This window comes from Lagenorhynchus albirostris, chromosome 19, assembly GCF_949774975.1.
Source record: "Lagenorhynchus albirostris chromosome 19, mLagAlb1.1, whole genome shotgun sequence".
Taxonomy (NCBI): Eukaryota; Metazoa; Chordata; class Mammalia; order Artiodactyla; family Delphinidae; genus Lagenorhynchus; species Lagenorhynchus albirostris.
Window position 1 is genome coordinate 11662486 of NC_083113.1, and position 66817 is coordinate 11729302.

At 44.6% G+C, this 66817-nt stretch overlaps 1 protein-coding gene, 1 long non-coding RNA gene and 1 pseudogene across 5 annotated transcripts in view; 2 read left to right on the forward strand and 1 right to left on the reverse strand.

Moving 5' to 3' along the window:
• Positions 1 to 23176: 23176 nt before the first annotated feature.
• On the forward strand, positions 23177 to 47122 carry ZNF180 (zinc finger protein 180). 4 transcript variants are annotated; one of them, XM_060130109.1, is made up of 6 exons: positions 23177 to 23417; positions 23959 to 24221; positions 26310 to 26399; positions 38904 to 38978; positions 43657 to 43783; positions 44923 to 47122. In XM_060130109.1, exons 3-6 carry the CDS (start codon positions 26349 to 26351, stop codon positions 46668 to 46670), a joined length of 2001 nt encoding a protein of 666 aa, XP_059986092.1. In that variant the 5' UTR covers positions 23177 to 23417; positions 23959 to 24221; positions 26310 to 26348; the 3' UTR covers positions 46671 to 47122. The 4 variants fall into 4 exon arrangements, with proteins under 4 accessions (XP_059986092.1, XP_059986091.1, XP_059986094.1 ...); XM_060130108.1 differs by lacking the exon at positions 23959 to 24221; XM_060130110.1 differs by lacking the exons at positions 23177 to 23417; positions 23959 to 24221 and adding an exon at positions 25400 to 25883.
• Positions 29441 to 36434, reverse strand: LOC132510145 (tigger transposable element-derived protein 1-like; annotated as a pseudogene).
• A 14477-nt stretch (positions 47123 to 61599) lies between the features above and the next one.
• LOC132509282 (uncharacterized) overlaps positions 61600 to 66817 on the forward strand; it is a 9212-nt gene continuing 3994 nt past the window's right edge. Inside the window, exons 1-2 of the long non-coding RNA XR_009536946.1 lie at positions 61600 to 61653; positions 62829 to 62886. This is a non-coding gene — a long non-coding RNA (uncharacterized LOC132509282). The remainder of the gene's footprint in view (positions 61654 to 62828; positions 62887 to 66817) is intronic.

Below are 66817 nucleotides of genomic sequence, written 5' to 3' on the forward strand. Positions count from 1 at the left end.
CGCATCTTGGGACCTGTGAGTCATAAACTATCTTTCTAGTGGCAGTCGTCTCCTGACCTCTTGATCTCACCATGTCTGAATAAAAATAACATCTACATTTTAAAATGTCCCACCTGTGCTCACAAACCCATCGGTCAGCCCAGACTCCATCTGGGTGAGCTCCGATTTTCCCTCCGGCCCGGAATCTGCTTGTTCACATCTGCTCCCTGATGCCCCGCATTGACAAAGCCAGCATCCGTGCAGAAGTGCGTCCTCTGGTCGCTTGCAGAGGGAAGCTGGGGGAGCAGCTAGATTCCTGTGGGAGGAAGAGGAAGGCCAGGAACTCTTGCTGGGCCTTGCAGAGCTGCCTGAGTCCAGAGTCTCCCAGGCGCCCCCTGGAGCCAGCCGTAGGTACCTGCTTCCGCCCTTTCCCGGAGGAGGTTCGTGCCCGGGGTGAACATCAGGGCTGGGAAATCTCTTCAAACTGAGTGGCGAACTGTTGTGCCTGTCTGCATTTTCAGCTCGGAGAGAGGCCTGGAGAGCTTTCTGCTGATTTTCCTAGGAATCTTTAACCCTCCCCAGAAGATGAACCATCTCCTTTCACACCTGCCCCAATGATGTGGTGTGCCTTTGGGGAGGAGGGTGGAGGTGGTGAGTCGGAGTGAGGCACAAGGGCAGCCTCTGTCCCTGGCAGGCTCTAGCTCGTGCTTACGTGGGTGTCAGCTTTGTGAGAATTTGAGCTGTCTCTTTAGGTCCTGCATATTTGTCCTCTAAATGCACGAGAAAAAGTTTGGAGTGTGTTAAAACGGATGTGGCAGAATGTTAACGATTTATGAAATCTACGTAAAGAGATATAGATGTTCATTGTACTGCTCTCACCTGTGAGTAGGCTTGACATTTTTCCTCATTAAAAGTTGGCTGGAATCACAAAGAAACAAACACATACTACACTAAAACTCAAGCCAAAAAGCTTTCCCAAAGAAACAGGCAGGAGTCAGACCACCTTCTATACCCTTGTGTGTGTGTGTCTGTCTTGTTTCAGGGTTCATTCACAAAATTTCCAGCCTTCCCTTTCAGGAGATCATTACATCTGCCCCCTTCCCCAATCGTCACCACCTGCAATCCCCCAAAAGTCTTCCCAGCCCTGCCCGGGCTTGGAGCTTCGATATTTTCTAAGCCGGAAAACACCAATCTTAGACTCGGATCTCAGTCCAAGCCTCAGCTCTGCCACTTTCTAGGTGTATTCATTATCAATTGCTGTGTAAACAAATTATCCCTGAATGTAGTGGCTTAAATAAGAAGGAATTGTCTCACTGCTTGTAGGAGTGGCATGGCTGATTGCACCTGCCTGAGGGGTCCCAAGCTAGGACCACTCCACGGAGCCCTTCCTGCATTCCTGACCCATAGAAGTTGGGAGAGAGAATAACGTGGTTGTTTCAAGCTGCCTGACATTGCGGTACTTTGTTTTGCAGCAATAGTAACTGGGGCACTAACCCAGGACACCTTAAAACAGGAAGGAGCGTATCCTAGGACACAGCCAGGTCTCAGAAGAGAAAGGAAGCAGAAGTGGACAGCCTCACAGCCTCAACCAAGCCCCACACTACCTCACCTCTATGTGTCTCTGTCCATCTTTCTTCTCCTCTCCTGCAGCTCTGCTTCCCCTGCCTCTCAGTGCCCAGCATGGAGAAAGGAGGCTGCCTCCCACTCCCGTTTTCACGTCCTTTAAGAGGCTGAGCCAGAATCTCTTGGTCTTGGTCCCAGATTCCCTGGGAAAGAGACTCTTGTCAGCCAGCGAAAATCTGGTGTCCAGACTGGGATTCTGAAGTTGCACGAGATGTGCTCGCCCCTGCCCCAAGGGACGCTGGTATCTGGCCGCCCCACTCCCCTACCGCCAGGCTGGGCATCTGGTCCAAGGCTGGAGGTAGGGGCACCGGGTGAGTTCAGGGTCCCCAGAAGCAGCTCTGGTGACCAGGATTCAAGGATGTGTGGTTCGGTTGGTTGCATGATCCCAGGAAGCACCCGTAACGGTGGGGAAGTGGGAGGAGAAGGAGGCAACCCTGGGGGTATTGATGAGCAGGTCACTGCTGGGGACCTCTGCAAATCACTGTACAACATCCCCTCAGAGTTCCCCTCCTCAGGGGCAGGGCAGTTGTTATGGACCGAATCTTGTCCCCTGCCCCTGAAATTCATAGGTTGAAGTCCTTAACCCCCATGTGACTGTATTTGGAGATGGGGCCTCTTTAAAGAGGCCCTTTGTAATGAATAACTAACTAATGGGGAGGTACTTTGAGACTATGTAAATATTATGTTCCTTATCATACATTTACTTTGTGAATGAATTAATTTATATAAATCAGTATTGATATGTCAGTATGGACATGTGGCTTCCTATTCATTGCATTATAATGTTATTGTGTATCGTGGGTTGAGTTGTGTCCCCCTCAAAATTCAAAATTTATTGAAGTCCTAACTCCCTAGGGCCTCAGAATGTGACCTTATTTGGAAATAGGGTCATCGCAGATGTAATTATTTAAGATGAGGTCATACTGAAGTAGGGTGGGTCCCTACTCCAAAATGATTGGTGTCCTTATAAAAAGGGGAGATTTAGTCACAGATTCATGGGGAGACTGCCATGTGAAAATGAAAGTGGAGATCGGGGTGAGGCTTCTGCAAGCCAAGGAAAGCGAAGTTTGCTTGCAGACCACCAGAAGCTGAGAGAGAGGCAGGGGGACAGACGACGCTCCCTCACAGACCTCAGAAGGAACCAACCCTGCCGACACCTTGATCTTGGACTCCAGGACTGTGAGACAATCAATTTCTGTTGTTTGAGCCACTCTGTGGTGCTTGGTTACCTCAGCCATAGAAAACAAACATGTCATCATTATTTATTTTGATGCCCCAGTTATCCCTTTTTTGGCCATCAGATGTCAGGTGGCTTCTGTATCCTGTCAACATGGCCCCATCCTTCCTTGTGCATGTCTTTACTTTCTGGCTCACCTTGAACTTTTGCTGCCCTGTCCTCAGAATGAGCCCTATCTTCAAAGAGCCCTGCTTCCTGTTAGTGGTTAATGGTACTTAGAAGCCAAAATCTGCCTGCTCGATACCATTTAGTGCACACACACATTTATGTCTGCCTGTATCTCTGACTACCTGGGGAAAACCTCAGGTACACACTGATGCCTTCAATTCCAACCCACTGCCACAGTGCCATGCTAGCTTTCTCGCTTCCTGTTTTTGGGCCTCCCCACTCTGACACTGAGATACCCAGCTCCTGTTATCATGAATTCATTTGCTTACTTGATGGACCCTCTTAGTGTTATGTGTAACCTTCTCCCATGCCTGCTCCCTGCCCCCATGTGTAGACGTCCGCTTCACCCTGGGCAGGCTCTGACTCCCTGCTCTGGTCCAGAGAGCTCCCCCTCAACCCCTGCCTACTGGATGCCCCACCTAATGGTTTTTGTCCTAGAGTCTTCAGGGAGGGGCAGGGAATCACCATGGTGGAACCGCCACGTCTCCCAAGTGGAGGTATCAGGATTCCAGGGGCACAAGCCGACCTCATATCTGTGTTTTTCCTTCCCCGTCCACGTAGATCACTATGTGGGCCAATTCTCCCATGCCCTTTGGACACAACTGCATCAGGCAGGACGCATATGTTTCAGATCCTCTTCAGTTATAAGAGATCCTGAAGCCACTTTTTGTCCCAAGAGCTGTCTCGGTTCAGTAATAAAAATATGCAGCACCATTTCATCATGAAAACTCAGAATGTTACAGAGATTCTTGCTTCCTCCAGTGAAGGCGGCTTCAGGCTGGGAAGCTGAGGGCAGAACAAAGAGGGTGAGAAATTCTCCTCTATTTTCTCTGCTTGGGATTCTGACCCCCTCCTTCCTCACCCTCTCCCTCTTTTGGGCTGAGCCATGGAGGCTCCTAGAAAGCTCTCCATGGGTGGACCCAGGTGGGGCAGACACTGGCACTGCTGTTCTCCCCTCAGTGGTGGCTTTTGTGGGTTGGAGCTGAACCCTGGCATCCAGCACCGGAATCCGTGTGACTTCCTCTGCACGATAATCACAATGATGAGCAGTGTGCCAGGTACCCTTCCGAGCACTTTACAAGTGTGTCTCAGGCTGGGTTCTCTGGCAAGCAGTCACCGAGACCGAGTTAGTGGTACAAGAGGTTTGCTGGAAAGGCACACCTGCGACAGGAGAGGAGAGGGGGACACGGACCATGTGCCGACCTGACAGTACCAGCCACCCAGGGAGGAGCTCTGGAGCCATGACGGCCCCTTGGAGAGGTCCTGCACTGGGCAGAAATGTCTAGGCTCCAGTGGCCCCACCAAGTTCAATCACTGAGGGGGCCATTCCCCAAATAGCATAAATGCAGTTCAGAGCTGAGGTAGAGCCTCCACACGAAGACTTGGGCATATGTGTCCAGAGCACTACCTGTATGTTCATGCATTATTCATAACAGCCCCAACTGGAAATAATCCAAATGTCCATCACCAGAAGAACAGGGAAACAAATTGCGGACCATCCATACAGTGGAAGACCACTTGGCAATAAAACAGAATGAGCTCTTTTTTTAAAAAAAATTATTTTATTGAAGTATAGTTGATTTACATTGTTGTGTTAATTTCTGCTATAGAGCAAAGTGATTCAGTTATATATATATACTTTTCCATTATGGTTTATTATAGGATATTGAATATAGTTCCCTGTGCTATACAGTAGGACCTTGTTGTTTATCCATTCTGTATATAATAGTTTGCATCCGCTAACCCCAAACTCCGGATTCTTCCCTCCCGCCCCCCCCCACCGCCCTTGGCAACCACAAGTCTGTTATCTATGTCTGTGAGTCTGTTTCTGTTTCATAAATAAGTTCATTTGTGTCATATGTTACATTCCACATATAAGTGATATCATATGACATTTATCTCTGTCTGGCTTACTTCACTTAGTATGATAATCCCTAGATCCAGCCATGTTGCTGCAAATGGCATTATTTCATTCTTTTTTATGGCTGAGTAGTATTCCATTATATATATGTACCTCATCTTTATCCATTCATCTGTCAATGGACATTTAGTTTGCTTCCACATCTTGGCTATTGTAAATAGTGCTGCTATGAACATATGGGTGCAAGTATCTTTTCGAATTATAGTTTTGTCTGGTTATATGCCCAGGAGTGGGATTGCTGGATCATATGGCAACTGTAATTTTAGTGTTTTGAGGAACTTCCGTACTGTTTTCCATAGTGGCTGCACCAATTTACATAAAACGGAATGAGCTCTTGATCCACACAACTTGGATGCGTCTCAGGTGCGTGATGCTGAGCAAAAGAGGTTGGACACGAAAGACCACATGACATCTGATTCCATTTCCACGAACTGTCTAGAGAAGCGGCCTCAGAATGTCCAAGACTGGCACCAGCAGGCTTCAGGGAGAAGTGGTGTCTGGGACTTAAAACCAGGGAGTCATGCGCCCCCTGGTGGCTGACTTTCAGAGACAAAGTCGGGGTCTGCTGCAGCCATTTTCTCCCCTTGGTGGAGAGAGCTTGTCAGTGAGAGGATTTTTTTTTTTTAATTCTTTATTTTTTGTTGGCTGCGTTGGGTCTTTGTTGCTGCGCGTAGGCTTTCTCTAGTTGCGGCAAGCGGGGGCTACTCATCGTTGTGGTGCATGGGCTTCTCGTTGCGGTGGCTTCTCTTGTTGCGGAGCATGGGCTGTAGGCGCACAGGCTTCAGTAGTTGTGGCTCGCAGGCTCAGTAGTTGTGGCTTGTGGGCTCTAGAGTGCAGGTTCAGTAGTTGTGGCTCACGGGCTTAGTTGCTCCGCAGCATGTGGGATCTTCCCGGACCAAGGCTCAAACCCATGTCCCCTGCATTGGCAGGCAGACTCTCAACCACTGCGCCACCAGGGAAGTCCCCAAGAGGATAATTAATATTAAGAATAATAATGCACATTATACGTAACATATATAATTATATGTTATAGTCACACGTAATATATACACATATATGATAAACCCAAAGCCACGCTGTTGGCCAGGCAGTATTCCCACAGGAAGGAAAGTTAATATTTTCCCTCTTGTGTGTGAGAACAAGATGAGGATACTGAGGGTCAGAGGGGTCACGCAACTGGAGATCACACAGCTTGTGGGGCATGAAGTGGGATTTGAACCTGGTCCGTCTGAGTTCAGGGAAATGGAGAGAAGCTGCTCTGAGGGTGTGGGGGGCCCTAGATGCTCAGGTGCATGAGACCTGGCCCCATCCTGTCTTTGATTTGGAGGCAGCCTTTGACCTCTTGATAAAAAAACCTCTTCACACTTGAATGATTTCACGTTGGGATTTCCTGCCCTTTGAGGCCAGCAGTGTGTTGCCAGTGCCTGGGCCTCCTCAGGGGCCCCAAACCCTGATTTGCTTTGAGTGCCCTTCTTGGGGGTGGTTTGCTGCATTGAATATGCTGTCCATCTAGTGGGGCAGTTTCCTGCTGAGCCTCTCGGGAGTGGTTTGCCTCCCTCTTGGGTGGCCTCCTTTGTCCACTGCCCACTGATACCTAGTTCATGTCTCATGCCAAGGGGATGAGGTGGGGGTGACCCACGACACAAAACCTCAAGCAGGAGGCTCAGGCAGCCTCGGCAGGCACTAAGAGCTAGAGGGCTGTGCCTTTAGCGCTTCTCTTCCACAGCCTCAGGAGTGTTGCTCAACCAAACTTGGGTCTGCTCACCAGCTCGCCGTAAAGCCAATCTCCTGGCACTGGGTTGTGGTGAAGGAGAGTACAGTGTTTATTGCAGGGCACCAAGCAAGGAGTATGGGCATCTAATGCTCAAAAGACCCAAACTCTCCTGTGGCTTTCAGGGAAAAGTTGTAAAGACAGGGTGAGGGAGAGTGTTGCGGGCTGCGGGACCAGCTTGTGGACATTCTTCTGCCCGGTTGGTGGTGAGGTAATTGGGAGTCAGCGTCATCAACCTTCTGGTTCCAGCTAGTTTGGAATCTCTGTGCTTGTGGTCCGCATACAGTTAGCTTCTTCAAGGATATGGCTCAGGATATTATCTATTGTCCTTGAGGAGGAACTAACGGTCCTTGACTTTGTTTAATGGCTAGACCATTGTTGTTTTGTCTTGTTTGACTGTTTTCCTTTGTTTCTGCATTTTTCTCACTTCTCTGACTTGAAAGTTGGGGAAGGCCTAGGAGGCTAAAGCTTTTCTATAAACAAGAGGCAGGCGGAGGACTTGTGGGGGGGTGTCTGTCCCAGGAAGGCCCCATGGGGTCCTGCTTGGTGAAAACCCCCCTTTCTTTGATACTCCTCAATCTTGATGGGGAGCAGTTTCAGGACAAGAAAGGGAATAAAGTTGTGGATAGACAGGTTAATTATAAACTGGACAGAGGGACTCGGTTTTAGGGGGACTCGGTTTCAGGATCATTCACACAGCTTGCATAAATTCTTATCCAGTTTAGCTGGGTATAATATTAAAAACGATGGGGGTTTAACATGTGTTTATCACTTAATTAAATGTAAAATTTAAGATGCAAGATATATGTAATATATCTCCATACAGCTTTCAATAGTGTAAATTGAACACTCAAATAACACAGGCTAAAAAAAAAAAAACACAGGCTAATGTTATGAATTTAAAAAGCAAGGGAAGGCTTAGCTCATAAGGAAAATGACATTGCAAATGTGAGGTATTCTTTTAAAATTCTTTTAAAATACTATTTTTAAAGAGGATGTAAAGTTGATTTATATGTATCTTTGATGGGAAGCCTTCTCTAACGATTCAGCTCATTCTTAGAGTGAAATGTGATCTAATCACCCACAATCTTATACACCTGGATATGCCGTAATGTTTTACTCTGAGACTCATGGAATCATATTTTTACATAATTTTAAATATGCTGCCATCCTTTGAATAAAAATGCGAACTACAAACTTTGATATAGGAAATTTTGAAGATCGTAGCGTATTTAACAAGGTATAGTTTGAATATAATTTCAAGTTTTTCCTTTACATACTTATCATAAAAACTATCTCAAAATGTGGTAGATTATTAAAAATACAACATTAAAAAAAAACAACACCAGTTGCAGCAGATGCTCTCAGAGCCTTGCCCGTATCCCTCATATGTTCGTGGCACTCTAGTGGACTTCCAGTGTGCATCTTGGTACCTGTGAGCTATTTTCTGGAACCGCAGAAGGCCACTCTGCCAGCTTGGGCCAGACTGGGAGTGCCAGGAAATTAACACCCTGGGGCAGCGGCCCTCAGGTGACAACTGAGGGAAACTGGAGCAAAAACAGCGCCCTCGCCCCTCAGGTGTGCACTCTGTCCCACTTCCCAGACTCTCCCTGGTGGCTTGATCTCTGGTTACCTGAAGTGGCAGCTGGCTTAGTGGCCACCCTTTATTATTTAATTTCCCTTCCCTGTATCACCTCCCACCACTGTTCACTGCACTTCCCAGACTAACTAGGAAGTTTCAGGGTCATGTTCTGGGAGATTCTAAACTAAGACAATAGCTAATACTTTTGAGCCCTTTTTGGTGCCAGGTCTGGTTCCAATCACTTACGATTTCATTTAATCTCCACCACAACCTCAGAGGTGGGCACTGTTGTTACCCCCATTTTAAGGATGAGGAAACTGAGGCACAGGGAGGCGACATCTATCCAACTGTGGTCAGCTGAGTAATGGTCCCCTAAAGATGTCCACGTCTTAGTCTCTTGAACCTGTGAATATGTCACTTCACATGGCAAAAGGGACTTTGCAGATGTAATTAGGCTAACGATCTTGAGATGGAGAGATCATCCTGGCTTATGTAGATGGACCCAGTGTAATCACAAGAGTCCTCATAAGAGGGAAGAAGAGGATCTGAGTCGGAGAAGGAGGCATGATGGTGGAAGCAGAGGTCGGAGTGATGTGGGGAAGGAGCCATGAGCTAATCCAAGGAGTGCAGATGGCCTCTACAATAGGGGAAAGGGAAGGAAATGGATTCCGCCCTAGCAGCCAGAGGAAGGCAGCACCGCCAAGCCATCGTAAATGTCTGACTTCCTGAACGGTGAAATAATACATTGATGTTTCCTTAAGCCGCTATGCTCGTGGAGTTTGTTATAGCAGCCATAGGAAGTCAATATACCAACAGAACTAGATGGAAGCTCCATGGCCTTTTATGACCTCACCAGGAGAGTCATGCAGCATCACTTCTGTCTTACACTATCGGTTGAAAGAGTCCCAAGTTGGCCCAGATTCCAGGGGAGGGGTTGTGGTCCCCACCTCTTCGTGGGAGGAGTGACAAAGAATGAGCAGCCATTTTAATATCTTAACAACCTCATGATAAACGTATATCGGGACTTCCCCCGTGGCGCAGCGGTTAAGAATCCGCCTGCCAATGCAGGGGACACTGGTTCGAGCCCTGGTCCGGGAAGATCCCACATGCCGTGGAGCAACTAAGCCCATGTGCTCCAACTACTGAGCCTGCGCTCTAGAGCCTGCGGGCCGCAACTACTGAAGCCTGCACGCCTAGAGCCCGTGCTCCACAACAAAGAGAAGCCACCGCAATGAGAAACCCGCGCCCCACTGCTCGCCGCAGCTAGAGAAAGACCTGACGCAGCCAAAAAAAAGAAAAAAAGAAAAAGTATATAGTAACCTCTATTTATCAGATGAGGAAATGGAGGCTCAGAGAGGTCTAGTAACTTGCCCAAGATCACTCAGCTGGAAAGCAGTGAGTCAGAATTCGAACCCAGAGCCCATACTTGGAAGCATTTCCAATTTCCTTCCTAAATCAATATGTTCAGAGCCCTTTGCTTCCAGAAGCCAGGCTGTTGACACCTCTCACTTCCTTTTTTTAAAATTTATTTTATTGAAGTGTAGTCGATTTACAATGTTGTATTGATTTCTGCTGTAGAGCAAAGTGATTCAGTTATACACACACACACACATATATATTCTTTTTCATGTTCTTTTCCATTATGGTTTGTCACAGGGTATTGAATAGAGTTCCCTGTGCTGTACAGTAGGACCTTGTTGTTTATCCATTCTCTATACAATAGTTTGCATCTGATAACCCCAAACTCCCAGTCCATTCCTCTCCTCTCTCGCTTCCTTTATTCCTTCCCTCCTAAGTGGATCTGGCCAGGTGCTGATCACACACGATTCTGATGTCAGTTCAGACAGACGAACCTCAATTCCACGTGTATTTCAGGAAAACCAACACTTAAGAGAGCTAACGGCATATAATAAAGAGAAGATGAACCACTATTCCAGACAGCAGAATAACTGGAGCAGACAGAACAGGAAGTGAAAATAAACTTGATATCCTCTGGTAGATGAAAGAGTATTGGAAGTGAGAAGCCAGAGGAGCACATTATAAAGACGACGCAACCAGAGGCATTCGTTGTGAAAAGTATAACAGCTGAAATGAAAAGCTCAATACGTAGGCATCATAGAATGCAGGCAGCTAAAGATGAATAAGTGAGCTGAGATGTCAGGTCAGAGAACCTTCCATGAGGACTTCTGTGGTCTGGAAGCAGCAGTGCAGAGAAAAAGGGCCGCCCACCTGCCTCTAATCTCGTTGGCAGAGGGCTGTGGGAGAGAAGAAAATAACCACCCCTAGAGAAGGCTACGGGGAAGAGATGTTCCCTGGGGGAGAGCAGGTTTCCCTTGCAGCAAAGAAAAGGCAGAAGAGGTTGCCTTCTGTGATCTGGTTGGTACAGAACCTGACTTTCTGGGAGCTCAGTGGAAAGGTTTCAGGAGTTGTGGTGAGAGGTGGGAAAGTCGGGGATGGAAAGTAGAACTTGCTGAGTCATAAGGGGATTAAAGTGTAGAAGATGAAGGGCGATCTAGGCTTCTGGAACCCCTTGTGGTGACGACCAGAAATCGGGATGAAGGTCAGAGTTAGTTCCGGTGGATGCAAAGTTGTGGAGCAAGGTGACTGCCAAGGCTGTGCGTGCTGGAGACAGGGAGGGGCGAGAGTCTGTAGCTTAAGGCCCGACAGTTGGGTTCTCTCTTTTTTGTCATGCAAGTGCCTGATTTAAGCTTTGATTGCTGAGGCGTCCACTTCAAAGTCGGCTATCTGGACTAAAAACGCTACCAGCTACATAACTATTGGGTTGGCTAGAATGTTTTGGCCAACCCAATAGATAAAGCGCCCAGACTACTTCCACACCCCACCACTCTCACCCCACCTCCTGCCCCAGGCTCCTTTGTTTTAGAGACCTTGGTTGGTTTCCATGACTGACCATTCGGTCCACTTGTTTTTTCTCTTCCCATGCTTTAAGTTCCCACTCTTGTGCTCTGAATTCACCAATAAAGAGTGAACCCATGAAACCTTAGGCCTCCACCCTTGACCCCAATGAAAGCAGAACCCCAGGCCTGTGCTGGTTCCCTCTCTCTCTCTCTCTTTCTCTACCCATGACCTCACTGTGTGACCCCACGTGTGCTGGGTAATTTCCAGGACCTGTGATAAAACTTTTCCCCCAAAGTTTCCTGAAGGATATTGATGAAGGGTGTCTTGCAATCATAATAAAAAGCACAAGGGCCAGTCCGGCCACAGCATTGTTTGTCGATAGGCAAGACCAGTGCATAACAAAGTCTGAGGTGTTTAGGACACACCTGCCTGGCCATCCCCGAGTCCTCCAGTTTGCTGGGGTCACCTTGCCCTCTAAGTTTTAACTGTAACTACAATACATTCACCAGTTGACTCAGTTTCTGGGCATTTATTCCACAGATACTCTTGCACAGGTATGAGCTTGGGAACCACTCAAATGTCCCTACACAGGGGCCTGACTTTCTAAGTTATGATATAGTCTTACAGTGGAACACTATGCAGCATTAAAAAGTTAGAGAAACCATGCACAATGTAAAAAAAAATGGTGTAGAGTAAGGGGAAAAGAGTAAGCTCCAGGACTGTGCTTATTAAATGTGGACCCTCGGGGCTTCCCTGGTGGTGCAGTGGTTGGGAGTCCGCCTGCTGATGCAGGGGACACGGGTTCGTGCCCCGGTCCGGGAAGATCCCACATGCCGCGGAGCGGCTGGGCCCGTGAGCCATGGCCGCTGAGCCTGCGCGTCCGGAGCCTGTGCTCCGCAGCGGTAGAGGCCACAACAGTGAGAGGCCCGCGTACTGCAAAAAAAAAAAAAAAAAAATGTAGACCCTCGACGTGGCTTCTGAGCCCTCTTGTCTCAGTCGAGTGTAGTCATATGTCTCCCAATGGTTCCCTCCCTTGTTCCTACCCTGAGCCCACAAGATGGGGGTCTGGGCACCCTCCTGCCTTTCATACTCACTTTTGGGGTGATCAAAACCATCCCTCCACCAGGCTCATCTCCCCCAAACTGGACCCCACTATTATTTTGTGACAAAGCCAACCCGGTTCTGGGGCCCCCTGTGATCTTCAACTGGAAGCCCACCTTGGAGTCAGTTCCTCCAACCTTTCCAGTTGTCAAGAAGCTGCTCAAAACGCAGAATAAATCCAGCCCTGCTTGGACTCACTAGAGTGGACCCTGTCGTCTGCAACTGAGAACTCTGCCTGCTGCAGTAATAAAGGGGGTCGGCATTCAAGAGCACAGCCCCGGGGAACCCTCAGCACAGGCATCCACAGCTTATGTCCCAGGGCTGGAACCGGTCTGCTGCCTGTGCCTCTGCTCCCCACGTGAAGAATTAATTCTCCTGCTTCTAAATATTTTTTTTCTTTTGGCTGCACCTCGTGGCTTGTGGGATCTCAGTTCCCCAACCAGGGAGTGAACCTGGGCCATGGCGGTGAAAGTGCAAAATCCTAACCACTAGACCACCAGGGAACCCCCTTGTCCTGCTTCTTTATGTCGCTAGCTCTCAATTCAAAGTCCCAGGAGGGCAGGTCAGGTTGCCTGACTCCTGGTCATGTGTCTGTTTCCTAACTGAAGGGAGGCTGGGAAAACAAACATCTGAACTTTGAGGCTTCAGTTGGGAAGGATGTGTTCAGCCTATTCCCAAGACCCACATGGTCGGCATTTTTCCAAACACAGGAAGGGGTACCAGACAGCTAAAAATTCCAACAGATATACACCATATCTCTTATTAGTGTGGTGTAGATCTTTCTAGAGCTCTCAAAAAATGCTTACATAATCCCGTGGTTGTTTTTTTTGTTGTTATTTGTAGTTTTCTTTCCAATTAATAGTATGTTTTGGGGGATCTTTCCATATCAGTAGACTTACCTCATTATTTGTAGTGACTTTCTAATATCTCATAGTAGAAATTTACTAGCATTTATTTAATCACTCTGTTATCAGTCAACATTCAGCTTGTTTCTAATCCTTTGCAATTAAGAACAAAGCCTCAGTGAACCATCTGATACCTATACCTTTGTCCACATGTGTGACTCTTTCTGTAGGAATTTCTGGATGAAAAGGGTACACGTATTATACATTTTAATAAATACTGACATCCCAAAGATTTTATCAATTTAGTGGAATTTCTGGATGAAAAGGGTACACGTATTATATATTTTAATAAATACTGACATCCCAAAGATTTTATCAATTTAGTTTCTCTAACAGTGTTTGGAAGGGTCTCTTTTCCCAGTCCTGGATATAATTAATAGTTCACATTTTATTGCCCATCTTTGTGTGAACATTCATTCCTCAATTTTTTTTTTTTTTTTTTTTTTTGCGGTACGCGGGCCTCTCACTGTTGTGGCCTCTCCCGTTGCGGAGCACAGGCTCCGGACACGCAGGCTCAGTGGCCATGGCTCACGGGCCCAGCCGCTCCACGGCATGTGGGATCTTCCCGGACCGGGGCACGAACCCGTGTCCCCTGCATAAGCAGGCGGACTCTCAACCACTGCGCCACCAGGGAAGCCCTGAAGGCCATATTAATCCATCATCCTAGTTAGTAACATCGTCACACCAACATTGACTGATCAATGTAGGTCTAAATACTTCACCTACATTGAACATACTAAACATTGCATATACTGAACATGAATACATATACGTTTAATCTTTTCAGCAACCATACAGAATAGGCTTCATATTATCTCTCTTTACAGAAGAGCCAATGGACACACGGAGTGGTTAAGTAGCATGGCATGGCCAAGGTCATACAGCTGAGATGTGAACTTAGGCTGTTTGACTCCAGAAATGATTCTATTACTACCACACACTTCAGCTTCCCAATGGGTGGAAAACAAGTGCTCATCAAATTATCAAGTGGAGATAAAGCCACAAACTTGGGAATGGGGCTGGGGACAGGGATGAGGGTGTGTCACGCCCAGGTCCTGATTGTCTCTCCTTGCCCAGGTCCCGGGTCATCCCTCTCTGAAGGGGCCATCGCTGGCATTAGCATCGGGATCCTGGCTGTCATTGCTCTGGCCACAGGGCTGGGCTGTTTCCTCTACATCAGAAATGCCAGAGGGTAAACCTGGGAATGGGATGGGGGTGTGGGACCTGACTGGCAGAAGGGTTGCTGACCTTGGTGCTGAGCGGAATCCGTGGCACATGGGGAATTGAGAGGGTTTGGCACATTGCCCAAAATGTACATGGGATATAGGCAGAGCCTGTGCAGATGGGCAAGGACTAGAGGCACAGAAGAACGAGGGTCTTGGGTTTTCAGGCCCTCAAGGAGAACAACAGAGGGACCCATCTATGAGGTCACGACACCCACCTCTGAAGAGGGTCACCTTGCAGAGCCCGGTCGCAGTAAATGACTCCATAGCTGATGCCCAGGGCAGCAGTGAGGTCTGGAGAAGAGGCTGGTGCAGAGAGCCCAGGCCTCTGCCCCCAGCTTACCCCCAAGTCACTCTGCCATCATGGGCAAGCCCTGTACTCTTAGAGTCTCCGGGTCCCCATCTGGAAAATGGATGAGATTGGTTCCAACAGCCATAACACAAATACGGCAACGTGCTGCCATCCTTTTCTTCCCCACTCTCAGAAAACTTTGTGAATTGAGTGCTATAAACTGAGAGAATCAATCACAACACTCCTCCCTGCTATACTCCAAACCAGTCTCAAAGTCCATGTCAACACAGTGCCTCTGTCACCCTCTACTAATGGATGGGAATTGACCAAAGGCAAAATGAAACATCTTTGTCATGTCTGGCCTACGATTCTGGTATGCTGGGCTCATGAAGTGGACATCCCCTGGAGACTCTCCAATTCAGCTCAGTTTTACAGAGAAGAAAACCAAGACCAGGGAGGATATACGATAAACCCAGGCTAAAGAGGACCCTGGTACAACTGGGGCTAAGTCTTAGACTTCTGTCCTCATCTGTGTCATCAAACAGGCTTATCTAACCCAGAACTTGATTTCCAGGACATTCCTGGGTTAAGATCACTGGGGATGTGAGGGGGAGTCCTGGGGAGAAAGGAAGGAAGGTTTCTGCCACATCCTTCCTGGGGATAGAAGTGACCTGGGCAAATTGCCCCTTCCCTCCTATCTCTTCCTAACTCCAGCCCTGGGCTGGCATTCACTTTCTCTAGACTGGTGCATGCCTATGTATGCCAATGTACCCGACACTCAAGGCCAGATCCAAGTCAAAAAGGTGGGTAATGCCCCAGAGGGACCCTTTCTGTTCCCCCGACTGTCGGGCCCTTTCCCAGCCCAGTAGGGCTGTTACAGTCCTACGTCTTGGGGTTGGGTGGGGTTCAGGCATATGCCCTTGAGGATGCCCAGTGGCAGCTTGGGTTCTCTGCATCTCCTCCTCTGCTTTCTCTGGGGATGTCAAGACCTTCCATGGCTTTTTCGTCTCTTCTCCTTGTCTTCTTTCTCTTCAACATGACAATGCCTAACCTGGACCCGCTCTGGGAATCAGAAGGGATGTAACTGCCTCTGAGGCCTAAGCTGTTTCCAAGAACTTCCAGGCGTGGCCTTTATCCCAAGCCCCACGACCTCATCACTACTTTCTTTTCCCCCAGATGCTGCCACTAGACCCTCCAGAGCAGTTCTATGAGGTAGGTTTGCCCAGCTTGATTTTATTAAAGAAGCCGCAAGGGAATACAGTCTGAGAATGTTATGTTTGACAAGTCTGAGAAGTCATCTTGTCTAGATCCTTCACTGAACATTGCAGGGCCAGGAATGAGGCAAAAGTGGCTCAAAGCCTCACAGGGAGCTGGGTCAGATTCTAGGACTCTGGCTCCTATACTGTGCTGCTTCCATTTCCAGTGCTTGGAATTGGATTGCAAATGAAGTGGCACTGACCTAACAAGTGATGGGGTGCAAAGGAAGTTTTGGAGTAGAGATTGCAGAGGTAGCCAGGTGAGAAGGAAGAGTTCTGGGCCAGGGGTAGGGTCCTGGGTCCTAAACCTATTTCTACTTCTGATCCTTTGTAAGAACCGGGTCAAATCTCTTTGTCTCTGGATCTCTGAAGGGTGAAAGTTGGAACTTTCCAGTTGCTGTGATTCTAAGGCAAACGGTACCTGTGGTCCCTAACTGATCTCTTTGTTCACTTCAAGAAGGAATCACTTCCACAATCCATGGGGACTATTCTCGTGGCTCCAGGAAGCCATCGCCCAAGCTTGCGTTGCATCCCTTGGTCCCAACTCTAACAAAAGAAAACACAGAGTCAAAATATGAGGTACTTTTATGCCACACTGAGTCTTTGGACAGATGGAGAGCTGCCACTAATCTGCTTTTTCCTTCTTGCTAAAGAATCTGTAGGATAAACTATCAAGAGATTTCCTTTCAAAAATCTTTTCAATCCCCTTCCACCCACTTCCATCCTATCACTTTCTGGTTCATTTCCTTCCATTCCCTTCCAATCCACTCCATTTTACTCCATCCCACATTTCCATTATATTTATTTTCACTCCATCCATTTCCTTTCTATCCATTTAACTTCATTTCCTTCTCAGTTCCAGCTATTTCCTCTCCATTCCAGTTAGTTTTATTTTTCCATTCCATTCCACTCCACTCCTCCCCACTCCATGTCTTTCCATAAAATTCCTCTTATTTCCTTTTCATTTCTTTTATTCCTCTTATTTCTTCCCATTCCATTCCTTGTCATCACTTCCCACCCACCCCACTCAATGCCATTCCTTTGCATTCCATCCCACTCCACTCTGCTTTGTCTCATTGTGTTCTGTTCATCTCTTTCTTCTTTCATTCCTTTCCATTCTTTCCCACTCCTTCCTATTACATTTTATTCATTTCTATTTTTTCCTTTTAATCCCACTCCGTTCATTCCTTCCACATTCCATTACTGTCTATTTTATTCCTATCACTTTCCATTTCCATACCATCACTCTATTTCATTTCCATTCTTTTCCTTCCCGTCCCATTTCATTCCTGTTCTTTCCAGCCACATATTTAATCCACTCCATTCATTCTATTTCCTAGTATTCCACTCCTTTCTAGTCAGTACCCTACTTATTTCCATTTTGCATTTCCATATGATTGGCATTTGTTTCATCCCACCACGTTCCATTTCTTCTCATTCTGTATATTTCTTTTCCATTCACTTCATTTTCTTTCCATTTCCTTCTTTCTCATCTCTTCATTTCCCCTTCCTCATCCCTTCCCTTTCCATTCAATTCTGTTTCATTGTTTTCTATTTCCTTTCATTGCACTCTCTTCCCTTCTATTTCTACTTTTTAGAAAAAATTATCTTACTGAAGTATAGTTGATTTACAATGTTGTGCTAGTTTCTGGTGTACAGCAAAGTGCTTCAGTTATACATATATATAATAGTTTGCATCTGCTAATCCCAAGCTCCCAATCCACCCCCACCCTTCTATTTCTTGTTCATTCCTCTTTAATCCATCTCACTCTGTTGTATCACATTCCATTTTGCTCCATTACCTGTCAGATGAACCATTCTCAAAAGATGTGAATGTCTATATATCTTAGGGTTTTTTTAAATAAGAAAGACAAACCCCTTGAAAGTAGTTCGGATTAATTAAAGTGTGGATTGATTGAGAGAACAGTGGGGAATCTCAGATAACTCAATGTCAGAAATTGCTTGTGGGCCTCATGGGTACTGGAATCAGGAAGTTTCTCTCTCTTATGGTTGCTCCTTTTTGCTGATCAGTGAATTTGGTCCATTGTCTTTGGTCCAGATTTAATTCCTATGCAAGCTTCCTGGTTACTGCTCCTCTATAACTTCAGATTATATATGACAACATCCTCTACTACTGCTTAAAGTTTTCTAGGTTCACATTTTTCAGAGGAGAAGCACACTTACTCCAGCCGTTGGATGGATTGTACTGACAGTTGTCAGCTCTCCGATTAGCTGTGAACTGGTACAAACATAGCCTTCTAGGTCCCTCTCTTCATCAGGGTCTGGGGAAAGGAGTCGCATTTGTTTCCTTTTATCTGTAGAACAAAAGCTCTTCCTGGAAATCTCACCCAGTGCACTTCCTCTTGTATCTCCTTGGGTCAGAATGCTGTCACATGGTATTTCTTCTTGCAAGGAAGGCTGAGAAAATGAGATGTTATCCTTCCCAGTCTCTTCAATAGAAGCAGGCAAGGGAGAAGATATGGGGAAGAGTGTCAGGTCACCCCCCTCAGTGTCTGCTACATTCTGAAGGGATGAGAAGGAGCAAGCAATGCAAAGCATCTGGAGTAGAACATTCTGAGTCGAGGGGCATCAGGTGAAAAGGCCCTGAAGTGAATGTCTTTGTTATCTGTTGCTGTATAACAGATTACCACAGACTTAGTGGCTTAAAATAACACACATTTATTATATCACAGTTTCCGGGGTCAGGAGTCTAGGCACTGCTTAGATGGGTCTTCTGCAAGGCTGAAATAAAGGTGTTGGGCAAGTCTCAGGTCTCATCTGAGGCTTGACTGGGGAAAGATCCACGTCCAAGCTCATATGGTTATTGGAAGCATTCAGTTCCTTGCAGGCTGTCATAAGAAGGGCCTCAGTTTCTTACTGGCTGTCAGCTGGAGGCTGCGCTTTGCCAAGTAGCCCTCTCCGTAGGCAGCTCACAGCATTGCATCTTGCTTCTTCAAAGCCATGACACATGTCATGCTCTTATAGAACAGAATCACATACATGGAAGCATGTACATCCTGTCACCTTTGCCGTATTCCAATGGGTAGATGCAAGTCACAGGTCTTGCGTTCAAGGGGAAGATTACATAAGGGCATGAATACCAGAAGGTGAGTATAATGGGGGTCACCTTAGAGTCTGTCCTCCACAGTGGGGGAGCATGCACCATTCCAGGAATGGAGAGGTGGCAGCACGACTGACATACAATGAGAAAGGAGGAAGACCTTCAGCATTTTCAAGGATGAGGGAGGAGAATGCCAGAAAGTTTGGGTTCCTACAGCAAGTAGCCCAGGAAAGCCCACCTAGAAATGGAACTTACCTTTTCTCTTTGTGTAATAGGTGCTTGTGAATCCAGAACACGACATGTACTGCCAAATCAACCCCTTCATCTAACAGAAGCAGAGATCTTTTCCCCAGAAATCCTAGAGAAGCCATGCTTAATCACACATTCAACGACATTTATTGCGTACATATTATATTCCAGCCATTCTCTTTGTAAACCTGGTGACATTCTATTTCAATGTGTTTTTCGGGCTCTGGACCCTAGATCCCACCAAATCTTAAGCTTTTGACTCATGTTTCTTTAAAAGCAGTAGAAACAAGGCAAAAGCAGCCTAGAATTAGAGGGCCAAGTTCTGATACCCAGAAGCAGGGGATGCCATAGTATTCGCTGCATCCCAAACATGGGCAAAGACTACTGATGGACACAGCAACCAAGGGAGAAGTGTGAGTCTGAGTCAGCCGGAGTAGAGCATGGGATGTATGCACGGGTCAGACGAGCAGTGTCTTTTCAAATCGTGGTAGAGGATAAGGAACAAGGAGCTATTAAGAGATGACAAGAAAAAACATAGAATGAAGCATGGGAATGAGGCACCTGGGGAGGCGTAGACGTGAGATGCTTAGAACCTGAGGGACTCAAGGATGGAGATGTGAGAATGAGATTTGCTGAAGGTAAAGAGGAGTCAAGGATGACCCCCAGGTTTCTGGCCAGAGCAACTGGATGGCTGGCAGACCACTTTCTGAAGGAACAATGGGGGAGGAGCAAATTTGGGATAGAGAGGGGAAATCAAGAATTTGACTTGACATGTCAAGGATCGGTTGGAGAGTCAAGCAGGTAAACGTTCATAAAAGTCTAGATAGAGCAGGGCTTGTCACTGGGATTTGAAGTTATGGGGCTAGATGAGATCTTGTGTCGGGGGTCCCCGGGACCACCCTCAGGCTCAATGATTTGCTAAAAGGATTCAGAGGACCTAGAAGTTGTCATACTCGTTGTTATGGCTTATTACAGCAAAAGGACAGAGTAAAATCAGCAAAGGGAAAAGGTGCAAATGAAGTGGAGTCTGGAGGAAACCATGCATAAGCTTCCAAGGGTTCTTTCTCTGTGGAGTCACATGGGAATTCCCACGACATGTGACAACGCGTGTGAAGTGTTGCCAACCAGGAAGGCTCACCCTGAACGTAAATGTCCACGGTTTTTACAGGGGGTCAGTCACTGAAGCTCCCGAGCCCCAGAAGGAAAGCAGGTGTGTTCACTATAGATGACATTGTATAACTATCTGGACAAACTGGTACAGGCACGCAAATACACTTCTACCAGATAGAACATTATAAAAGCTCAGTTCCCGGAAGCTGACCAAGAAGTAGTCCTTTGAAATAGGCCTTTTTGGGGGAATGTGCAGGGTTTGAGCAACTCAGCCCTGCTGAGTTAACCCTTGCCCCTACAGATCCCAAAGAGACTAGATAACACAGAGAAGAGTAGGGGCTGACGACCAGTAAGCACTGGTCCCTCCAACATTTATAGTTTGAGGTAGAGGACTGAGCAAAGGAAAAGAACTGTCCTTTTCTTTTTTCCTGCTGAGGACTTCTTCCCAGCTTTCCTCCCGAATATCCTATGGACAGGTCACACTCTCCCTCTCCCTTATCTTTATCTTTAAAGCAAATGAACTTACAACCTCCTTGCTCTTCAATAGATGTTGAGTCCTCACCCAACTCCTTGCCAGTAGAACCTCAGTATGAAACTTGGGTCTCAGCCAATTGCCAAACAACTGAGAGAGAAATCTCTGTGTTAGTTGGGCATCTTTGTAGAAGGAGTTCCTGTTCCACGGTAGTGGCTGTTCCAAAGTCCCTATAATATTCAGGTTAGGTCAGGGATTTGGGTGCTCCTGGCAGTAAACATTACCATTTGTTCATTTTGAAAGAAAAAAAAAAAGACCAAACAAAAGACAAAGTCAGTTTTAAGTTATAAATTACTAATGCTTTAATGTCTGAATATCTTGAAGTAAACACACACACACAAACAAGTGAACAGAAAAGAAGGAAGATGAGCTAACACTCAAAGCACCCCATCGTGATTTTGTCCTATTTGTACTGAATCTGTAGATCATTCTGCAAAATTTGACACCTTTACAACACAACCATTGTAATGTGGCATTTGTACATCTTTTCTCTCTCTCAGTAGGGTTCTGAAGGTTTCTTCTAATGTCTCTATACACCTTACTAAATTTATATGTAAGACTTTTTTTTTGCTTCTATTATGAATAAATGTGAACCTTTCTCTGTCTTGTTTGCAAACTTAGCATTGCTTGTGTAGAGGAAAAATATTGATGTGTAGGCAAGGGGCAAAATAATGTAAAAGTTAAGAGCATGGACTCCAGAGTCAGACTTCCTGAACTCAAATACCAGCTCTGCCCTTACAATACAATCAAAGGTAATGTACTTAATATTATTGGGCTTCAGTTTCATCTTCTGTAAAAGGGAATATCTGGTTTAAAATACTGTTAAGGAAGAGATGAAAGTATTATCGGTAGATGACTGTCTCACTAAAGAAGCCAGGAGAATCAAATGGAATACTGTAAGAATTCATAACATTTCAGTAGGTTAACCAGATACAAAATAAATATTGTTTTTAAAAAATCAACCACAATAACCAATTATAAGAAACTTTGGGGGTAGAGATTACATTTCAAACAGCAATAATTTTTTGTTGTTAAAAGTCAGATTCACGTGAGGAAAACTACAGGAGTTCTTTGACAGCGTTAAAAGAAAAAGCTTAAAAATACCCTGTTTTCATATAGCAGGGCTCCAGTTTTTAGCCTCCTCCCGGATGGGGTGGAAATAACCATCACAATTTCCTCACAGGGTGATTGTGCTGGTTAACGCGATGATAAGATGTTAAAGTGTTTAACGGGGGGCCAGGAACCTTTATTCAAAACAAAATATTTGTTGAGCAGCTATTATGTGCCAGATATCTTAGGTGCTGGGGATACAGCAGTGATCAAAATAGATATAAATCCTTTCCCTTATGGAGTGCACGGTCTCGTGGTGAAGGCAGATAGACAACAGACCAAAAACAAAACAAAACCGACAACAACAAAACACCTAAAATATATTCTACGTTAGTGAGAAGTTCTTTAGGGAAAAAAATAACGGTGGGGGGAGGAGGGAGTACGTGGGGAGTGCAGAGTGGGTTTGCAAGTCTACAGTGGTTGGTGGGGGAAATGCCTCAAGAGGTGACATTCGCCTAACGACCAGACGGTGGGGGAATCCTCAGAGGAAGAGCTTGCCAGGCAGCATGGCTAAGGTCCTGAAGTGGGAGCCTCCTGGAGTTGTTGGAGAAAGTGTAAAGGCCAGCGTGACTGGAACTGAGCCAGGAAAACGCTCAGGAGATGAAGAGAAAAGAGGAGGGGTGGGGAACAGATCCTTAAGTCCTTATAGGTAGGGGGAAAAAAACCCTCAATTTAAAAAAAAAAAGGATTCTTACTATTTTATTATTATTGACTACAAAAACATTTCAGACTCTTGAAGGGCTTGACAGGAGCTCCCTGGACTGTATAACGGGTTTGTAGCAACTATCTTTGCCCACAAGGACCAAAGGAGATGGTGGGCGCAAAGCGCTTGACAAAGGCAGCAGGCGCCCAGGAGGGTCCCCGCCGTTTCTCTCCGGATCCCGTTTTCACTGTCACTCCTGGACGTCAAGTCGAGCCCAGGGCCGGCCTTTCCCAAGCCAGCCACTCCCCACGCATCGGTGTCTTGGCCTCGGCCTCCGATCTGGCTTCTCGTCTCGGCGCCCCACAAAAACTCGGACACGCACACTCTCAGACCCCAGCCGGACGGACCCCAACCCTAACCCTCTCTTCCTGTGTTGCCGCGTCCGGGAGTCCACCTTCCCTGAGGAGCTGGAACCCCGCCCGCGCCGCCGAGCCTTCTGGGAATTGTAGTCCAGACTCGCCGAGCCCAAACGTACTTCCGGGTTCGGCCAGAAGCGCAGCCATTGTCCCGCGCGCGGACGTTTTTTGTCACCGCGCACCTCGGCCCTTCCGAGGTTAAGCCCAGTGGCCCTGCGGATGCCGACTAGGGGAGGGGACAGAAGTAGCTTAACCCGAGTCTGTCGTGTGCAGCATCGGGGCAGAGAGTTGCTTAACCGAGCTTGTCTTGCCGTAGAGCCGTGCTGGGCAGCGAGGCTGGGACAGGCCCTGCCTGGTCCTCGACCCGGTGGACGCCCAGGTTGGTGAGGGGCGGGGCAACGCCGGTGTCCCGTGCGCGCATGCGCAGGGTCTAGGCGGGCCGCTGGGATGGCGAGTGTGGGTGGGCGATCTGGGACCTGCGTGGGCGGTGCTTCAGCTTCGGGTCACAGAAGCTGGTGGTGATACTAGGGCAGCTGCAGATCACGGGACTGTGCTCTGCGCACGTGTGCGGGTACCTGGTCGGGTGTTGCTCTTAGGATGCTCTGGGGAAGCCCAGGTTGGTGGAAGACAGGCTATATGCATGGGTGTGGGGGAAGATCCTGAGAACCCCTCCTCTCCCTCATCCAAGGCTGGAGGAGCTGAGAACGACTGGGTGATGATGTGCCCAGTTGCAGATTCTGGTTCTCGGAGGAGAGGGGCTCTGTCATTATTCCTATACTCTTGAGCAGGTGTTTGAGCAGGAAACACGAGATGGGAGGTGAGATTCTGGGTAGTTGACTCTAGGACCCTGGAGCAGACACCACTCTTTTTGCAGACCTGGGGGCGCCCTGGGTAGTGGACAGACTAAGTGGGAGTTGCAGTTTCTTGTTTTAGGAGAGGCAGCGCTACTTCAGCGACCCCCCCTGCCCCCCCCGCCCCTCGCCGTGAGACTGGCTGATGGACTGCAGACTCCTAGGTTGACGGAGAGACCAGAGCCTAGAGGCAGGTTCTAAGCAGAGGGCTTCCTACACATGTTGGAGATGTCTGAATGGAAAGCAGGAACTTGGACCAGTGATCCTGGGACCCACGTTGGATAGTGCAGAGTCCTAGGACATTCAAGTTTGCTGAAGACACTGGGTGGCAGGTACAGATTCGGAGCCCAGGAATGACAAGCTGCAGCCGCTGCCATCAGATTGACAGCTGTTTGGGAAGGAAGTGGGATGCGGCCAGCATGATTATGAAGCAGGTGTCCCCAGGACCTTTGCTCGGGCTGCCTAGCTTGCAGGCATGAGAATGCTCCAGGTGGTAGAGGAACAGAGTCTGGGCTGCAGATTTGGACCTGGAAGGGGCGGTATGCTAGGCGGCACCCAGGGGTTGACATTTGGGTTGGAGGAAGCAAAAGGACCCGGTTCCCATGGGAGCTGCTCTGTCGTGAGCTTGAGAACCCCCAGGCTGGTGAGTGCCCATGTCCTAGGCCTGATTCTGGAGTTCTCTGCTCCAGTTACTGTTTGGGTGTTCTGAAGCAATGGCGGTAAGCAGGCAGTGAGGCTGGGGACCTGAGAACCCTCACAGGGGCTGGTGGGTACTTGAGGTAGCCCAGGGAGGTTGAGGAACAGATTGGGAAATGCAGCTTCTCGTCTCAGGAGCGGGAACTTGCACAGTGCCCCGGGCTGGCCGAGGGCCCAGGTCCTGGACGCAGATTCTGGGTGTGAGCCTGCACTGCGTGCGTGGGTATGCCAGCAGGAGGAGGGAACCTCGATGGGTGGCCCCTGTGCGGTGGCTGCTGGAGTAGAGGCCTGAGGGCCCCAGTTTGGAGCTTTGGGTTCTGAACTTGGGAGGGCCAAGGCCGCGCTCTGCACATGCACTGGTATTTGGGCAGAATGGGCGCATGGGCAGTCCTAGGACCCTGGTGCTGCCTGAGGATGTCCAGGTGGGTGGAGGGAGTAGCTGCAGATTCTGGGCTGCAGAGGGGTAGGGCTGTGCCAGGTGCCTTCTGTGCACATGAGCAGGTACTTGGGTGAGAAAGGAGGAGCTGGAGGTGGGTATTAGAGGGCGCTTGGGTCTTTGTGCCCCTGGCACCCCACTCACAGCCTGATGATGCCCAGGTTGGTGGAGAGACAGGATCTCCCTGAGCTGCAGGGAGGAATCTGGGCAGGTGCGACTCAAGTAGGGGCCTGGGGAGGTTGGTGGGGGAAGCAGTTTGGGTGCGGGTTCGGGGTACAGCTGCATTGTGAACTCACCCTATACTGAGTGAGAATCCAGTGGGGCTGAGGGGTGGGTAAGAGGGAGAGATGGGGCAGGGATGGCGTGCGGAGGTGGGGGATTTGCTGTTCTAGTCTCCGACCCAGAAACATCGAGTTGGTACAAAGACAACTGAGGTCCACACTCTGGGCCTAGGAGGGGCTGGCAGGTGCTGGTGTTTGTCGGGCAGCCCCCGGCCCCATGCCGGCTTTGTTTCTGACTCAGGCCTGAGGACACCCAAGTTGGTGGAGGAGCCAGGTCAGAATTACAAATTCGGGGCCCAGGAAGATTTGGGGTAGGGGAGAATCTGGACTGGCGCTCTTCTGGTAGGAGCCCGCCCACCCTAGAGTGGTTGAGGGACCAGGTCCTGGGTGCAGCTGAGCTCTGTGCTTACACTTGGCCGTTTGAGCAGGAAGTGAGAGGCAATCCACCCGACAGGTGCTGGAGGGTCAGGCTTGTCGGTGGATCCTGGGAGGGGCGGGGCTACATCACGAACTTCATGCAATTAGTCACGCACGGAGGTTGAGCGTCAAGCCCAGAGCCCTGCTGTTTGCCTTGGGAGGAGGTGCTGATCTGGGGCTGCAGATTCAGGTTGGGGGTAGTGGGTGCACACCAGGGGGCCCTTGATGTGCTGGGTGTGTGTAGGGGTCCCAGGGTCCAGTGGGATAGAGAGGGACTGATTCGTGCTGCAGGTTTTGGTGATGGACGGAAGGCCGCACTTGGGCATGTGGTGGGCTTCCAGGTGGGTGGTCCAGAGGCCCCAGACAGTGGAGGAGCTGCAGGCTAGAGCTGCAGAGCCTTGGCCTGGGAGAGGAACTGAGGGACTCTAGGTGCGAGCACAGCTGTTCAGGCAGGAATCTATCTGGGCAGGAGCCTCTAGAAGCACAGTTGCCATGGGTACTGCATCCCGGAAGCAGAGACTAATCCAGGGAGGGGGGAGCCACAGTGGACCTGCACGAAGATGCTGTACTCAGGGCTTCTCCCCTTGCAGCTCGGGACCTCAGGCCCCTGCCCGTGCCTGGAGGAGAGCATGGAAGAGCGGGATGAGAAGCCCCCGGGACCCCTGAAGGCCAGCGCGCAGGTGAGTGGAGCTTCCCTTCCCTTGGGAGACCCAGAGCTTGTCCCCACCCATGCCCCACAGCCTGATCCCCTGGGTTTGGGACACTGTCCAGCTCTCTTTGCAGTGTTTTGGGGGCTTCTGGTCCCTCCCGATCAGCAGGCTTCTGACACACACGATACATTTTATGGGGCTCCCTGCATTTCCTCACCCTCTTAAGCCAAATAACTCTTTCTGGAAGGAATTTGGCATCCTGTATCCAAAGCCCTTAGCCAGCGACTCACAGCTTTGCTTGAGAATAAGCAATTGGAAAGAATGTTTGTGAACGTGCAATGCAAGAAGAGAGTTAAATGAATTCTAGTAAAAGACCATGAAATGGAATTCACTGTAGCCATTGATAGGATAAAAAGATATTTATGATCTACGTTAAGTAAACAGCATTTTGAAATGATTAAAAAAAGGATGTAGTTTGCGTGTGCATAGAAAATACATTATAGTATATCAGTTAACAAAGATTATCTGTAAGTTATGTTCCCAGTGACTTTATGTTTTTATTTACTTATCTATACTTTTGTACTTCTGTACAACACATTTTAAGGTTAGGAAATTAATGATTTAAAGCATTTTCTTTGAGAAAATTTCATTTCTTAAAGATGTTAAATTAGAATTTCACCCTTCCCTTCCTGGACAGTTCAATCCTGAAGCTATTAGGTGGGGCAGAGCCAGGTAGACGTCTGCAGTTGAGGGAGGGCTGCCTGCTGTGGGGCGGCACAGCCTCATCAGGGTGATGAGGGCATCCGTGTGTCAGGGTGTCAGTGACCCAGTGGGGTGAGGTAAGTGTCCACACGGAGGAGGAGGTTCTGGTTTGGGGTGACACGGTCAGCACAGGTGAGAAGAGCATCCAGAGAGGGGATGCCCCGGTGTGGGCAGCCCAAGTGCAGTGAGGGTGTCCACGCAAGGGGTGGTCCAGCTTAGGGTGTCCAAGCCAGAGCCGGGTGAGACGGGCACCCGTGTTGGAGGTGGGGTGCATCCTGATGTGGCGTATCACAGGCTGAGCAGGTTGAGGGCATCTGCATGTGAGAGTGACTCGACGTGGAATATCAGCTCAGACGAGGGCATCCACACGGAGTCCAAGCCCAAGTGACTCGAGAGTGAGTCCCTGAGAAGAGGCCACCTGGCCTGCAGAGCCAGAGCCCAGGCAGGGTGACGAGGGCCCCTTGGCAGAGGCCGGCCCCACGTGGGGCAGCAGAGCCCAGGTGGGCCGAGGAGAACTGTGTAGGAGAGGCAGTGGCGGTGGAAATGGGAGATTAGTTACTTACAGGGGGGTCAGTCAGATAAACAGATCAAATAAGGGTCGTGGTGAAACCGCTAGGTGGCGTTTTGTGGGGGCTTCTTGGAGCTCCAGTTCTTTATGTCTCAGCGCAGAAAGAATTCAGCGAGAGGCAAAGTTAAGAGAGGAGGAGTGATTTATTAGAACAGGACGCTTGTGAGGCTTACAGGTGGGCAGGCAAGAGGGTGCCGTGCCCCCCAAATTTAGTGGGCTACAGTTTTATAATCAAAGGAAAAGTGGGGAGGGGGAAAAGACCACCTTCTTCCTCATTCTTGAGTAGATCTCATGCTTCCATCATCAGTTCTTCCTCTGTGTCGGGCAGGGGAGTTTTCTTGTCCCTACATGGTCAAGCCGGGTCTGTCACGGCGCAGTGGAAATGAGCAAAAAGGCGGTACATATGCTAAAAATAGTAAATCATCTCAGGTTTTAGTATAATGCCACCTTTCCCTCATATTTTTGTTTTTAGTGCACACAGAGGAGCATGTCCTAGGAATCATTAACTTACTGAGCTCACTGGGCAGGATGTGGGTCTATGCCACCATTGTTTTATTGTTTGGGGGCATGTCTCATGCTTCTGTTGCATGGTTTTGTTGCTAAGCGAGCCCGCTTGGTTTTGTGGTTAAGCAAACCTGTTTTCTTGAGTGATCATTAACTTACAGGGGTCTCCCATACTTCTTTCTTTAGTTACAATCCCCTAGTGGCATTAACTATTTAATTACCTACTTTGTCCCTTTACTCTGTCCTTATCAGTCAGTGGGAGGCAGGGTTCTCGCCGTCAGCTGTGGAAAGAGAGGACTTTGGAATGAACTTGGTGGTGATCAGTGGAATTGGAGGTATTGGGGTGGCTCCTGGTTTTCAGTAGATGCAGATGTAGAAATACGTACAGACGTTGTGTGCCTCTGTGTGTGTGTGTGTGTGTGTGTGTGTACACACAGATATACACATACGTATTCCCTGTCTCTGTCCACTGTGAGGGCCTGAGAGCAGTGACATTCTGATACCAGTGTGCACCCCTAGTGCCCCGATCTCAACTTCTAAATATGCCACAGGTTTTATGAGTTTACTGTTAATGGGTATTTAGTGTTCAGTTTGTTGCTGTTATAGGCAGCACTGCTATAAATGTTTTTGATTATGTAAATGATTCCTTGTACACATACACAAGAGTTTCAGAGAGAGAAGTTAGGCAAATATAAATTTACATAAATTTGCATTCACATCTTTATCAAAAGTACAGGTAAAATGAGTTTTGCTGTGACCATCGGTATTGTACTTTAAGCCAGTAACTTCAAGTGTTTTCTGGGAATCCTAATGGTCCTTTCACCATCTCCTTCTATGTTATACAACTGAATTAGCAATCTACTCATGATGATTTTTACTTTCATCAAATATTTATTGATGGACTAACCAATGTAAGGCCCTGTGTGAGGTGCTGGGGAGAAAGATAGGCTCTCACAGACAGGCTACATAGATAGAAAAAGCAAAAACATCTTCCTTCTTGTATTAGTTATCTCCGGTTGCATCTCTCAAACTTAGCAGCTTAAAGCAACCAACATTTTTTATCTCGCACAGTATCTGAGGGTCAGGAATCTGGGAGCAGCGTATCGGGGTGTTTCTGGCACTCGGGGTCCCTGGTGCGGCTGCAGTAAGTTGCTGGCTGGGGCTGCTGCCTCTGGAAGGCTTGCGTGGGTAGGGGATCCACTTGCAAGCTCACTCATGTGGCTGTTGGCGAGAGGCCTCAGTCCCACATCACGTAGACCTCTCCCCAGGGCTGCTCACAGCACAGCAGCTGGTTTCTCCCAGAGCAAATGATCTGAGAGAGACGAGAGAGAGAGAGAGAGAGAGAGAGAGAGAGAGAGAGAGAGAGAGAGAGAGAGAGAGAGAGAGGAAGGGGGGGAGGGGAGCGGGAGCTTGCACACAGCCAAGATGGAAGCCACCGTGTCTTTTATCATTTGATCTCAGAATGACACACCATCTCTTCTTCTGTAGTCTGTTGGTCGCACAGACCTACCCTGGTACCAGGTGGGCAAGGACTACATAAGGCTGTGAATACCAGGAGGCGCGGCGGTCACCGGGGGCCACCTTGGAGGCTGGCTTCCACACTTCTCAACTCTGAACGGCCTCTAGTTCATTTTAATCGCTATCAGAAGACGCACGGGTGCTTTGGGCCTGGAGACGGTAAGGAGAGCCCTGGCAGGGAGAGACAACCAGGGAGCCCAAGTCTTGGCTCTGAATGAGGGACACTCAAGGAGAGACTGTATTGGGACATCACCTGAGAGGTTTCAGTGACTTACATACCTGGAGGTAACTCGGCCTTGAGGCGACTCTGAACCCTGCCTGCCTTCAGGGTCCGGCCAAGGTGGTAGCGGAGCCTCGCTTGTTCCCTGTCAGTTTCAGCATCAGAGCCGGGCAGGTTGTTGATGAGTTAGTGACCCCGTGCTGGAGGGTCTGTTCTGTCCATCTGAGGAAAGTTGAGAATTTTCATAGGTAATGGTGTGGGATGGGAGAGAGAACTTTCTTGTGCATGAGCACTAGCGAGACCCTCCGGTCAGGAGGGTCTCTGAGAAAATCAGGCAGGGGAACCTTCAGCTTTTGGTTTGAATAGGGGTTGCTTTTACTCCCTCTCAAATTAGTAATTAAGAAACTCTGTGCCCTCCAAATGGACCCTGTACATCACTTCCCTTGAGCCGAAATGTGAACTCTGCCCTACATCTCCTGTGGGCCATAAGAGAAATTAACACACCAAGGAGGGAAATTCTCCTAGTGCGATGCCTATTAGAGTTAATATCCTGAACCTCCTCACAGATGTACAAATACAAAGCTTGGAGAATTGAGTTCAGTAATCATTCTGTGATTTGACTGGAAGCTTTTTTTCCCCCAAGAACCACCCCCCGCCCCCTGAGTTAGGTATGTTTGGTCAACTCTGTTTACAGGAGAGCCAGTAGCAAATAGTCCTAGGACTGATTTGAGCAAGGGTTCACTGTGAAGGGGACAGGCCACTCCATGAGGGCTGTGCTTGTCTCTCTTCCTCGGCCCTGGATCACACATGTTTCCACCCATGTCGCAGAGAGAACGGTTATTATCTCTTGCCTGTAACTCTTCTCCACGTGGAAGTCAACAGGCTATAATTCCTATTCCAATTCTGTAAAGTACACAAAGAAAAAGGAAACCGTTTCTTCATTACATGGAGAGGTGATTGTTGAACAAAAGGGAGACTTTTTAAAATGCTCCAGAAGGACATTATACTAAGTGAAATAAGCCAGACCCAGAAAGGCAAATACTGCATGAGCTCACTTATGTGTGGAACCTAAAAGAGTCCAACTCGTAGAAGCAGAGAGTACAGTGGTGGTTGCCAGGCAGTGGGGGAAATGGGAAGATGTTGGTTAGATGTTGCAAAGGGTCAGTTACGTGGGATGAGTAAGTCCTGGGGAATCTAATGTACAGCATGGTGACTAAAGTTAACAATATTGTATTGTGTCCTCGAAATTTGCTGAGAGTTGATCTTAAGTGTTCTGACCATATGAAAAAACTCGTAACTATGTACAATTTTTATTTGTCAGGTATACCTCAATAAAGTTGTAGAATAAAATAAATTGTAAATAGTGAAAAAGAATAATAATAAAAATGCTCCAGAGCACACAGAAGTGGGAGTAAAGGCTTTTCATTCCAGTTATATATCCAAAACCGTGTGCTTATATCTAGCCTTGTCACATTCAGACCACTCATGTTGTGCTCCTGGTCGGTACTGAGGAGAATACAAAGGTGAAAAATATACAGTTCTTTACAGTTTAGGATTTATGACCCAGGTATATAGACATGGAATTAATTCGAGGAGAATGATTTTACTGGTACAGTTAGGGTCCAATAAAAACAGCTAAGAAACTAAGGGAAGAAGAGACAAGACTTTGTGCTATCTGGGAAGGCTTCATGGAAGAGGCGGCATTTGCTCTGGAGCTTGAATGATCAGATTTTGAGCGATGGGGCCATGGAAAGGGGAGGAGTTCACATCAGGCAATCAGTGTTTGGACCATCTCTGGTGAACTCCATGGACTTCAATGAGTTTACGAAACTTTATTACCATTTATTTCTGTGGGGGTAAAATTGACATGTCACTCCCTTCTTCAAAAGAGTTTAGATAATTGTGTGAGATAGTCTGTGTTGAAGTACTTTGTGTGTTGTTAAACACACTAGCAAATGATAGGTATTATCTGAAGGAAACTGCAGGAGCTAAGATGTAAATACAGGAGACATTCCTAAAATGGTTGGTAATCCGAAGTGGATAGAAGGAGTGGGTGGGTGTAGGGGTGTGTGTGTGTGTGTGTGTGTGTGTGTACATACTTTTGAGACAACACAGTTGTTTTGTTTTGTTTCTTTGGCCGCACTGTGCAGTATGCAGGATTCTAGTTCCCTGACCAGGGATCGAACCCAGGCCTCCTGCATTGGGAGCGTTGGAGTCTTAACCACTGGACTGCCAGCGAAGTCCCGACAACATGGTTTTTGAACATTTAGTTTGAGAGAGTAAGTTGGGGGTAGGTTCTGGAGGCTGATGCTTTTTCTGAGAAGAAAGGGCGCCCAACAGAGGTTTCTTCTAACCAGAGGAGGGACTTGAACTCAGCAAGGACTTGGTGCCTTTGGGGACCAAAGGACAGTGTGAAGGCTCAGGTAGCACATTCCGTGTGGTTGTTTTACTGTCAACACACGTTTGTGAAGTGGCTACCATGTGTCAGTACAGTCGGTCCTCCATATCCTAGGGTTCTGCAGATTCAACCAACCCAGGATCAAAAAAAAATTTTTTTAATCCCCAAAAGTTCCAAGAAACAAAACTTGAATTTGTTGCTTGCCTGGCAACTCTTTCCATCACGTTTGCGTGGCATTTACATAGCACTGACATTGAATGGGGTATTATGAGTAATCTAGAGATGATTTAAAGTAGATGGGAGGATGTATGTTGGTTATATGCAAGTGCTGCGCCATTCTTATATAAGGGACTTGAGCATCAGTGGATTTTGGTATCAGTGGGGGTCCTGGAACCCCCCCCCCCCAGGACACTGAGTGATGACTGTGCTGATTGAAGCACAATGGAACCATGGTAAATAGGAGAGAGGAGAGCTCAGCTCTTATGGAACCCACTCTAGTGGAAGTTGGATTTTTTAAAAAAGGCATAAATATATGTGTGATGCAAAGAAATGAAAGCAAAGTGGCGGAATTGACTTATGGGCTGGTGGCAGGGAAGGACATTTGGTGCAGAGAAGACCGTGAGCAGACGTGATCTCCCTTTTTTCCTTGTGAAAACTTTTAAATCAAAAGATGTTGAAAACAGTTTTGATTAAAGAGAAGGTGCATCCGTATTCCCGAAGTAAAATTGTTTTAGCAGTTGTGGCAGATAAGGAGCATTTTGGGGTTTTGTCTTTACTAGCACCTCCTGAGTTAGAAACATGAAGTCTTTCAGTTCTTGGCTTTGTTTCTTAACTGGTCTTAAATGTTAAAAACAAACAGAAAACGTGAAAGATTATGTAATAATTTAAAATACAGTCCAGTGTTTCTAGGTTTTCCTTTCTTGAGAAACTTCTCATTTCCCAGGTAGTTTTAGGTTATAGGATGAGTTAACTTCTGGCCCTTAAGTTGTTAGAATTCAACGTCTGCCACTTTTGTAGCAAGAAAAGACAGCTTTAGTGGTGTCACACATTAGGAATGCGATTTCTCTTAGTAGCCGAGTTTCCATGATATTTGAGTCCGTTAGCAGTTTGGGGTCAAAACTTGTGGCTCCTTGGGGCTATCTGTAGTTTTGTTGTTGTTATTTTAGCCTTGTGAGTTAGATTTGTATGTTTTTGTTCCTTGGCCTTTGGAGCTATTTTGTAGTGCCCAGGCAGCCATGTTAAGGCAGTTTAACCATCCTGGCATTTGTACTCAACAGTAATGCAGGTAATTAGCAGTTAAGCTTTCACATTGGGCCACCTTTACATTGCAACAACTCCAGTTCATTAAATACTCAGCGTTACCCTTAGTACCTGCCCAGGAATTATAGAGAGGTGTTTTTAGGCTTGGAGAAATCCTTTTCTGACTTTAAGCTAGCTACTTTTCATGACCCTTCCCAATGCAATGGTGAAATTTTATCTAGGTTGGTAAGGGAGGGAAATTGGCACACCTGTGAAAAGTACAGTAGTTTATCTCCTTTTAGTTTATGATTGAGACTGAATGATAACTGAGTTATAATCAAGAATCAACAGTAAAATCATCCCTCGTATCCGAGAGGGATTGGTTCCAGGAGTCTCCATGTATACCAACATCCTCAGATGTGGTTACACATTCATGGATTCAACCAACCAAGGGTTGAGTAGTACTGTTCGTACTTATTGAAAGAAATTTACATATAAGTGGACCCGGGCAGTTCAAACCCATGTTGTTCACGGGTCAACCGTACTTATTTCTCAGTGTTTGAAGATTTAAGAAGGAACAAAGAAAAAAAAAAAAAAAAAAAAAAAAGAAGGAACAAAGTACACAGGCATACGCTGGAGATACTGCGGGTTCGGTTCCGGACCACCGCAGTAAAGTGAATATCGAAATAAAGCGAGTCATGTGAATTTTTTGGTTTCTCAGTGCGTGTAAAAGTGACGTTCACGCTATACTGTTGTCTCTTAAGTGTGCCAGAGCATTATGTCTAAAAAATGTACATACCTTAATTTAAAAGTACTTATTGCTAAAAAAATGCTAACCATCATCTGAGCCTTCAGCAAGTCATAGCTTGTTGCTGCTGGAGGGTCCTGCCTCACTGCTGGTGGCTGCTGACTGATCAGGGTGGTGGGCGCTGAAGGTTTGGGGAGCTGTGGCAATTTCTTAAAATAAGACAACGATGAAGTTTGCCTCATCCATTGACTCTTTCTTTCTCGAACAGTATTTCCGTGGCATGGAGTGCTGTTTAGTAGCATTTACCCACAGTAGAACTTCCTTCAAAATTGGAGTCAGTTCTCTCAAACCCCGCTGCTGCTTTATCAACTACGTTTATGTCATATTCTAAATCCTTTGTTGTCATTTCAGCAATATTCTCAGCATCTTCACTGGGAATAGATTCCAACGCAGGAAACCACTTCCTCTCCTCATCCATAAGAAACAACTCCTCATTCATTAAAGTTTTTCCATGAGATTGCAGCAATGCAGTCACATCTCCCGGCTCCACTTCTAATTCTAGTTCTCTTGCTGTTTTCACTTCATCTGTGGTTACTTCTTCCACTGAAATCTTGAACCCCTCAAAGTCATCCATGAGGGTTAGAATCAGCTTCATCCAAACTCCTGTTAATTAGCAGGAACTCCTGTTAACATTAACTCCTGTTAATGTTGGTATTTTGACCTCTTCCCATGAATCACGAATGTTCTTAATGGCATCTGGAATGGTGAATCCTTCCCAGGATGTTTTCAATTGACTTTCTCCAGATCCACCAGAGGAATCACTATCTATGGCAGCTATAACCTTATGAAATGCATTTCTCAAATAATAAGACTTGACAGTTGAAATGATTGCTTGCTTCATGGGCTGCAGAATGGATGTTGTGCTAGCAGGCATCAAAACATTAATCTCATCGTACATCTCCATCAGAGCTCTCAGGTGAGCAGTAATTTTTTTTTTTTTTTTTTTTTGCGGTACGCGGGCCTCTCACTGCCGTGGCCTCTCCCGTTGCGGAGCACAGGCTCCGGACGCGCAGGCTCAGCGGCCATGGCTCACGGGCCCAGCCGCTCCGCGGCATGTGGGATCTTCCCAGACCGGGGCACAAACCCATGTGCCCTGCATCGGCAGGCGGACTCTCAACCACTGTGCCACCAAGGAAGCCCAGCAGTAACATTTTGAAAAGAATCTTTTCTTCTGAGCAATAGGTCTCAACAGCGGGCTTAAACTATTTGGTAAACTATGTTGTAAACAGATGTGCTGTCATCCAAGCTTTGTTCTTCCATTTATAGAGCACAAGTAGAGTAGATTTAACATAATTCTTAAGGGCCCTACGATTTTCAGAATGGTAAATGAGCATTGGCTTTAACTTAGTCACCAGCTGCCTTAGCCCATAACCAGAGAGTCAGTCTGTCCTTTGAAGCTCTGAAGCCAGGCATTGACTTTTCCTCTCTAGCTATGAAAGTCCTAGATGGCATCTTCTTCCAACCTAAGGCTGTTTTGTGTACATTGAAACATTGAAAATCTGTTGTTTAGTGTAGCCTCCTTCATGAATTACTGAGCTAGATCTTCTGGGTAACTTGCTGCAGCTTCTCCATCAGCACTTGCTGCTTCACTTTGCACCTTTAGGTTACGGAGGCGGCTTCTTTCCTTAAACCTCAAGAACCAACCTCTGCTGGCTTCAGACTTCTCTTCTGCAACTTCCTCACCTCTCTCAGCCTTCACAGAATTCAAGAGAGTTAGGGCCTTGCTCTGGAGGAGGCTTTCGCTGAAGGGAACGTTGTGGTTGGTTTGATCTTCTGTCCAGCTCACTCACACTTTCTCCATATCAGCAATAAAACTGTTTCTCTTTCTTGTCATTCGCGTGTTCACTGGAGTAGCACTTTTCATTTCCTTCAAGAACTTTTCCTTTGCATTCACACCTTGGCTGACTGTTCGGCGCAAGAGGCCTAGCTTTCAGCCCGTCTCAGCTTTCGACCTGCCTTCCTCACTAAGCTTAATCCTTTCTGGCTTTTGATTTAAAGTGAGAGATGTACGTATGACTCTTCTTTTCACTTGACCACTTAGAGGCCATTGTAGGGTTATTAACTGGCCTAATTAAATATTGTTGTGTCCCAGGGAATAAGGAGTCCTGAGGAGAGGGAGAGAGACGGAGGAAGGGCTGGTCAGTGGAGAAGTCAGAATATACACAACATTTATGGGTTAAATTTGCCCTCTTATTTGGACACAGTTTGTGACACCTCAAAACAATTACAATAGTAACATCAAAGATCACTGATCACAGATCACCATGACAAGTATAATAATAATGCAGAAGTTTGAAATATTTTGAGAATTAGCAAACTGTGACACATAGACATAAAGTGGGCAAATGCTATTTGGAACATGGCACCAATAGACTTGGTATCTGTGAAGCGCAGTAAAGTGCAATGAAATGAGGTATGCCGGGGGAATTCCCTGGCAGTCCAGTGGTTAGGACTGTACCTTCACTGCTGAGGGCGTGGGTTCAATCCCTGGTTGGGGAACTAAGATCCTGCAAGCCGTGGCGAGGCCAAAAAAAAAAAAAAAAAGAGTATTCCTGTCCTTGAACAGAATGTCATTTGACAGGATGAGTCATTGTACTCAGTAGTAAAAACTTCAGGAAGAAAAAAAAAAACTTCGGGAAGCCACAAAGAAATTATCTTGTTTCAGAGTGAATTTTTCAAGAGGGAAACATTTGTTGCTGTTTGGTAAATATTGAATTAAGGAAAAGAAATGTCATTAAAAAATGGATACCATGTTGAAACACAGACTGTAAACCTGCACCTCAATTCTGCTTTTCCAAAATATAACTGCTTTTAATGCTTTTGAGACTGTCCTTCCGGACTTTTCTGGGCATGTTTATATTTTATAAAAATTTATTCATGGTCTATATACGGTTCTTAATTTTTTCACTCCACAATATATTATAGACATCTTTCTGTCCTTTATATGCATCAATCCATGCAAATCTATCTTTTCTTCTCTTGGCTACTAAATAATATTCAGTTATCTGGATGAAGCACAATTTATTTAACCAGGCACTTACTGATGGACACTTAATCTCCCCTCCCATTTTTGCTATGATAATGTAACTCTTTAATGAGATTTCTTGTACATACATCTAAGTGTTCTTTCTTTCCTTCTTTCTCTCTTTCCTTCCTTCCTTCCCTCCTTCCTTCCTTCCTTCCTTCCATGTGTTTTGCAGGATCTTAGTTCCCCGACCCGGGATTGAACCTGTGCCAGGGCAGTGAAAGTGCTGGGTCCTAACCACTGGACTGCCAGGGAAGTCCCTAAGTGTGCTTTCTGTTATTTCCTAAGGAAATACTATCAAGAAGACTTACTGGATATTACATTTTTAAAATATTGCCATTAGAAAAACAAAAATAAAAGCAAAGAGTATATGTAAAAATGGATGAAATCTGGATAAAGTCGGTACCTGAGTTAAAAATGTTGAACTGATATCAGTTTCCTGGTTTTGACAATGCACTGTGGTTACGTGTGATAGTATCATTGGGAGAAACTGGGTGAAGGGTACACAGGAACTCTCTCTGTTCTGTTTTTGTAAATTCTTGTGAGTCTTAAACTATTTCAAAATAAAATGTTATTTTAAGAAATATATTGCCAATCCAGGGAGCTTGTATCAACTTAAACTTCCACTAGGAGTATATGAAGCTCTTGACCCGTGGGCCACCAGGGCAGGAGCCATTAGCAACAGGCCGAAGAAACAGTCCATGTGGTTGGGATATTGGTTACATACAGGGCTTTGAGCAGATAAGTAAATATAAATAGGATAATGGGACACAGAGAAGGAAGATACAAATATAGAAAGTGGGAAGGCTAGAATTGTTGAATTGTAATTGGAATTATTGCTGTGAATTTAATGATCTCTAAGGTATAGAGGTGTCATAGAAATAGAGATGTGATTTTATCTGATTGAAAGAGATGAGCATCTTTTTGTATATTCACTGGCCATTTTATTTCTTCATAGTTGAGTTGCCTGTGCATTTTCCTTTGCCTATTTTTCTTTCTTTCTGATTCGGAGGAAATCTTAACAACATAGATTCTTATTGGTGGTGCCTTTATCGGTGACACTTTTTGCCAAACATTTTATGAAGTTAATTTGTTGATCTTTGTCTTTATCATTCTTTGGTCTTGCTGTATTACGTGTTATTTCCGTACAATTCCGTGATCTAGGAATTCAGGCAGGGGTTTAAGCTGGACAGTTCTTTTCTTCTGCATCGTGTCTGGGGTCACTCAGCTCCGTTCAGCTGGTAGCTGGGCTGGTCTGGAAGATGCACAAAGACATCATGCTGTTTCTGATGCCTCTTGCTCCTCCAGATGTCCCCTCTCTCTCTCCACATGCTCAGCTTGAGCTTACCAGTGGGAAGGAGCAGAAGTTTGGTAGGTGGGATGTGTTAAAACAGATGGCCTGTCAAATCCTAGCCAACTCACAGTGGGAGTTTTGAGCCATGGCTTAGCTCCCTGATTATTTTCCTTTTTCTCATCTGCTTTGCCTTCTCAGGACTGTCTCCTTCCTCAGGAGATTATCGTCAAGGTCGAGAGAGACGATGCCGGGTCACTGGCCGTTGCATCCCAGGTGAGTTGGACAGGGCCTCTGTCTTCACCTCGAGAAATGTGCATGGCTGGTGGGTGGCAGAAGCCACATTGAAGTGAGCTGGGAAGTGAGTAGAAAATGGGGAAATAGAGATAAGAGTGGGCAACTTTTTACGAAAAGTTGGTTATCTATAAAAGATTGAAGAGAGTGATAACTGCAAGGAAATCTGAGGTTGAGGGTTGTTGTCTTTTATCCCCTAAAGGTTTGAAAGGATTTGGCTCAGTTTAAATGGTTGCAGGAAAGAGTAAGTGAAGGAAAAGAAGTTAACGGTCAGGAGAGAGAGGAGATAAAACTATAAAGCAGAACTCACAGATACAGAGAACAAACTAGTGGTTACCAGTGTAGGGGGGTGCAGTAGAGGGGTGGAGGAGTGAGAGGTACAAAGTATTGGGAGTAAGATAGGCTCAAGGATGTATTCTACAACGCGGGGAATAGAGCCAATATGTTGTAATAACTGTAAATGGAAAGTAACGTTTCAAAATTGTATAAAAATTAAAAATAATTTTAAAAAGAAGACAAAAGCGATAAAGCAGAGTCCTTGATTAGTGCCAGGGGAATTAATTCAGAGCATATGTGAATGCATTAACTCTATTAGAGGAAGAAGGGCTCATATAAGAAAAATGAGGTTGAGGGAATTATCTGAAGGCTTGTGTTTTTCTCTGTGAACAGTCAGGTGAAATTATCTTTTGAGCATGTGGGTGGGACTTGGAATGGAGAGATGTTTGACTAGAGTAGAAAAGACTTAAAATAGTAATTTGGATTATGAGAGACAGACTGCTCCAGGAGGTATAATAGGGTTGCTGGACAGTCCGAAAAGCTCATTCTGAGATAGTGACTGTTTTAAAAATTTATTTATTTATCTGTTTATTGGCCGTGCCACACAGCTTGTGGGATCTTAGTTCCCCAACCAGGGATTGAACCCGGGGCCTCGGCAGTGAGAGCGCAGAGGGATTCCCGATAGTGACTGTTAATAATACTCTATTCAGCTGCTTTTGTGGATTTTCTTTCCCTGTGGCATTCTGTAACCTACTTTCCATGGAGAGCAGATTTGACATTCAGATTTGTTTAGTTTTTGTAGCCAGGTATATTCAGTGGAAGCCCCATAGGTCAGGGTAATATTTGAAAGAGAATTTTTGAATATATCAAATAGAAAGATTAAGATGAGTGATCCACAGGCTCTCACCTGAATAATGAAGATGGGAAAGAGAAAAGAGGATGCTAAACAGAAAGGAAAAGACTACAGACTGGAGGATAGTGATAGTAGATATTTTAGTAAAGGCCCCAAACCAGCAGAGAATGAGAGGAGTAAAGGGAGTGATTAAGCAAGTAAAGTGGAGAATTCTGATGTCGTAATGAAAGAGTGAGCGCTTCTGGGTGTGTGACTTGAGAGGTGGAGTACTTTATGGTGATTTCAAGATCTGGGGTCTCACACTAAGAATGAGGGGCTGGGAGTTGGGCTGGCCATATGAGTTGATGACTGAGAACATAGTCTGTGATGTTAGGGAAACTTGAGGTTGCATCCCAGTCACTAACCTTAGGCCTACGTGTTAATTTCTCCGACCTTCTAGCTCTTCATCTGAAAAATGTTGCTGCTAATGGTATTTTCTCACAAGGGGCCTTGTGAGAATTAAGTGAGTGATAATTTATGCAACATGCTTAGCACACTGCCTGATACCACATAGTAAGTGCTTCGTGAACGTCAGTTATTTTTATATTATTACCAGAGAACTCTACATGTGGATGCTATAGACTGCGCAAGAGGAGACAGTACACATTCTTGAATTAGCGGATAAATCCTGGGTATTATAAATCTTCAGTGGTTGGGGGCATGGGTGGCGTTCAAGAAGTTGGTACAACAAAGCTCCAAGAAGTGAGGTAAATGGCATGAATTTCAGGGTAACTGGGAGCACACACACCCTCCTCCCCCTCTGATGCTGAGACCCCTGGGATGGGAGAGCACGACCACCCTGAGCCTGTGAGGACTTCAGAGGAGGGAGTCCTCAGGGGGGAACTGTAGGTTTCTATTAACACAGGGATGTAGAGAGAATATTTGGTGAAGATGTAGGATTTCTTTTTTTTTTTTTTTTGCTGTGCTGGGTCTTTGTTGCTGCATGCGGGCTTTCTGTAGTTGCGGTGTGCGGGCTTCTCATTGAGGTGGCTTCTATTGTTGTGGAGCATGGGCTCTAGGTGTGTGGGCTTCAGTAGTTGCAGCGTGTGGGCCCTAGAGCGTGCGGGCTTCAGTAGTTGTGGTGCATGGGGTCAGTAGTTGTGGCTCGTGGGCTCTAGAGAGCAGGCTCAGTAGTTGTGGCGCACGGGCTTAGTTGCTCCACAGCATGTGGGATCTTCCGGGACGAGGGCTGGAACCCATGTCCCCTGCATTGGCAGGCGGATTCTTATCCACTGCGCCACCAGGGAAATTCCGGATTTCATTATTATAGAAGAAGAGTTCCCAAGGGCACAGTTGAAGGGTTTGGGAAGAAATTTTGAGGACTTGGGTGTAGGGGACAGGTGAGAAGAAGAATAGAATAGGAGGGATAGAAGTTCAGAAACAGCCAGTATCCACACGCTGAAGGACCTTTTCAAATGGGTATGTGATGGGCCTTGTGAGATTCAGGTGAGAGGAAAGGATTTCCGTCAGAATTTGAACCAGGATTATTTTGATATATTACAGAGTCTACTGATATACTGTTGATTCACTTACTGAAATAATTTACCAAATATATAGTCAGTCTATACTACACACCAACACTGTACTAAGCTCTGGAGTTACTGCCCTCATGGATTACAGCCTAGTGACAAAGATGACCATTATGCAAATGATAAGAAAGCATCGTGAGTCTTATGATAGAAATTCCTGGAGCTTTGAGAACATATAGCCTGGGGTGCAGTGGGGGGTGCTAATCAAGTCTAGTATTATTTATTTAACATTTGAAGAAGCTTGATATTAAAGGGACCTACATTAAACAGTGAAGGGGAGTGTTTATTAAAAGGAAGCATGTATTGGAGGTTGAAAAACAGTACGTATAGATCCATGTTCAACACGGGGCAGTTTGCAAGTGATATTTCTTTTCTTTTTTTTTAAGTATTAGATCAACGTTTTTATTAAGATCTTAAAAAAAATATGACAAAGAATAACACATATATTTGTAGGTTCTTCTGGCTGAACTTTCTCTTTCTTTAAACTGCTGCTTAAAAATATTTACCTAATTGTTATTACCTATAAACAACATTGTGGTTCTGATTATTTTCTTTGACTCAGTTCATCCTTGTAAGATCTTCAATCCTGAAGAAATGGCACAAAACGAATAATGAGAAATAACAAATGATATTTCTGAATCCCATTTTGGGGTAACTGTGAAAACCTTTGAGATTTTAGTGAAATTTATGGGCCACAACTTAGAAAAAGGTACAGCAGCATTTTGCATGGAGTTTCTTGGGATTCAGGGACTTCGTGTCCTATGCATGAACCACAGCTTAAGAGCACCCCATCTATTTAAAAAGCCTTGGCAAGTGGCATTTGACTTCTGTGGTTTTTGCTGCCTTTGGGTAAGGACAGATCACCTCCAGCACTTTTTTGGAACAAAATTCCTGCCCAAAAGTCTTAGAAGGAGGTTCTTTCCTGCTTAGAGGAGGCAGTCCAAGAGACCCCTTTTACATGGCAGTAATGACAGGCCCTATGGTGCAGCTCATAGTGTGGACAAAATAGAAATGTTTTCTGAAGACTTAAGAATTCAGGATAAAGGTTTCATTGGCTGTCACTTATTTTTTGAGGCTCCTCAAACCTAATCATCCTGATAATAATTCCCAGCCTTTGTTTTTTTTAGTAAACTCTGGTAATGGCTTTTCATATATCATCACAATTAATTCACTCAACAGCACAATGAATTGGGTATCATTAAGCCTAATAAATAGAAGTGGAATAAACTCACCATTAATAGACAGATGATCAGATTAGATATATTTTTAAAAAAAATTCAGACATAGGCTCTTAATAGATAAGAAAACCCACATCTCTTTTCCATATCCAATGCTCTAAACCTGTACATACTGCCTTTCATTAAGGCCCACATTTCATTTTCTGTCTCAGGCATCAGTAAAGCCTGTGTGCCAAATCTGGCCCGTCACCTGTTTTTTGAAAATAAAGTTTTATTGTAATACAGCCACATCCATTTGTTCATGTATTTTCTGTGGCTGCTTTCTTGCTATAGCAGCAGAGCTGAGTAGTTGTAATAGATAGAGACTGTATGGCTTGCCAAGCCTAAAATATTTGCTCTCTGACCTTTGAGACAAAAAGTTTGCTGACCCTGTTCTGTTAGTTTCTCGGGAATTTGGAGGGAATTCCTAAGTAGGAATTCTATATTCACCAATGCAAAAATCAGAATAAGCATTTTCTTTAAGGTCAACAAGAGAGAAAACAGTTTACATCAGTTCTTAGCTGGTGTTCTTCTTTGGGGTTATATAAATAGGTCCAGCATCCAAAACCCAAAGGGGCTCACCTAGAAGGTACCTGTATCCCTTGACTAGAATCCTTTGAACGTTGATCATCTCAGGACAATTTCCAGGCCATCAGGTTTTCTTTCTTCCACCTGTCAAACTTTTCCTCTGTGAACATTGGAAGGAAATGATACCCAACTGAGCAGGAATGTGTGTCCTGTTTTAGGAAGGAGTGAGCTTCCATAGAGTGACTGTGGACTTCACTCAGGAGGAAGAAGGCACTTTGAACCCTGCCCGGAGGACCCTGGACAGAGATGTGATCCTGGAGAACCGCAGGCACCTAGTCTCTTGGGGTAAGAGTACAGTCCCCTTTAATGAAGTCTATGTATTGAAATGATTTCTCATTTCCATTGATCAAGAGCTAGGGAATTCAGAGGCCAGAATGATTTTGGCCACACATAGATTGCATTTGTGCTTTTTATTCCCCAGTGAAGATTTAGTTTTAATTTGTAGGGTAGCAAAGGTACAGATTCTTGGGTTTGAGCTTATGCAGTCTTCTTGGCTCCTAAAGGCCAAGGACTGGGACCAAATTCTGCAGTGATTTTCTTTTGTCCCCAGCCCAAATACCCAAAGTCCTGTATCTTTCCCTATCAGCTTTTCAAACCAGATGCAGTCTCCTAGTTGGAACAAGGGGATAAGTATAAAAAGAGTTTCTCAACATGCATATCCAGGTGAGAAACAGACATTTGGGAGTCATTACAGGTGTAGAAGATTTGTTTGAAAAATCCCCATAGGGCATGCTGCATATTTCTCCATCTCCCACTCCTGGTGGACTTATACATCACCACTTTTTCCAAGTGTGCTTCATATTGCCTGGCCTAATAGCCACCAAGGCTTCTGTTTATGAGCTAATCTTCATCCTCTTTCACTTGAAACTAAAGGAATTCATGGGGCCATATTAGCTCCTAAAGCATTTAGGGAACCTGGGATAACAGTGCCCCCATTATTTTTTCCTGGTTCACGAAGTAGTTTGACCTTGTTTTACTAACAGACTGTGCTAGCAAGTTTCATGCCTCCAGAAATTTCTAGAAATGTAGACACTAATTTCTATTTCAGTGAACATATATCTAGCACTAAAGAAGGTAGAAAGGACCCTCTTTTTTTGCTAAGGATTGCAAAATTGTTTTGCAATTCTGTAGATTCTGCATAGGGGATCTTATTTTGGAATATGGAGATATTTGACATCTAAAGTCTTTTTATTCAGCAACACTAAGATTGAAATAGTTTCATATTAATGCCTTGTTACACTATTGGACTATGGTAGTTCTCTGCTTACTACTTCATCCCATCCTTTTGCTTTCTCAATTCATGTTATAGGTCCATAGCTAAAAACAAATCCACATATAATTGCATGCTTTCTTGTCAGCTTTTATTCCCCTATTCCAGCTCTAACATTTTTTTGGCTAGGGTGTTTTATTTTGCTTCCTTCCAGAGTCGGCAACTGCACTTGGAAGAAGAGAATCAACATCAAAGCAGAGCATTTTTGGTGATGAACCATCCCACAGAGTGAAGATAGAAAGGTTGACAAGAGATGATCCTTGGTTATCTTCATGTGAAGAAGTTCAGGATTGTAAGGAGCTTTTGGAGAAGCAACAGGAAAAACAAGAGAGACTTTTGAAGGAAGTGACATTCACTCACAGAACAGCTATTAGTCATGAGAGAGCCTGCAAAAGTGATGACCTTGAGGAGAAGCGTGGTCCAAATAACAGTCTTCTTTCACCACAGATGATGGTACCCATAAGAAACCATTTTCATAAACATGCTTCACATGTTAAAAAATTGCATTATAATTCTATGGTAAACACTCATCAGATGATTAATGATAGTGAGAAACTCTGTGAAAATAAAGAATGTGGAAACCTCCCCCAGAGCATTCATTTTTTTCAGTTTACAAAAGCTCAAACAGAAGATAAATCCTATGGATTTAGTGACAGTATTCAACACTTTAGCCATGATAAACCCCTAAATCTACATGAGAAAATACATGCACAAGGAAAATCCTTTGATTTTAAGGAACATGGGCAAGTTTTGAACCACAGCATATCCCATAATGAACAACAGAGAATCCCTGTTGAAGAGAGTCAGTATAAATGTAATAAAACCTCCCAGAGTTCATCCCTTGCTCAAAACATGAGAAATCATTCTGAAGAGAAACCCTTTGAATGTAATCAGTGTGGCAAATCCTTCAGCTGGAGCTCTCATCTTGTTGCACATCAGAGAACTCACACAGGGGAGAAACCTTATGAATGTAACGAGTGTGGGAAATCATTCAGCCGCAGCTCTCACCTCGTTTCCCATCAGAGAACTCATACTGGAGAGAAACCTTACAGATGCAATCAGTGTGGGAAATCCTTTAGCCAGAGCTATGTCCTTGTCGTGCATCAGAGAACTCATACTGGAGAGAAGCCTTATGAATGCAGTCAGTGTGGAAAGTCATTCAGGCAGAGCTACAAACTTATTGCACATCAAAGAACTCATACTGGAGAGAAGCCCTACGAATGTAATCAATGTGGGAAATCATTTATCCAGAGCTATAAGCTTATTGCCCATCAAAGAATTCATACTGGAGAAAAGCCCTATGAATGCAATCAATGTGGAAAGTCCTTTAGTCAAAGTTACAAACTTGTTGCGCATCAGAGGAGTCACACAGGAGAAAAACCCTTTGAATGTAATCAGTGTGGAAAATCCTTCAGCTGGAGTTCTCAACTGGTTGCACACCAAAGAACTCATACTGGAGAGAAACCCTACGAATGTAATGAGTGTGGGAAATCTTTCAACCGCAGTTCTCACCTTGTTATGCATCAGAGAACTCATACTGGAGAAAAACCCTATGAATGTAATCAGTGTGGGAAGTCCTTCAGCCAGAGTTATGTTCTTGTTGTACATCAGAGAACTCATACTGGAGAAAAGCCCTATGAGTGCAGTCAGTGTGGGAAATCCTTCAGGCAGAGTTCATGCCTTACTCAACATCAGAGAACTCATACTGGAGAGAAACCCTATGAATGTAACCAATGTGGAAAAACATTCAGCTTGAGTGCTCGACTTATTGTACATCAAAGAACTCATACTGGAGAGAAACCCTTTACATGTAATCAGTGTGGGAAAGCTTTCATTAATAGTTCTAAACTTATTAGGCATCAGGCAACTCATATTGAAGAGAAACCCTATGAATGTAACTAGTTTGGAAATCTTTCAGCCAGAGTATATCCCTCCCTCCTTCCCTCCTTCTCTCCCTCCCTCCCTCCTTCCCTTCCTCCCTCCCTTCAGCCCCTCATTTCCTCCTTCCCTCCTTCCATTCCTCCAGGATTACATGTATTGGAAAGAACTACTATGAAAACAATGTGTCTGGAAAAAGCTTTCAGTTAGCTCTCTGTTATTGTGTATCTGGAAATTTGTTCTGGGGAAGAAACAGAGAAAAACTATCACATATTTTACTTAACAGTTCCATGTTAAAAAATCAAACTTGGCCCTTATAACACATTCCCACAAAAGTAATAACTACTGGCGCTTTTCCTTGCAGAAAGCACTTCGACCTGACTTTGAGAGAATTACCGTTAAATGGGCAGTATGCTGTGGAGTGATTGCCAGTGAGGTGGACCTCTTTTCCAATAAAGAATAAATGAGAATGCTGATACTAGTGGGCTTGTTGTTGAGAAGGTTGGAAAATTGCTGTAGTTATTAGAACTTAGACTGGGAAACTGCATTTCAGTGTATCATTTTCCAACATGATTTCCCTAGCAGCTACTTAGTAATCAGTTTCATACAGCACTTTCTCTTATATGTGAAGATTTTGTAAAAATTAGGGAAATGGCTATGATATGAACTGAAAAATGCAGGGCAAGAGTATAGAACATTCATTTCTAGAACCATCATGATAAGATATTTGTGTTTGGATCAGGGTCTAAAGGGATTTTAGGTGTATCTGTTTTAATTTTAGGTTTATGCCTGTTTTTTTTTTGTGTATGCTTTTTAATAATACTAACAAATGATATGAGTAATAGTCAAAAAAGTACAAACATTTCCATCTCTTTGACCATTTAGGAAAGACCTGACAGTCAGATAGCAAAGATCCCTCAGGGTTCTGAGAGTTCCATTTGGATTAGCATGAACAGGTTACTCCTTAGGACTTAGATTCCCAGGAATGTTCCTCATTGAGAATAAAATATTTCCCTGTGAATGTGGAACTGGAAATTTAAGCCAGAGGCACTGAGAATGCATGGGCAGTATGGAGGGCATATGGGCTTTTTTTAACCCATATATCAAAAGCAGTATAAAGGAGCTTTATTTTTAAGGTGTTTTTTTTTTTCTCTCCCCTCATGTAGTATTGTCTTTTTTTCCTCTGGGATATGTTCCCTAATGTGAGAATCCGCTGAATGGGAAGGTACTGCCCTGGCTAAGTGCTTGCTATCTAAATTAAGCACACAAGAATGCTTTTAGTGAGGTAATATTTGTAGCTTCTCATTGGTTTTTTAGATTTGGTTCACAAGTCTTTCTGGCCTTTGCCCCTTATCATGAATTCTAATTCTGTGGATTGTCATGGACCTCTGATCCCAGAGAGTTATTGAAAAATAGGCTGAGAGTTGAACTGAGAGACCAGCGAATAGAGGCAAATTCCCTGGAGAAAGAAAAAAAAAAACAACTAAAGTGATATCTAATAGGGGTTACCCTTAGTAAATTCTGTCCCCAGGATATGACCCTAAGTGGATTCATCTCTATGAGGGTTAAGGCAGAGAGTGCAGCACACCTCACAGTGACTGAAGTTCTGGGGGAACAGTTGTTGACAGCTGGAAAACTGGCTGCCCACCCCAGGAGAATCTTCAGTCAGTCCATGAATGCACAGATAGAGGAAGAGAAGGGGTTCTCCGCGCACTGCCTTTGGGGGAGGACATAAAATTGTGAAAATGCTAATTTGGTAGTGGGACATGGTTAGGCTTCTTTTCCCCAAAATTATAGATAAAACCAATACCAGTGCTAGGTACAAGTGGATGATTTTCACTGAACATGTTGAATCTTACTTTGAAGACAGGAGACAGGAGACAGGATTGTACAAATGAGATTAAAGCCAACTGGGCTAAGAAGGAAGCCTGTGAAGATTTCAAGTTTTGGAAGGGGTTTATCTCAAAGTAATCTTTTTAGTGTTAAAAATATTTCATTGAAAATGAAATTGATAAAACTGCAAAGAATTTTGAAGTGAGTATGTGTGTGATTGTGTGTTTATTGGCCAGGTTGAATATGAGTCATCTGTGTGCACTAAGTCATAAGTATTACATCAGTTCCTAGGTGGTGAATTATGGTTGCCAAGTGTTTTGAAGTAGGGTAGATCCACTAAATAAACAAAAATGTTAATTTCATTATTTGCTCAGTAATTTCCCTCTGTAGGAAAGGTATTCTTTTAAAAAATGGTCGACCAATAATGAAGAGAAGTTAAAGTGACAGTGTGCTAAAAATACATAATTAAACCTCTGAACCTAAAATTTAGGTTTAAAAGGGGGAATCAGTAACTTGATTTTAATGACATATGTATGACACATATATAACCACATATGTCCCCTGCATAAAAATTTTTGTGTAAAATTCACAAAGTAAAATTGTACTTTGCCATAGCAAAATGTATAGAGATTTGACAGGCCAAATTTCTATCACCATATTCCAGTAAAATTAGAAATAAGTGAAAGGTGACCAAAGCGTTTTAAAATACATGGATGTTAAGGAATACTCTCTCTCCTAGAACTAATTTTTTAAAACGTTTTTATAGTTTTATCGAGATATAATTGACATAAGTTTAACATGTACAGCATAATGACTTGATTTACAAATATTGTGAAATGGGGACTTCCCTGGCCGTCCAGTGGTTAGGACTCCACACTGTCACTGCCGGGGCCGCGGGTTCAATCCCTCGTCAGGGATTAATATCCCACAAGCACAGCCAAAAATATATATATATATTGTGAAATGATTACCACAATGAGTTAACATTCCATCATCTCATATAGATACTAAAAGAAAAAAAGTGGTTTTTTTTTCCTGTGGAGAGAAATCTTAGGATTTGCTCTCTTAGCAGCTTTAAAATGTACCATTCAGCAGCGTTAACTGTAGTCATCATGTTTCCTCCCACACTCCTGCTTAGTCTTCAGTACTTTTGTACTTTGTCCACCTTATTTTGTGGTTTGATGTTTCAGCTTACTCCTAGGCCTGACAAAGATAAACGTGCTTTTAATGTTTTTGTTTGTTTGTTTTTATTGTTTTTATAAATTAATTTATTTATCTATTTTTGGCTGTGTTGGGTTTTCGTTGCTGCACGTGGACTTTCTCTAATTCTGGTGAGCCGGAGCTACTCTTTTTTTTTGCGGTACGCGGGCCTCTCACTGTTGTGGCTTCTCCCGTTAAGGAGCACAGGCTCTGGACGCGCAGGCTCAGCGGCCATGGCTCACAGGCCCAGCGGCTCCGCGGCATGTGGGATCTTCCCGGACCGGGGCACGAACCCGTGTCCCCTGCATCGGCAGGCGGTCTCTCAACCACTGCGCCACCAGGGAAGCCCCTGGAGCTACTGTTTGTTGCAGTGTACGGGCTTCTCATTGCGGTGGCTTCTCTTGTGGAGCGTGGGTTCTAGGCGTGTCGGCTTCAGTAGTTGTGGCATGTGGGTTCCAGTAGCTGTGGCTCACAGGCTCTAGAGCGCAGGCTCAGTAGTGTGGCACAGGGGCTTAGTTGCTTCGCGGCATGTGGGATCTTGCCAGACCAGGGCTTGAACCTGTGTCTCCTGCATTGGCAGGTGGATTCTCCACCGCTGCGCCACCTGGGAAGCCCCTGTTTTTGTGGGTTTTTTTATCCAAAGAGATTTCAGCTTGGAGTGGGGAGGGAATCCAGACTTTTTGATGCTGTTTTCAGATATGCCTTTTATATTTCTAAATTTCTTTTGGATTTTGTACTTAATCAATACCCTTTATTTCTTATGTCTCATTTAACGTACTTGAGAAGACCAATTAATCTTACCTACCCTTTAGAACTTTATCGTGAAAAATCAGTATTCTTCCTGTTTGCTGAAAGAGGTTGCACATGGACTCAGTTTCCCTTTAGAAGACTTGATGAGTCACATCAGTAAATTGCATATTGCTCTTTACAAATTATAGCAGCCTGGGTTCTTAATTGGAAAGCACATGAGCCAGTTCTAACCAGCTGATTCAGAAGATACTAGGTGGCTTCAATAACTGGCAAGAAAGACAATGTTCAGGGCTTCACAGAAACAATTGCTGAATCATGCTGCAGAGCCATGAGAGTTCCTCAGTGTTCCCAAAGCTCCTTGAGATATAGTAAAGAACTAACTATATCTTCTGATTCGAAGTCTGGGAAAATGCCTGGTTCTGGTGGATCATAGGCTGTGCCTGCACCTGAGTTGTGTGGAAGGTTAAGATGCCAGGGCCACCAGTGCCTAGTGTTTCCTGGAGAGTCCATAGTTGTAGATGGGCTCTACCTTCCACTCATACTAATTCTTTGGGCAGTTTGTCATTCATAGAATTGTTACTCATTTGCTAAGCAACAGCAAAGGAAAAAACAAAAGATTTCCAGTATAGCAGGCCCTTGCCTAGCCCATATGTCAACATTTTCTTCACGCTCTACATTTTCACTTACTTTAATATGTATATGCATCCTCCTACTTAACCTATCATACCTCTCTTATAACTAAAAACATGTGTACTCTCTTCCTCACCCAGGGCTTCACATCTTTGCTTCCACTTCCAAGTCTGGGATCTCTGAGTGGTGTCCATTCCATTTCTAGTGAAAAACTCCTCGTGTAAAAAGATGGTTCAGCTGCTGGGCATTTAAAAAGGATGGGGGGATTATAAACCAGGTCAAATTACCAAGCAAATATTCAGTAACTTTCATTGTGAGTAGATATGCAAAAGCTTTCTAAAGCTGCTTTTGTAAAACCACAAACAAGTTGGTGACATGGGTAGTTTTTACTGCTTAGGATAATTTAATCCTCATTTGGATTTGTTTGGGGGTCTAACTAAATCAATGTCTGTTTTATTATGCTTTGCAGTAAAAATAGTATTGTTAAATTTTAAAATAGCACTTTTGGCATTTGCCAAGTGGATCTTCATGTTGGAACAGTAAAGTTGGACCTTCTATCTTATGGCCAATGTGGTACTGATTTGTAATCCACTGAGGATGGCATTTCAGTGGAAATAGGTTGATAAATAGGATTGATAAACCTTTCCGTAGTAGTTTTAGCACCTTTCTGGACTCTTCAACATCTTCTGTGTTCTATTGAGGTCATGACAGTCTTCATGATCACCTCCTCTCTTCTTCAGGGAGGACTCCTGGCATTTAACTGTTGGATCAAGTTCTTGAAACACATATTCCTTTGGAATATTGTTCCTCTTTTCTGCCCAGGCTCTACTAGTTACTCTCTGACAGTGTTTGCTTAGATCTGGACTGTTGATACCTATGCCTGTGGTTCACTGCACAACAGATCCAGCAGGTTGGTGATTCTTCTGACCGGAAGCTCTTCTTCTTGTTCTATATTTGGTTTGTCCACATGTTTCTCCACCTTTCCTCGCTTTCTGAAGGGACTAGGACCACACTACCCCTGCCAGATATTTTGTGGAGTGCTGGAACTTTCTATGGGTGTAAGTTCCTGATTTTTCTGTACTCTTGAAAAAACTTCATGGACATGCCATTAACTTTAATTGATAATTTATTTTTAAGAAGTAATATGTAGCTGTGATCATAAGTGGAATGTGCTGAAATTTTAGTAGTGGGGATTAGGTTATAAAAGAACGAAACCTGTGGAAAAGCCAGAAGAGGGTTTTCTGATGAAATCTCAAAACTGTTTATCTGTAGTCTCTGGTATTACTGTTCTCTACTAATTATATGGGGTTCCATCACTGAAACTCTCTGCTTTAGTATTTATGTTGCACTGGGTAGAGGGAGTTGGAGTCTCTTTTTGTAATCTGGTGCCTTAATTAGATATAGCTGATAGTATTGATCATCTAGACCTGTATACAATACAGCCAGTTCCAAGATGTGTCCCCAGAAAACTGGATGACCAGTCACCACAGGCTACACCTGTCCCCGGGTGGTGTAGCCTCTACCTTGTATGAGTATCCAACCATGGTTCCTGTGGTCACATGGGAAGATGGGATGACTACTGTGTTTGGAGTATTGTTCTCTGTTACTGCTGGATAAAGTCCAGTTGCATTTTTTTATGCAAGGAAAACTGAAGTTTCTAGCTTTAAATGAAACTATAAAATTGTTTGTGGGGGGGTTGTGTTTATGAAACATTCAAATTGGTCAGAAGACACTGAATGAGAAAAAAAATGTTTCAGTAAAAGATGGAGACTAGTTTAAAACAAGAGTTAAATTGAAAACAGCAGCATTAGTTCACACCCTTAAAAGCTGAGCAGCCTCTTGGGTTGCACATCATCCTAGGGATCAATCAGTGATGCAGCAGCAATTTGAAACTAGGGCTCTTTGGTGAGTAGCTTATGTTAAGGCAGAAAGGTAAAAATGGGCTTGCACTATCTTGTGAATAATAGGTTAAAAAACACTTCAAGAGACATTTGGGTGGTGTTACATATGCCACCGGGGCCACTAACCTGTGTGGAATTCCTGCCAGCCAAGCAGGAACACTTTGAGCATTGAGAAACCATTAGTCATAGACAGCTGGACCAAGGTAGGTCAATACAGAGCCATGGGTCCTTCGTAAGATGCAGTATCAAGCGTGCTGAAGAAAGGCATTCTTATTCTGTTCAGACTGCTCTAACAAAAATACTTTAAACTGACTGTATCAGCGTCTGAGGACTCACTTCCCGCTCGTTAGCTGCACATCTTCTTGTTCTGTTCTCACAAGGACTCTGAGGTCTCTGAGGCCTCTTTTATAAGGGCACTAATCCCATTTGTGAGGTACCCTCATGACCTAACCACCTCCCAAAGGCCCTCACCCCCTAATATCACATTGGGGGTTAGGATTTCAACATATGAATTTGGTGAGGGGACACAAGAATTCAGTCCACAACAGGCACAAACTCAACTTCTAATAGCCTTCAAATAAAGGTGCATTATATTGGTCAGTTCCAGTTGCCCTGCAGGCAAGTGTTGGTCATCATTAATTTTATAACATATGAAAAATAGGCTTATATGGAGGTCCATACAGAAAAAGGCACCTTCACTAGGATGAAGATCTGGAAACTACACATTTTAATCTCACAATGAAAGGGGCATCTAAAATTCCAGCTTAGGCCCCTCACTGACTGACACTGGAGGTTGATCTCTTCATTACTTGCTTCTGGTGGATAGGCCACGGGCTCTATAAGTACACATAAATATGCCATCAATAAAGGAGTCCAGCGGTGATGTAGAGGGGTGGGATAGGGAGGATGGGAGGGAGGCTCAAGAGGGAGGGGATATGGGGACGTGTACGCATATGGCTGATTCGCTTTGTTGTGCAACAGAAACTAACAGTCTTGTGAAGCAATTATACTCCAATAAAGATCTATTAAATAAATAAAAAATAAGGGAGCCCAGCCCCAGGTGTATTTGGTCACGTTTATCATTGAAGGGAGCAGATAAGGGGGAAAAAGTGATTGGGATTAATGATAACTCACCTTCCATGAGACGCTCGTTTGCTCTTTGATAAAACTTAGGAAGAAAACAAGAAAAAATATGTAAGTGAATATGGCCCATTTCATGAAATGGGAGTGGAGGTGGGGCAGGCAACGTGTAGATTATTTATCCAGGAGGCAAACCATAAAGGGGGGGAAATACAAATACCAACTCTAAAGCAACACTAAATATATGGCCGAGGGATGTTTAGGAACCAAATATCTAGGTAGAATTCTGGTCAATAGTTCTTTTTCTTGTATGGTTTTCTTTTTTTTCTTCTTGTATGGTTTTCTTAATCCCCTTGCTTTTAACAGTTGCTTCCATTTTTCAAGGTTGAAGAGCCTCACATCACTCAGCCAGATGTGCTAGAACCTGATTGAAATATGGGCTTACTTCCTCTTGTGGAAAACAGTACTCCATCTACCAAACATCTGGGACAAATTAGACTATAGTTGGTTTCCTACTGCCCCCCAATTTACACAAGTATAATTTAAACGATTTAGTATAATTTAAATAATTAGATGATCTAGTGATCTAGAACCATCGAATTCCTAACCTAATCACCCGAATGCAATCAATCCACCACCTCCCTAGCTTCCATTTCCCCAGATGATAAGAACAAAATCTTAATTTATACAACATATATCTCAACTTAAAAAAACAAACAAACACAACTTTTCCTTTACATAGGTGGTTCTTAAACTTTGCCATGCATCAGAATCAGAGGGAGTGCTTCTTATAACACAGATTTCTGGGTCCCAACCCGAGAGTCTCTGATTCAGTAGGTCTGGGGTGGATTTGGGGGGTCTGCAATGATTCTGCTGGTCCAGGACCACAACCTGAGAACCACAGCGCTAGAACGGTTTTAAGTATTTAAATGGAATTAACTTATAATATATCTGGCTCACAAAAGTTCTAAGTTCTTGCCTTAAATTGTGCCAAACTTTTAACTTTAAATCAAATTAGGAGAGGAAGTTTGTGTTGGGCAGAGTCTGGCAGCCAGAGCTGAACGAGATGCGTGAGAAGGTGTGAAGCCCCGCCCCTTCCCCGTCCCCGCCCCCCACACCCCACCCCGCGCTCCTCCCTGGTATTTGAGCCCACTCCGGCTTCTCTCCGCTCAGATCTTCCCAGGGGAGAGCAGCGTTCCGTCTGGGTTGCCTGAGCCGCCTGCACTTGGTCCTTACAGAGTCCTCCCTGTGTGGAACCCGATTCAGAAGACAGAGGACAGAACACTTGGTAAGTCTGTGTCTTTTGTTTGTTTATTATTGCATTTGTCTCGAGACCGTGGTCCACCCCCCACCCACCCAACCCACCCCTGTCCTGCCACACACACACACAGCACACTACTCTCCATTTATGGGGTCATTAAAAAAAAAAAAGGAGGAGGCTCTGGGAGCTGCAGGCTTCTCAATCATGTCTTCATCTAAAGAGAGTGAAGTCCCATCTGGCTTCTCCCCTGAAGGGTCCCCCAGCCCTGACTCACCAAACTACATGCTACTCTCTTACCATCCCCAGATTTCTGCAGGAGTCAGCCCATCGCCCACAGGAAACACCTACTAACACACAGAACTCACCAGCTTCCTCCCCCATGTCCCTTATCTTTTCACCCACAGCCCTCAGAGAATCCCCTGTGTCCCCCAGCTACTGTCACACACTTTGCCCACAGAAGGGACACTTCTAATGGCCAACTTTACTACATTGGCCATTGGCAGCCCTTGGCTGGGCAGTGTGACCCTCCTGCCTGATTCCACAGAGGATCCCTTAATCCAGAGAGCAGGTGGGAATGACAGAGGTAGGAGCACCTGATAACAAGTACCACCTCATCCTTCTCCCCGATACCGTGGCCTTGAAGCCTAGAACCAGCCACAGTGATTGTTTGGGCCAAATAGTAGAGATACGTAGTACATACAACTCCAAATGTCATTTGTTGGAGGATGCAGGTTACCATGTTAGGCTGACCAATGAAAAGTAAGGAGCAGAAGAAGTGGAGAATGAGAAATGAGCCGAAGGGAGCTGAGTACCCAGTTTTCGACCTTGACAGTGGAGGTTTCTTGATCTTTCACAAAGATCCCGAGAATCACTGCTGTGAGTATAGACAAGGAAAGAGCAGTGCAGGCCAGCACCATCCCTACAGTGTCTTCAAATGCCAGGAAGGTCACGATTTTGGGGAGACAGCAGTCTCTCAGCCTTTGTGTACTAATGACTTGAGCACGCCACACAGTGTTTCATATCTGAAAAAACAAAAGCAAAGAGGATTTCACATTGAACAATTCATGCTTATTCCCATGACATAATCATTATCACATTTTTTATCACTGAAAATACTGTCCACCTCTGACATGGTTTTTGGATACAAAAATCTTGTGTCACGCTGGAGAACCCATGAGCATAGTAGAGTAGTTGTTACAGAGACTATATCAAGGTTAATACTGTCCACTTCTCTATCGGAAGTAATGCTTTCACCCACAATCATCAGAAAGTTTCATTCCACATTTGGGGTGGCTTTTGCTGTTGTTTGGTTGGTGTGTTGGTTTAACAATATCATCAAGGTTCACTTTGATTTCGTCTCTCTGCTGTCCACAAGAAATTCTTCAAGGTATGGTTTCTTCTCAGAGTTATGTGATGTGGTCCACAGCTTTATCATTACCATTTGAACTGAGAGAGAAAGGCATCCTGTAACTTTTCCAGAGGAGCAAGGAAGAAATTTTCTAAGAATCCTCTACCGCCCACATCCTTCAATGTGAGGGGTGGATGTAGATATCATTCAGTCAATGAATCAACCTTCAACCTCCGATTTTCCTGCACTCCGATGTTTCTGCGTTGGGGCAGCGGGATTTAGGGAAGAGAACACAAGCTTTGAAGCCAAGAATTCCTGATTACAAATTCGTTTCAACATTTCATTGGCATCTTACTGGCTATGTTACTTGGGTAAGTCATAGCAGATGGAATTAAGGTTACTAATCTGCTGCTCGTAATGTAAGGAGATAACCCTGAGTACTGGTGGCCCAACATAATCACAAGTATCCGTAAATAGGGAAGAGGTAGGCAGAAGTGTCAGGCCAGAGTGATCCATTGTTGGTTTTAAAGATGGAGGGAGAGGGCCACATCCCCTAGGCATCAAAGTGAGGTTTCTGAGAATAGGGAGTTAGTATAGCTGATTGATACAGTTGCCATGTGGACAGATCCTCATTTGTATTCAAATTCCAAGTGGGCTAAATGGGAAAAGAAAGGGAAGAAAATGTAACTTCAGGGGAAGCACCATATGGCAGATTATATTTTCCAACAAATCCTCTAAAATCCATACTTTTCTTACACTGTGACTTTAACATTCCTCCCACTGAGAGGTTGGGGGAGGGGCATTGATCTTCTTTGCCCTTGAATCTGAACAGGCTTTTGATGATGATGACAGCAACACTGTAAGTGACTTTCGATGCCAAATCATAAAAAGTGTTGCAGCTTTCCCCTTGTTCTCTTGGAGCACTCACACTTGGAACACAGCCGCTGTGCTGTGAAGCAGGCTTGGAAACCACGTGGAGAGGCCATGTGTAGGTATTGTAGTTGACAGCCCCAGCTGAGGTCCCAGCTTAACCTCTCCATCAACCACCAGTCATGTAATTCCATTCCCCAGCTGTCAAGTTACCACCCAGCCTGTGGGTCTTCCCAGCTGAGGCTCCAGACATCATGGAACAGAGGAAAGCCATCCTTGCCGTGCCCTTTCCATTCATGACCCAGAGAACCCATGAGCGTAATAAAGTAGTTGTTTTAAGGCACGAAGTCTGTGGTCATTTGTTAGACTATAGTAGTAAAGGGGACCTGCCACATAATCACTGTGATCTATCAGGTTCTTTTTCTAGGCACTCAAGTATATACAAGAAGGCAAGCACATGATCCAGCAGTCCCACTCCTGGGCATATATCCAGATAAAACTCTAGTTTGAAAAGATACATACACCCCTATATTCATAGCAGCGCTATTTACAATAGCCAAGACATGGAAACAACCTAAATGTCCATCTACAGATGAATGGATAAAGAAGATGTGGGGTGTGTGTGTGTGTGTATATATATATATATATATATATATATATATATATATATATATATATAAATGGAATACTACTCAGCCATAAGAAAGAATGAAATAATGCCATTTGCAGCAACATGGATGGACCTAGAGATTATCATACTAAGTGAAGTAACCCAGAAAGAGAAAGACAAATAGCATATGATATCACTTATATGTGGAATCTAAAAAAAAAATGATACAAATGAACTTATTTACAAAACAGAAACAGAGTCACAGACATAGAAAACAAACTTATGGTTACCAAAGGGGAAAGGGGGTGAGGAAAGGATAAATTAGAGGTTTGGGATTAGCAGATACAAACTACTATATATAAAATAGATAAACAACAAGGTCCTACTGTATAGCACAGGGAACTATATTCAATATTCTATAGTAAATCATAATGGAAAAGTATGAAAAAAATATATATACACATATATATAATATATATTAATATGTGTATATATATATATATATGAATCACTTTGCTGTATACCAGAAACGAACACAACTTTGTAAATACTTAAAAAAAAAAAAAAGAAGGCGCGAGAAGTCCTTTGTAAGGGATCTCAGCAAGGAGTTCGGATATTTGTTTTTAGCCACTCAGGACTTTTAGAAGGTGACCTTTTTTACTTCGGGCAAATGCAAAGACAGAGAAGAACAAATACTGTATGATCTCACTTACATGTGGAGTCTAAAAAGGTTGAACTCATAGAAACAAAGAGTAGATTGGTGGTTGTCCGGGGCTGGGAGGTGGGGGAAATGGGAAGATATTGGCCAAAGAGCATAAACATTCAGTTATAAGATGAATAAGTTCGGGGGATCTAATGGTCATCATGGTGACTAAAGTTAACAATACTTTACTGTATACTTGAAATAAGCTAAGAGAGCAAATCTTAATGTTCTCACCACAAAAAAGCAAGGTAACTATATGAGGTGATGGATGTGTTCACTAACCTTATATATCACAATGTAGACATATACCAAATCATGACATTGTACACCTTAACTTTACACGATGTTATTTGTCAGTTATATCTCAGTAAAGCTGGTTAAATAAATAAACAAAAGGCAGCCCCAACCAAAAAAAAAAAATCAAGTCAAGAGCACTAAATAGGAAAAGATCAATGTTTACTGGAAAAAAGTACCAACCATAATGCTTATATAAATATAATAATCATGAATGGTTAGTGATAGAGAAGAATTGGGGGGTAACCACACCTCTTGCATTCAGTAGAAAAAGTAAAATACACATAGGAACTGACCCACATATTCAGTCATCTTCATACAATAACATAATGGATAAAATGGTAGAGCTTCAGGAGATGATACCTTATATTGAAATACATATGGCTTGTTTACAGTTTGTAGACCAGAGCTTCCTAAAAGCCAATTTCAAATTTTCCCTGGCTGTCTAAAATTATGCTATTTCCTGTGCCCTAGCCTAGATTTGTGATTAAGTGAGTTAAAAGTAGGATGTTGGGCTGGGAATATATATTTATTATAATTTCTCTGGAAATTCAGCTAAGCAGATTGGATTGTGATCTACTGTCTATGACCAAAAAGCAATGAGGAAACAAAATATTAAATTGTAAAATACACATATATATGTATATATACATAGAATAACACAGAAATCATTCAGTTAAAATTTTTATATGTCAAGACACTAAAACAAAAAATAATTAAAACCATCACTAGCAAGATTAAAATCTCTTACTATTTAATCTTGGTTTATAAGGGAATTTAAACTCACAATTAAAGGATGTTCATGTAAGGTAGAGGAAAGCAGCGATCTAAACAGGGAATATTAAATTTTATAGTTTGCCAAAATCTTTAGCAGTTTCCATAACCTTAAATGCTTGTTATCACAACAGCAAAATATAACCAATACATGAATCATAGAACTCAAATTGGGAGGTGGAATGAAAAACAATTGAGGATTAAAAAATCAGTAGGAATGGAGATAAGATGAAAGCAGGATAAACCTACAGAGGAAACAAAACAGAAAAAAAGAAAGAGTTTAAAACCCAAACAGCTGGAATAATCCCTAGAAGAAAACAGAGCATTCAGAACGTACATTTGAGTATGAACCATAATTAGTATTTGACATGGTAACATTTCAAATCAGTTATGAAAACTGGGCAAAGCCTATATAAATAGGCAATTCACCCACCACCGATATATTAACATCTATTCAACATCTCCATAATGAGACACTGTGTTTGGTTTATCAAATTGGGAAAATTTCAAGAAAATTATTATCCCTAGTTTTGATACACTAAGACTGGAAGCATAACTTCATTGGAGGACAAGGCTGTAACATCTAAAACTAAACAATCCTAGGCAACCACTTTAAATGATTCCATTATTTAGTAACGTGGAAAGCTACCCATGATATATAAAGTGAGAGAAAAAAGTCCCAAAATATGCCAATTTTGTGGGGAGAAAAATATTTTTAATACATATTTACTCTCATAGAGGATCGAGAAGTAAATGGGCCAAGATATTAATGATGATTGTTTCTGGGTGCTAGGATTACAGACGACTTTAATTTTGTCCTTTTTTCTTACATTTTTCCTTTTTTTTTTCTTACTTTTCTCCTGTGTTTTCTTAACATTGACCATGCACTATTTTGGAATTATATATATATATATATATATATATGTGTAAATATGTAATATAATACAATATGTATACATATATAATACATATGATTTTTATATGTAAGTTATATACTTAATATATATAAATATATAATAATTATATATAGTTTACACCAAAGCATCAGTAATGCTTTGTATTCCCTGTAAGGGATTGTGGATTTGTTTGAGAATATTGTCGGATTTCCTGCAATGTGAACATGTTAGTAGTGAGTGGTAACTTTTTAAAAATAAGTTTATTTACTTATGACTGCATTGGGTCTTCATTGCTGCGTGCGGGCTTTCTCTAGTTGTGGTGAGCGGGGGCTACTCTTCCTTGTGGTGCATGGGCTTCTGATTGGTGTGGCTTCTCTTCTTGCAGAGCACGGGCTGTAGGTGTGGGGGCTTCAGTAGTTGTGGCACGCGGGCTCAGTAGTTGCGGCTCGCTGGCCCTAGAGCGCAGGCGCAGTAGTTGTGGCGCACGCGCTTAGTTGTTCCGCAGCATGTAGGATCTTTCGGGAGCAGGGCTTGAACCTGTGTCCCCTTCATTGGCAGGCGTATTCTTAACCACTGCACCACCAGGGAAGTCCCTAACTTTTTTTGTTTTAAGGAAAAAAAAGTGTAGCGGCGCCCCAAAGCTGAGCGCTGCAACCTTGAGCGCCCCCTGCCCTCCGCCACGCGTCTGGCAAAGCTCCAGGCGGACGCTTATTTCCATCACCATCTGGACTCAAAGACAGCGCGCCGCAGAGGATTCTGGGAAGTGTAGTCCGGGCCCTCCCTAGTCGCCCACTTCCGCTTCCGGTCGGCGCACCACTGCTTTGGTTTCTTATGCGATGGTGAGTAGGGAAAGGGACGTGAGTGTTCTTGGAGGTCTTTGTTCCGGCCGCAGGCACAAGGGCCAGATCTCAAGGATCTGAGGGGGAAAGGGCGGCGAATGGCGGAGGGTCGGAACCAGGGAATTTCAACGAGCTCGGCTTGGCGAAGGAAGGGTTTGAGGAAGCGGGTCGCCGAGCATCCCGGGGTGTGGGGGGATGGGGGGCGGGGCCCGGGCCGGCAGCCCTTGGTACCCCTCAGGCTCGGAAGGAGCAGTTTGAGGCCGGCAGCTCTGACTCTGAGACGGGCATCTCCCGTTTGGGAGACTCCAATCCAGGCAGTCGCGGATTGATGGTATCTTGACTTCTTTCACGGTAGCCACCCACCCACTTCTGTACTAATTTCAGAGATTTCTGTCTGTGAAGGCATTTCTGTAAAGAGCTGCTGAAGTTGAATCTTCATGTTCTGTATGTGTTCCTTGGAGAATTTTAAAGCACTGTGCAAGTTGTGAAAGATTCTTTTGCTGATGTATTGTTGCTGCATCTGGTTTTTGTCGCGTCTGAGGTACGCACAGGTTGAATTCCGCTCTAAATGTCACAAACTGATATAGAGACCAAACTAGTGGTTACCAGTGGGGAGAGGGGCAAGATTGGGGTAGGGGATTAAGAGGTACAAACTGTTGTGTATAAAATAAGCTACAAGGATTTATTACACAACAAAGGGAATATAGCCAACATTTTATAATAACTATAAATGGAGTATAACCTTCAAAAATTGTGAATCACTATATTGTACACCTGTAACATATAATATTGTACATCAACTATACTTCAATAAAAAAATCCTTCCCCCTCCCCCCAAAATTTAAATGTCACATAGCATGTGGGAGTCACAGCTCTGAATTCAATTCGAGACTGTGTCCTGATTCTTTTTGTCTCCTGGGAGCTACAGTGAGTGCAGGCTTGTAGACAAGGCACAAAGCAGGACTGGCATGGGACCTTCTCTCTGAGTCCTGTAAGGAGGGTGGTCCCTTTCCAGGGCACCTGAAGGAAGTAATAGGAGTAGATTACAGGAAGGGTAGGTTAAAGGGAGGAGTAGATTACATCCAGCTGGTGCTCAGAGATGTTTCCCTGTGGTGTGTTGGGAATTATGATAACATCATGTTATCTCATGGCTCATTTATTTTCTTGCTCTCTTCCAACTGTTCCTTTGCCAGAGAGAACTGCATCAAAGAGGAAGGAATAATCCCAGGTCTCTTGCCATTGGAGCTCCAGGTGAGTAGGACTTTGGTCTCTTCTTGTTGTTGTTTTATGTCGATGTTTGCTGTCTTCCCAGATGGAGACCTGTTTTTCCGACCTCATTGTTTAGCCCATGGTTTTAACACATGTCCCGTTCAGGCCCCTCAGGCTTACCCCCTTCATTCAGAAATGGGTTTCTTCTAAGGTTGGGGAATTTCCTGGTGTCTTATTCGTATGTTCTCTCCTTGGCTTCTAGTAGTGGTTCATTTGATCAGTAGATCGCTCAGGCTTACACTGTTTCAAGGATGTGCTACGTGTAGGAAAGAGGTAATAACGGTAACTAATGGTATGCATTCATTAAGCGCTTATTATATAACAGTTATTATGTTGAGGGCTTTCACTGCTGTATCCCTGGTCCCTGGAACAGTGTGTGGCATATAGTAGCCTGTCAATAAATATTTGAATGAGTAAATTAATTTTTCTAATTTATTATTTATTTATTTATTTGGTTGCACCATGGTCTTAGTTGTGGCATGTGGGATCTAGTTCCCTGACCAGGGATCGAACCCAGGCCCCCCCTGCATTGGGAGTGCGGAGTCTTAGCCACTGGATCACCAGGGAAGTCCCTGAGTAAATTAATATATATTTAATTTGCTCAGCAACTGCAGAAGTTAGATAGTATTAGTCCCATGTTACAGATAAGAATACTGAGGCTTAGAAAGGTTAAGAAACCTAACAAGTGTCACTTGGCCAGGAGATGTTATCACCAGAAGTCAGGGCCTTTGTCCTTGCACTTCCCCCTGTACTCTTCTCATGCCGGATCTTTACACAACTGATTTATTTTCATGCGGGTCTTAGAGACCTTCCATGACCACCTGATTTAATGTTGCCCCTCCCAAACCTGCCTCCAATGTTTTGTCTGAGAGAACTTACATTCTGGGGGTAAACAAGAATCTGTCACATGTGTTTCCTTTTCTTCATTGCCCTTTTTGTAATCGCTGATCACCTTTGTAGATTTGTTTACCCACCAGAAGGCATAAGAACAAGTACCTTGCCCGTCTTATTTACTGCTGCATCCCCAGTGTTTGTTGTAGCATCCAAGATGTAGTTAGGCACTGACCGTATATTTGTTAAATGAAGGGATGCTTGTATTCTGAGGTTAGTGCCTGGGGATAAATGAATAACAGCAATGATAATAGTTTATAGAGGATTTTCTATGTGCCAAGAACTGGGCTATGAGCTTTATTCAGATAGGTAGGCATGTATACGTGTATGAGAAAGAATTAATTCTTTCCACTCTGCAAGTAAGGAATATTATCTTCATTTAACAGAAGAAAGAACAGACTCAGAGGTTTGTCACTCTTCTAGTGTTAGTACAGCTACCAAGTGGCTGAGCCAGAATTTGAACCCAAACCATTGCACAGCTCCCAATATTGAGAGACAAGAGCTGTAACTTCCAAAACCTGGCTCCTCCTTTTGCTGTCTAGGTTAAAACATCATAATTTCCCCATTTTCCTCAAGTTTCAACCCAGACTCACATTTGAGTTCTCCTCCTTTTCATCCCCGTACATAATCTTATTCATCATAATTTTATTCATCTGTTATTTCTACCTTTGCAGTATCTATTATTCCCGTTACCTCTTCATCCCACTGCCTTTGTCACCAATTATTTCTGTCATCCTCTTTCTCCCTGCATGTGAGCACCACATGGTCAGGGACGGTATCTTTCTTTATATCCCACGCAGCTGTCACATGGTAGAATTTCAGTCAATGTGTGCTGTCTTCCCAGCTGGAATGTCAGCTTGAGTGCAGAATCCTTTCCTGCCCTGATCACCATTGTGTCCCGACACACCCCGCATGGTCCTTAGCATGTAATTTACTAAGTGAACGAGCTGGGGAACAAAATCCATTCTGCTCTATAACTGGTATCAGCAGACCCAGGATCCAGGTAGCAGCAGGCTGGGTTCAGGCAAGTCCCAGTCTCCATTTAAATATTTATTGAGGGGTGGGGGAGGGATGGATTGGGAGTTTGGGGTTAGTAGATGCAAACTATTATCTATAGAATGGATGGACAACAAGGTCCTACTGTATAGCACAGGGAACTATATTCAATGTCCTGGGATAAACCATAATAGAAAAGAGTATAAAAAAGAATGTAGGGCTTCCCTGGTGGCGCGGTGGTTGGGAGTCCGCCTGCCGATGCGGGGGACAGGAGTTCGTGCCCCGGTCCGGGGGGATCCCACGTGCCGCGGAGCGGCTGGGCCCGTGAGCCATGGCCGCTGGGCCTGTGCGTCCGGAGCCTGTGCTCCACAGCGGGAGAGGCCACAGCAGTGAGAGGCCCGCGTACCACAAAAAAAAAAAAAAAAAAAAAGAATGTATATATGTGTATAACTGAGTCACTTTGCTATACAGCAGAAATTAACACAACATTGTAAATCAACTATACTTCAATAATAAAAAAAACTTTTTTTTAATAAATATTTATTGAGCACCTACATTGTGCCAGGAGCAGACTGAAATCCCAGCCCTCAGAGAGCTCACGTTCTAGTGGGCGCAGAAAGACAGTAAACAAGAAAAACAGGTGGAAGTTTAGATGAGAAGTTTCATGGAGAAAAACGAAGCAGGAAAAGGGCTTTGGGAGTGCTGGCGGAGGGACTGGGAGCTTTAAGTGGGATAACCAGGGATGCTGTCACCGAGAAGGTGATGCCTGAATAGGGACCCAAAGGAGGTAGGGGGCCTGTGGACATCTGGGGAGAGGGAATGGCAGTGAAGGCCCTGAGGTGGGCGTATGACTGGTCTATTTGAAAACCAGTACGAAGGCCAGAGAGGCTGATGAGAATGAGAAAGAGGAAGGATAAGTAGGAGATGGGGTCTTGGGAGGCCGCATAGTGTAAGGTCGTTTGGCCATTGAAAGGACGAAGGTTTTGAGTCAAGTGAAGGTTTTGGCCACAGAAGTGGCATGACTTTATATTTTTAAAACTTCATTGTTTTATTTTAAGAAATTACCACCTCCACCCCAACCTTCAGCAACCACCATCCTGATCTTTCAGCAGCGTCAGCATGAAGGCAGGACCCTCCACCAGACAAAATATTATTACTCTCTGAAAGCTCAAACGATGGTTAGCATTTTTTAAAATTTATTTATTTAATTTATTTTATTTTTGGCTGCGTTGGGTCTTTGTTGCTGTACGTGGGCTTTTCTCTAGTTGTGGCGAGCGGGGGCTACTCTTCGTTGCAGTGCGTGGGTTTCTCATTGCGGTGGCTTCTCTTGTTGCAGAGCACGGGCTCTAAGCACGTGGGCTTCAGTAGTTGTGGCTCGCGGGCCCTAGAGCGCAGGCTCAGTAGTTGTGGCGCACGGGCTTAGTTGCTCCGCGGCATGTGGGATCTTCCCGGACCAGGGCTCGAACCCGTGTTCACTGCATTGGCAGGCGGATTCTTAACCACTGCGCCACCGTGGAAGCCTGGTTAGCATTTTTTAACAATCAAGTATTTTTTAATTAAAAAAAAAAGAGAGAGACCACTGTGGCTGCTTTGTAGGAAATAGACTTGCAGGCAGGACTGGAATAGAATCAGAGAGACCAGTTAGGAGGCTACTGGAGTATTTCAGGCAGAGAAGATGGCGGTTTGGATGGTGACAGCAAGAAGAACTGGTCTGAGTCTGGCTATAATTTGAAGGTCCTTGCTGCTGATTGGATGTGGAGTATGAAAAAGAGAGAAATCAAGGATTGCTCCAGAACATATCGCCTGCTTATTTGAAAGGGATTTGAAAGGGGAGGGGGACCTCTAGAGGCCAATCTGGAATTTGGTTTGGGGGCATGTTTGAGACACCTTTTGGACACCCGAGTGGAGCCGTCAGGTTGGCATTGAGTCATCAGCATATGGATGCGCTTTGAAGTCATGAAGTCGAACGTGTTCACCAAGAGAGTGATGAGTCGAGATAGAGAAGAACTTCCTGGACTGAATCTTG

Bases quoted from the DNA above. Each gene is read 5' to 3' on its own strand.
- ZNF180 (XM_060130109.1), top strand. From the start codon at position 26,349: ATGGAAGAGCGGGATGAGAAGCCCCCGGGACCCCTGAAGGCCAGCGCG. The intron at 38,979-43,656 runs GTGAGTTGGACA...GTCCTGTTTTAG, and splicing joins CACTGGCCGTTGCATCCCAG to GAAGGAGTGAGCTTCCATAG. The intron at 43,784-44,922 runs GTAAGAGTACAG...GCTTCCTTCCAG, and splicing joins CAGGCACCTAGTCTCTTGGG to AGTCGGCAACTGCACTTGGA.